Here is a 72,089-nt window from a genome sequence, read left to right as displayed (position 1 = left end):
CAAGGGTTGACAAAACCAAACCAAACCAAACCAAACCAAACCAATCCAACCAGGCTTTGTTGGTGCCATGATGCTGATCATCAACTTTCTCTGTTAACTCAGGCTTTATCCTGAGTTTAGGAGTTTATGTGTGACATCAGTATAGCGAACAGCCAATCACATGCTGAGAAAGAGTGAAACTGAGATTCATTTCTCGCGAGAGAAGCAGCTTGAGTCACTTATTAAAAATTAAGAATTTAAACAAATTTACACAGCAAGCAGTAAATAGCTGTCTATGAAAGAGGACGACTAAAAGAAAAGGTCTTGCTACTGTATGTCAGTGCAAGTATAAGTTGTGAAGTTCGTTTATACAGTTGATAACGGTATAGAGAGAATTGAACATGTAGTCATTTTATAGCTTCATCTATTGATTCTAAAGCGTATTTATATTACTTTTATATATTTATTCATTGAAACTCTGCGTAATAATAATTGATTAACTAAAATTGTACATGTGTGATCGATTAAGGGTATAATAATTACATAAATAATATCTAAATCATACAAATGTATTATTTTGTCTTTAAAAATCATTTGCTGTGTAGTGACTTTTAATTTGGAGTAGAAACAGGTGGAGTGACTTTATGCACATGCATCAGACATGTGACACTTTGCTCACAGCTGATTGGTCCAAGTTCAGTTTGCAACCTCTCACCTGGAAGATCACCTGACCCGGACCAGGTTAGCCGTGTGAGTTACTATGAACACGCTAAAAGCCAAACCATTTTCATGGTGCCTATAAAACCCAGGGTTGGCGCAAACTAAACTGAAACATATCTGGCTATCCTCCTAATCCGGCTTCATGGTATCGGCTCCAGGCTGTCAAATACATTCCTAGAAACTGAGTGAAAATAAAGCTGGTGTAATCACTAGGTCCTGTTGCTAATAATGACTCCATTAAAAGAGTTTGTCTCTTTAAGTAGGCTCTTTCTTTTCAATATTTCTCATTGTAAAGCACTTTGGATCTTGACTGACTGGACTCGCTGTTGCTTGTTGGACGACTACCCAACTTAATAGAAAAACTAAGATTTCTTCTGCAAGCAATGCTGAGAATGTAATTCCTGCTCTGTGAAAAACGAATGAACTCTCATTACTTCACTCCTAAAGCGGGGGTGTTTCAAGAACAGTGTTCCCAAAAGCACTCAGAACATAGCCTGGGAAAACCCAGACAACTTCTGGCAAATTTAGATTTGCTCTGCAAGTAGTCTGGCAAAGAGCCCATTCAAGCCCATTTCTAATCCGTCCAAATCGAGGCACCAATCAGAAACGTTGAGGCGGGCTTTACACGATGACGATCGCTCTGATTGGTTTTAGGTCTATCCAATTGCGCCCAGAGGCATTTGAGCGACGTCCGTTGGTGACGCCCCTTTGGAAATGAGTTATTAATGAAGCATTGCCAGACCATAACTCAGTTACTACTGAGAATGGTCTGGTTTTAACCAGGCTACTCAGAACATGTAATTTGCACAACCTTCAAACTTTTGACCTTAATTAATGTTTAAATTTCTTTTAATTTAAGTAATGCCTTCTTTCTTTCTTTTCTTTCTTTTTTTTCATTCTCAGTTTTCTTTAACTAGTCTTTATATTTCTGTTATTCTTAATACTTATTGTTGTGTTCTAATTTTGTTGTTTCACACTGTATAATCTGAATGTTCAAATAAAGCATAAAAAAAAGAAAAAGAAGAGCGTTCCCATTCGCTCCCGGTTTCATTGTTGGAATTCCTAAAAATACACAGGGCAATTTTTTCTTTTCTTCAAATGTCAGAGATGTTAATCCCAGACTAAAATGCATGTTTGAACTGTTTTAAAGTCCCCCTGTGGTATAAATCCAGCTTTTAATGTAGTTTATGTGTCTATGTGGTGTTTTTAATATGCTTTAAGACAAACCATGTGTAAGTTCATAAGTCGACAGCATTGCTGAGTATTTCCTCCTTAAAACTGCAGTGAACCAAAGACAGTCTCAAACACACGCTTTGAAATCGCTGGTGTTTCTGACGTCACAAACTCCCTTGTAACCAATCAGATCAACGTGTGATCGTCAACCAGTGGATCTCTGAGCTGAGTGAGTGAGTGGAGGCGGGGCTCATTTGCATATTCATAGAACCGCGCATACTAAATGAGGCAAGGGTGTCGAGTTACATTCAAGATATTTTAAGACATGAAGACATTTTTTTCAAGGAAAAAACTTTTAAATATTTCATTTTGGTGATCAAAGATGAGTTTTAAGGGATACAAATTTTGAATAGGGGGACTTTAAATGAAACAACTTGCACTGATATATCTTAAAATACATCAGTGCCATTGTTTTGTCTGTAGATTCACACCAGTAATGTTTTTTTCTAAGGCACGTTAATAAAAGCTAATTGAACTAACGCTTAATCCTGGCTTAATCTAAACCCTGTCTGTAAAACCAGGTTAACATGTTTCATTAAATAAATCAAATGTATCTATCTCGCAGTCACATGCTGTCCAATCCGTACTGAAATCTGCACCAAACACCCACTGAAAAAATCCATTTTAGTTAAATAAATAATATAAATCTAAATAAAAATGTCAAAATATTCGTACAATTTAACCAGAATTGTTAGTCAACGCAGCTACAAAAACAAAACCCTACACTGTCTCTTAGCACTCTTAGTCCCAGCATTGGCAAAATATACAGTGGGAGAAGCAAAAGATTTCATTCAAACATTTCAAACAAAAAATTAAATAACTAAAAATAGATATGTAAAACTTCTAACCCGCAAAACAAAAAGCTACGCCCAGTTCCGCGGGGAAACCGTGTACTCTGCAACCCTGGTGTCTGGTTATTCGGGCTATACATGAAAGAAATGAACACGTTGTTCTGAGGCTCATGAGAGCAGGGTTTCCCTCATGTTGCCTCTAATGACCTCTTTAACACACTTGTTTAGTAAGACGATGACATCATATGAACTGTTTTGAGAAGCCGCTGGATTCTGTCAAACCACTAATTATACGGTGGTTTGCTTAACTATGTGTTTGCCATTCTGTCACAGTCACACACAAACATAGAAAAGAAAGAAACACACTCTTAGGTGAATCGATGATTGTGCCTTCGTCTGTTTTAGAAGAGGTTCCCACACTTTTTCACCAACGGATTTCAATGACTTCTAGACGTCTGTCGAAATTGTAACGATTATACATAAACAATACAATAGAGATCAATTGTCAGTTGGGTCAATTCCTGGTCAAGTTTTCTATGACAGCGAGAACCCTGGATTACTAAAAGAATGCTCTAAAAAACGCTGGGTTAAAAACGACCCAATTTGGGTTGTTTTCAACCCAAGGACGGAAAACATGTTGGGTTAATTTTACCCAGAAAATTGGGTTTTTTATTTAACCCATCTTACTGGGTTGATTCAGTAGGCTACTAATACAAGCTTTTCCTTTCTTTTTTGTGTGCTTCATACATGAAGTAATGTCTACAGATTAACTTAAATCCTCTAAACTTAAAAAAAATACTCGATAGGCTACAACCACTGGCTTTCATGAATTACTTTATTTTCAATCATATTTTTACAGTAGCCTATAGTATATTTTATTTCATTTTTAATACATATTGCCAACATTTAAGCTCGTTAAAAAAATATTAGAAGTAAAAAATAAACAAACTTCTACCTGCGTTTCACCGTAGCCGAAATATGCTGTGACTGACTGTCCATAACCTGTCCATACAATCAGTGTACAGTTCTGAGAACACACATGAACACAAAAACTACCCAAACACTGGGTTGTTACATCTGTCCCAGGATCTGGGTAACACAAAAACTACCCAAACACTGGGTTGTTACGTCTGACCCAGGATCTGGGTAACACAAAAACTACCCAAACACTGGGTTGTTACGTCTGACCCAGGATCTGGGAAACACAAAAACTACACAAACACTGGGTTGTTAAGTCTGACCCAGGATCTGGGTAACAAAAAAACGTACTCGGTTACTAACGTAACCTCGGTTCTCTCTAGAAGAGGGACCGAGTACTGCGTAAGATATCTTACGCTAGGGGAAAATCCTTTTTCCGCGAGATATTGAAGCCAAAAATTATCCTTAATTTTGTTATAATGCAAAACGCGTTGCAGCAGCAATGCAGACATAGGCGAGACAGCTTGCGCGCCTATTGGCTGCTCTGCGGCAACTGCAGCAGCCTATCGAGCGAGGCCTGGCGTGACGTCAGACCCAATCAGGGCACTTCGCGCCCGCTACGTCACGTCCCGCCGAAATGGGCGTGGTCTAGGCCTATAAATATCGCTCGCAGGCAGCTATTATCTGGTTTTTCATCATCGAAGCAACCAGAGCGTGTGCATGCACGGCAAGATACGCAGTACTCGGTCCCTCTTCTAGAGAGAACCGAGGTTACGTTAGTAACCGAGTACGTTCTCTTACGAGAGGTCTCTCGTACTGCGTAAGATATCTTACGCTAGGGGACCCAGTGTAAAACGCCGTGCGTGCTGAGATCTGACACCAAAGACCCAAGGGCGAAAGCCCGGGGTACATATAGTGCACAATCACTCAGTGAACTCACAGAGAGTCCGGGAGAAGGAGGGGTGCAGCCTCACTTTCCACATAGAGTAGCGTCGAAGGGACGCAAATTTCATCATACAGACAGGGCGGGGTACGGCCTGAACTGATGGAAAAAATGTGGGTCTTACACAGTTTGCCCAGCTTTAAACTGTCGAAAATTGAGCTGTGCTCAGTAAACGCAGCATTCTGAGCTGAACGCATCAGGTCAGATAATACTGGTAGTCTAGACCGACAGCAGCCTGGCCTGCAGGGCGGGAACCTCTAGGTTATAGAACCTTATAAATGTAGACGGGGAGGCCCAGCCTGCCGCCATACAAATATCTTGCAAGGCAATCCCACTCGACCAAGCCCACGAAGAGGCCATGCCTCTTGTGGAATGCGCTCTGACACCCAAAGGGCACTGCATGCCCTTGGAGGCGTATGCCAGCGCTATAGCATCAACTATCCATCTGGATAGGCTCTGTTTCGACGCGGCTAGTCCCTTAGAACGTCCGCTAAACGAAACAAAGAGCTGTTCCGTCTGTCTGAAAACAGACGAGCGAGACACATAAGCTCGTAATGCCCTGACTGGGCAAAGGAGGCTCGCGTCTCTTTCCTCATCAGGGACCGGTAGGGCTGACAGAGAGATAATCTGCGCCCTAAACGGTGTGTTGAGGGATTTTGGAACATAACCGTGCTTAGGTTTGAGTATAACTTTTGAGTCATTGGGCCCAAACTCCATGCACGCCGCGCTCACAGAGAGCGCGTGCAGATCCCCTATGCGCTTCACCGAAGCGAGAGCCAGCAAAAACACCGTTTTGAAAGACAGGTGTTTCAAATCGATTGACTGTAAAGGCTCAAATGGCGCACCTTTCATGGCTTCCAGAACCGTAGAAAGGTCCCATACGGGGACTGAGGGAGGTCTGGGAGGATTCAGTCTCCTAGCTCCTTTAAGGAAGCGGATGACTAAATCGTTCCTTCCTATTGACTGACCAAGCGTTGTTTCTGAGAACGCTGCTATAGCCGCCACATAAACTTTGAGCGTGGAGGGGGCCCTGCCCCCATCCAACAGCTCTTGTAGGAAGGAAAGCACCTCCGTCACATCACAATTTGTGGGTGACACACCACAGGCTGTGCACCAGCCCGAAAACACTGACCATTTCGAAGAATAGAGTCGTCTTGTAGACGGAGCTCTAGCCTGCGTGATCGTGTTTAATACTCCTTTAGGGAGTCCAACATGTACCCGTTGATGGCCCAGACATGAAGGGACCATAGATCCGGGTGAGGATGCCAGATCGAGCCGCGGGCCTGTGAGAGGAGATCTCTCCTCACTGGTACTGGCCACGGGGCAGTACTTGCTAACTGCATCACGGCTGGGAACCAAGGTTGGTTTTTCCAGAGCGGTGCTACCAGCAGTACTGAGCATCCTTCTTCCCTGATCCGTTCTATCACCTGAGGCAGGAGAGAGACGGGGGGAAAAGCATAGAGCGGGCGGCGGGGCCACACATGGGCCAGCGCGCTCCTGCTCTTGGAGAAAAATTCTTGACAGTGAGCGTTTTCTTGAGACGCAAACAGGTCCACTTCCGCTCTGCCGAATTTCTTCCACAGCAGTTGGACTGTCTGTGGGTGTAGGGACCATTCGCCTGCCGGAACGTTGTTCCTGGACAGTCTGTCTGGTCCTATATTCATGATCCCTGGCACGTGCGCTGCTCTGAGCGAGCGCAGGTTGCACTGAGCCCATACCAGGAGGCGTTCTGCCAGCCTGTACAGTTTCTCGGATCTGATGCCGCCCTGGCGATTTATGTAGGATACCACAGACATGTTGTCCGAGCGGACCAAGACGTGGTGACCTTTTATTTGGGGACAAAAACGCGTCAGCGCGTTGTCTACTGCCAGCATTTCGAGGCAGTTTATGTGCAGGAGCTTCTCCCGTTCTGACCACTGGCCGAAGAACGGTCTGCCCTCGAGCAGCGCTCCCCATCCCGAGGTGGACGCGTCCGTGGACACCACTTTCACCCTCGAGGAAGTCCCCAGGCTTACACCTGATTGGTACCAGTCGTTCGCTTTCCAGGGTTTCAGCGCTGTAACGCATTTCTGATTGACCCTGAGGCGAAGCAAACCGGGTGCCCACGCTTTGCGTGGGACTCGCGCTTTCAGCCAAAACTGCAGCGGGCGCATGCGGAGCAGACCCAGCTGGAGTACTGACGATGCTGAGGCCATGAGACCTAGCATCTTCTGAAATCTTTTGAGCGGGACAGACGCGCCGCAGCGAAAAGAGTTCGCTGTGCGTCGAATGTCTACCGCGCGCCGTTGTGATAGTCGCGCTATCATGGATAGTGAGTCCAGTTCTGTGCCCAGGAAAGATATTTTCTGACTGGGTGACAGGGAGCTCTTCGCCCAATTGACACTCAGACCCAAATCCTCGAGGTGATCGAGTAAAATGGTCGTGTGTTCTATGAGCACTGCGCGAGATTGCGCTAGAATCAGCCAATCGTCCAAATAATTCAGCACTCGTATGCCTCTCATTCTGAGGGGTGCGAGCGCCGCGTCCATGCACTTCGTAAATGTACGGGGTGCTAGGGACAAGCCGAACGGCAGGACTGTGTACTGATATGCCTGGCCCTCGAAGGCGAATCTCAAAAATCGCCTGTGACGTGACGCTATCTGTATTTGAAAATACGCGTCTTTCAGATCTATTGACACAAACCAATCTCCTTGGCGAATCTGCACAAGGATTTGCCTGGTCGTGAGCATCCTGAACTGTCGCTTCACAAGCACTTTGTTCAGTTGCCTTAGATCTAGTATGGGTCTGAGACCCCCGTCTTTTTTCGGTACCAGGAAGTATCTGCTGTATAGCCCTCCTTCGCTCTGATCTTGAGAGAGGGGTTCTATGGCCCCTTTTCTCAATAGTTTCGTCACTTCGGCTCGAAGTAGATGTGCTACTTCTGTTTTTACCGTGGTCTCGACGCGCGCCACATAGCGGCGAGGGCGTCGGCGAAACTGCAGCGAATAGCCTCTTTTTATAATGTTCAGCACCCACTTCGAAACCCCGGGCAGCTTTGCCCATGCGTCTGCATGGATAGCTAGGGGTCGAATACGAAGCGCGCTCCACTCGCTCAGCGATGGAGAAGCTTCTGTGTGCTGTAACACAAGCGTGTCGCTCGTGACATTTGAGGCATGGGGCGCGCTGATGACAGCGGGCAGATTGCCCGCGCTCGACTCCTCTACGGTGGTTAACCGCGAGGGGGAGGGCTGGGCGGTTCCCGTGGGAACTGTCATGTCTATGTGTGGATGTGGGCGCGGGACAGCGGGCACATTTATCACACCGAAAACATCGTTCGCTTGCGTGAAGCGAGTGCACGTTGGTTTCGTTTTTACAGAAACCGTGAGACATGCGTAACGTGGTGTTAGTGGGCACTGGGTAGTGGGCACATTCACCATGTTTGAAGCGCAACCGACCTGAGTCGGTTTTATGTGCGCGAGCCCTGTGTGACAGGCTGTGCTTATGTGTAGGGATGGGCACTGGGCAGTGGGCATTCTTACTACACACGAAACACCATCGGCCGTGGCCGGGACACCAGAAAATACGCTCTTTTGGGGATTTATCTGGGTAGCCGTGAAAACGGCATTTGTGTGCAGGCAAGCGGGTGACAGAACCGACTTGTTGGCTGCAGAAAACACTGGAACAGTCACATTTTCTGGAACTGGACGAGCGAATAGCTTTGGTGTGAGTCCGGCCGCAGCGGGACTGGAACACCGTCGTTTTCCTAGCTGTGCTAGGACGACTTCGGGGCCTCGGGCTTCACCGTAACCTTAGGTCGCGGGCCGCGTCCTGCGGGGCGGCGACCGGATGAGCGGGAGCGCGGTCTCGCGCTTCTGGCCTGGCGGCGCTGTGAAGTGGAGGCAGTGGACGGTGGCTGTGGCTGTGAGCTCTGAGCAGACGGTTTCGCACGGCCTGCTGCAGAGCTGGAGCGCTTCGGGAGGAAGTGCTTCATAGCCTGAGACGCTTTCTGTACCTCTGCGAATCTCTCCGCGAAATCTTTGACGGAGGATCCGAAGAGGCCTGCGGCGGAAAGCGGGGCGTCGAGGAACGCGGTGCGCTCAGACTCGGCCATTTCCGAGAGCGTCAGCCATAGATGTCTCTCAGACACGGTGAGAGAAGCCATAGTCCGTCCAATGGCTTGCGCTGCGGACTTAGTAGCACGAAGGGCGAGGTCCGTGGCACTCCTTAAGTCCGGCACGCAGATCGCGTCAGGTCCTTCCTCATCCAGCTTACGGAGGAGATCGGCCTGGAAGATCTGGAGCGTTGCCATGGTATGCAACGCTGACGCAGCTTGCCCGGCGGCGGAGAAAGCGCGGTGGAGCAAGCTCGACGTCGTGCGGCAAGCTTTAGAGGGTAGGGCCGGCTTAGCGCGCCGTCCAGCGGAGGGCGGGCATAAGTGGGCCGCTATCGCCTCTTCAACCGGCGGCAGCGAGAGGTATCCTTTGTTCTTGGCATCGTCAACGGCGGAGAATGCCAAAGAAACAGCAGGACGCACTCTAGCAGAATAGGGGGCGCTCCAGGACTTGGCGACTTCTTCGTGTAACTCAGGAAGAAAGGGCGCCGGCCTGGACACAGGTGAAGCGCGCTCCCCAGGCAGGAAAAATCCATCCAGCCGGTTGTGAGCGGGCTGCTCAGGCGAAGACCACTCGAGGCCGAGGCTCGCCGCGGCCTGTGCGAGTACTCGCATGAGTTCCGTCTCTATGGAAGCTCTCTTGCCTGACGAAGTGCGGGCAGGGGGCGCGGGGTCCTCAGAGCCCGCCCAATCCTCACTGCCTGACGCCAGGATAGAGCAGGAATCATCCTCTCCCAGCAGGGCTTCCTCATCCGCGATATCAACGGAAGCGGCGGCAGACGGCGGCCGCTGTCCGTCAGGAAGCGAAATAGAAGAAGCCGGGGAAGCAAGCAGGCGAACCGCCGAGCTTTGGCGGCTGAGGGAGGGTTCCGGGGCCCGCTGGGCACGGCGCTTTTTACGGCGCGACGCCGCGGCGGGCGGGGGAGCAGTCTCGGTGAAGACGGCTAGGCGAGTCCTCAGAGTCGCCATTGCCATCAGCTCGCAGTGAGGGCATCCGCCGTCAGCGAGCGCGAGAGCTGCATGTTCCTCACCCAGGCAGGAAACGCAGATCACGTGGCGGTCCCCGTCGCTGAGTGTGGCTCTGCACGAGCCGCAGGAAGGCATCTTTAAAAAGACGCTAGCTCTTTTAGAAATGTGTGTCGCAGCGGCGACACACACACACAGAAATACAGTGTAATAAAAGAGAAGGATATAAGCGCCGGAAAGCGCAGCAGGAAGGCAGGAAGGCGGCGCGGCCAGCGACTTCAGTGACTCGTCCCGCTGAAGGTGCTCTCTCTCGACGGCGCGGCTCCTAATCCAGCTCCAGCGATGCGTGTGCTTCGCTTGAAGGATGAAAAAATCAGATAATAGCTGCCTGCGAGCGATATTTATAGGCCTAGACCACGCCCATTTCGGCGGGACGTGACGTAGCGGGCGCGAAGTGCCCTGATTGGGTCTGACGTCACGCCAGGCCTCGCTCGATAGGCTGCTGCAGTTGCCGCAGAGCAGCCAATAGGCGCGCGAGCTGTCTCGCCTATGTCTGCATTGCTGCTGCAACGCGTTTTGCATTATAACAAAATTAAGGATAATTTTTGGCTTCAATATCTCGCGGAAAAAGGATTTTCCCCTAGCGTAAGATATCTTACGCAGTACGAGAGACCTCTCGTAAGAGAACTACACAAACACTGGGTTGTTACGTCTGACCCAGGATCAGGGTAACACAAAAACTACCCAAACACTGGGTTGTTACATCTGTCCCAGGATCTGGGTAACACAAAAACTACCCAAACACTGGGTTGTTACGTCTGACCCAGGATCTGGGTAACACAAAAACTACCCAAACACTGGGTTGTTACGTCTGACCCAGGATCTGGGTAACACAAAAACTACACAAACACTGGGTTGTTACGTCTGACCCAGGATCTGGGAAACACAAAAACTACCCAAACACTGGGTTGTTACATCTGACCCAGGATCTGGGTAACACAAAAACTACCCAAACACTGGGTTGTTACGTCTGACTCAAGATCTGGGTAACACAAAAACTACCCAAACACTGGGTTGTTACATCTGACCCAGGATCTGGGTTACACAAAAACTACACAAACACTGGGTTGTTACGTCTGACTCAAGATCTGGGTAACACAAAAACTACCACAAACACTGGGTTGTTACGTCTGACCCAGGATCTGGGTAACACAAAAACTACACAAACACTGGGTTGTTACGTCTGACTCAAGATCTGGGTAACACAAAAAATACACAAACACTGGGTTGTTACATCTGACCCAGGATCTGAGTAACACAAAAACTACTCAAACACTGGGTTGTTACGTCTGACCCAGGATCTGGGTAACACAAAAACTACTCAAACACTGGGTTGTTACGTCTGACCCAGGATCTGGGTAACACAAAAACTACACAAACACTGGGTTGTTACGTCTGACTCAAGATCTGGGTAACACAAAAAATACACAAACACAGGGTTGTTACATCTGACCCCGGATCTGGGTAACACAAAAACTACTCAAACACTGTGTTGTTACGTCTGACCCAGGATCTGGGTAACACAAAAAATACACAAACACTGGGTTGTTACATCTGACCCAGGATCTGGGTAACACAAAAACTACTCAAACACTGGGTTGTTACGTCTGACCCAGGATCTGGGTAACACAAAAACTACACAAACACTGGGTTGTTACATCTGACTCAAGGTCTGGGTAACACAAAAACTACCCAAACACTCGGTTGTTACGTCTGACCCAGGATCTGGGTAACACAAAAACTAGCCAAACAATGGGTTGTTACGTCTGACTCAAGATCTGGGTAACACAAAAACTACCCAAACACTCGGTTGTTACGTCTGACCCAGGATCTGGGTAACACAAAAACTAGCCAAACAATGGGTTGTTACGTCTGACCCAGGATCTGGGTAACACAAAAACTACACAAACACTGGGTTGTTACGTCTGACTCAAGATCTGGGTAACACAAAAAATACACAAACACTGGGTTGTTACATCTGACCCAGGATCTGAGTAACACAAAAACTACCCAAACACAGGGTTGTTACATCTGACCCCGGATCTGGGTAACACAAAAACTACTCAAACACTGGGTTGTTACGTCTGACTCAGGATCTGGGTAACACAAAAAATACACAAACACTGGGTTGTTACATCTGACCCAGGATCTGGGTAACACAAAAACTACTCAAACACTGGGTTGTTACGTCTGACCCAGGATCTGGGTAACACAAAAACTACACAAACACTGGGTTGTTACATCTGACTCAAGATCTGGGTAACACAAAAACTACCCAAACACTCGGTTGTTACGTCTGACCCAGGATCTGGGTAACACAAAAACTAGCCAAACACTGGGTTGTTACGTCTGACCCAGGATCTGGGTAACACAAAAACTACACAAACACTGAAAAAATAACCAAAAAAAATGACCCAAAAAAAGGCTCAACCCAGGATTTGGGTAGAAAAAATAACCCAAGATTTTTTAGAGTGAAGGAAACACCCTTCATGCCAACATTCTGGCTTACATTCTTGTCCTGAATAAAATACGACTGCAGTTACTTTTATATTCAGTCCCCGTACACGCCAGAACACATTATAATAAAATGTTGCAGTATATTTGCTTGTAATTCACCGTGTTCTTGACTAGTCGTTGGCCCAGGAATGAAGAGCCTGCTCCAGCTGGCCTTTAGGGGTTTTGAAGACACCTTCTGGTGGACTAATGATCGCTGATGGTTTTTATAATACACAAAGCTGCTGGTTTATTTTTAGCCATGTTGCAGAGGAAGATTCACAGATATCTGCTTCTATTTTTCTGCTCTTAATCGAAGCCAGTGCTCTCCACATCTGCCTTCCAAACGCCTTGTCCAAACTTGGTCTTGTGAAGCGAGTGACTCAGCAGAGAGATCTGCTCCTGCATGCACGCCTCTGTATCTTCACAATCTCTCAAACTATGACCCTGCTTGCAAGATACTGATGACTCCAGTGGATCAACCTCAATTTATGAAGCGACTTGATCGATGCATGATAGATTATATCAGTTCAAAAGTTATTTGGCAATTATTCATTGCCAGAAACCTATCTGATATTTCCAATTTAATTATATTTTAAACCCATTAATCACTACGTGATGAGTATGAAACATCTCAGTATGACGTACCAACACAATACACGTTATTTTTTTTAGCATGATTCAACTTGTGTTTGTGCAAAACTGATATAGACTCAGAGATATATAGCCACAATATTAACCACTGTGTATTTCAGGCAATGGCAACATCCCTCGCTGTGGTCCGAGATTGTGCGGGATCGAGGAAAAGTCCGAGAAGGAAAGGAATGTGAGGAGCAGGACCAGCTCTGGTTGTCATTAGGAGAGCGTGAGCGTGAGCCGTGCATCAGAACTGCAGTTTGACCTCGACAGCTGAAATCACAAACCCCGTCTCATTTACATGCACACTTCTCAGCTGGGGTAAACTCCTACAGGAACACATGCTCATCTAAATCGTGGAAACTGAGGAGCTTTGAAGAAGCAAGACAGATGCAGTGAAGGATTTTAATGCTGGTCACTTTTGTAGAGCGTGTCTGATGAGCAAAAGCTCACGGGCTTGTTGTGACAGAAGGACAACAGCAAATGGTAATATGGCACCAGTATTATACATGTGAACTTGTGTAACAATCTCTCCAGCCCTGATCAAACTCCCCCGCCTGAGATCCTGAAGACCTCGACGAGCTTGTTCAGGTGTGTTTGATTAAGGCTGGAAGGAAAGTGGATCTGCACTTTCATGGGAACCTCTTCAGATCTGCCAACTCTTGGTTTGTGATTCCTAACTTCCATGACTTTTCTTACTTATGTGGACCTGCTTTAGTCCAGGGATGCCCGATCCTGCTTCTGGAGGAAGAGTTCAGCTCCATTCCAAATCAAACACACCTAAAGCTGACAATCAAAGGAAGAGAGCGAAGGAGCGTCGTCCATATTTTTTTACAGTCTATGGGTTCAACCAGACTGGGGAGAGAGGAGCTGTAATAACGTAAAATATGAGAAGAATATCGTGTTTTTTTGAACAACCAAGCATGAAAGCATATTTTGGTACACACCAAAAACAAACTCAAGACTTCGGTGTAATAGGACCCCTTGAAATTGTTGCGTTTTGGCAAATTGCATAGAAACCAATTGGGCTTGATTTGACCAATAAACAATAAAAATAATCAAAAACTGTACAGTCTTTAAGACATCAGTGTCAAGACTCTGCATGCACATCCCAAATTAGAAATTGTCTCAAACCTTCAAAAGTACTGATCCAAACATACTGGCTTTAGTTTTGGTCTGTTCCTTACACGTTATCATGTGGCTTCAGGAGATCTGCAGTCATATGGACTACCTTTATAATACTTTCATGCTGGTTTCTGGAAGCTCAAATGCCTCTGTCTAGCATGAGCATTATTTCTGTTTTCCACGGATGAAAGAAAGGGTTTGGAATGAGAATTAAGTTCTTGGTGGAAAAAAAATAAGAATTCCTTTTCTGTTTTTGCTGTTATGATGTTTAAAGATGATCTGTTAGCATTCAAATTATTTACAGAAGACTCTTAATACAACAAAACCCACACACACACATACATATCATTCATTACAAACTAGAAAAACAAACATTTCTAATTTTTTTTTTTTTTGTGTGTGTTTTTTACAGAATTTACAAAAGCGTCACCAGATAAAGAAAAGACAAAAAAATAAAAGCATATCTACTTTACTATTCTGGTTTTGTTTTACACGAAGAAGCCATCCACACAATCAAAAAACAAAAACAAAATCTAGTTTAAATCACATAATGTACGCAAATATGCAAATGCTTGGCCAACACATTTCAGCTCTACTTTTGTACATAACAAACATCAGTTCTCGAGTCACCTAGAAATGTCTGTGCCGTTACACCAAATGTTTTCCGGTGGCTAGCTTTAAACACAGAAAACATGATGACTTTACTAAACAGGCGAAAGAAGATATTACATAAGGTGGTGTGATGATTCAGCAAGATCTCTTCAATGGTTGCGTCACTATGATGGTAGATGATGTGAATGAGAAAACCATCATAGAGTTGTTTTCTGAGAACGCCATGCGCAGTTGCAATAGAAACTGTGTTTTGATACTTTTAGGAAAGCAATTACATGTCAAATCGTATTCACACACTTGCATGTAAGGTCCTTGCACACCGAGTCCAAAATTGGCGTTAAAAAATAAATACGACCTCACGTCGTGTCGATCACGTTCACACACCTCAGAAACTTTGGGCCGTCGTAAAAAAATTGGATCGGTTCAATTTTCTGCGTTTTTTGCATCCCTAGCGAGCATTTTGAAAGGTTTTTTGACAATTCAGAGCCACCGTACAAGCAAACGCCAAAATACAGAACTGTTCAGGATCAATTGGTTCACGGTAATTGGTGGTTCGTCTTTTTAATATGTATATAAGCATCAAACTGAGCCACTGACATCCTGAGGTCAACTTTGAATCATCGGGATGGACCCAATATTATTTTTCTCTTTTTCAATTTCAATTCAAATCACATTTATTTGTATAGCTCTTTTCACAATACACATCGTTTTAAAGCAGCTTAACAGAAAATACATGAGTCCACATTACAATTTAGAGCAATCTGTTATCAGAAGTAACTTTATGTATTTCAGATTTTGTATTTTTAAGAACAAAATCATCCTCACTGCTTGAAACTCCATTTTGTATTGTTTTGCGAATTTTTTCACAACGGATTAATGAATACGTATCAAACTCAGTGTGCAAAGTTTCTGTGCGTGACGAATTTTTAGGATGATGAATGCGCAAAAAATCGGACTCGGTGTGCAAGGGCCTTAAATCTGCTCAAAGGCCATCAAAAAGATATTTTTCCATTCCTACAGACTCATTTTCCTCAGATAAAGCTGGATGTGGTGGTGATGGAAGCTTGCTCATCGAGAAAAACACACACAGCTCGCCTTCTTAGCCAAAGAATAAACATACCGTCCCAAACTCTCTGAATAAATGAATACCATTTCCATTTTCCACATGGCTTGAGACATTCTTCGTGGCCTTTCTGAGCACCTCAAGTTCACCGCAGCGTTCAGAGAAATAAACCTCTGGTGTGCCACTGGAATCTAGGTGAACAGATGTTCGTCTGCGCCGTTCGGTTATCTTAACACTTCAAACTTTCTTCTTAAAGCAAACCCAGAATTGCTCTGTCAGAGTGTTAGAAAGGCTGCGGGGGAAAGTGGATTTCAGTACGAGGTTAGAAAACTACAGAACGTGAGTCCAGGATAAAGTCGAGCAGGGACTGAAAAAAGAGCTTCAGGAGTTTGTTATTCTCATTTCCACTTTGCCAAGCTGAATCCTCAACGAAACCTGTGTGTGTGTGTGTGTGTGTGTGTGTGTGCTTAGACCAGCTCCACTTTGGAGTTGGGATAGACGGCCACCACGTCATAGCCCTCGGGAGGCTGAACACGAGCCTTGGCGTGAGTCTCACAATACAGACTCTCGTCGATGAAGAAATATCCTCTCTGCTTGAGGTTCAGCCCGCAGTCATCACACATGAAGCAGTCGGGGTGATACAGCTTGTCTCTGGCCTTCACAATCGTTCCCCTGTGTTAAAACAGTCACAAGACACTTGTTAAATGACGTTTATTGTTACTTTTATTGCCACTTCATTTGGTAATTGGGTCAATGGTCCAGGAGAAAGAAAAGGACAAATCTTTATACAAAAAAAGAAAAGTACTATTTGTATTTATGTTGGTTACGAAAAATGTTTTCAACAAAAAGTAACATTTAAAGTCCCTCTGTAGTCAATTGTATCCCTTAAAACTCATCTTTGATCACCAAAATGACATATTTAAAACATATTTCTTCATGCCTTAAAATATCTTGAATGTAACTCGACACCCTCGCCTCATTTAGTATGTGCGGTTCTATGAATATGCAAATGAGCCCCGCCTCCACTCACTCACTCAGCTCAGAGATCCACTGGTTGACGATCACACGTTGATCTGATTGGTTACAAGGTAGTTTGTGACGTCAGAAACACCAGCGATTTCAAAGCGTGTTTTTGAGACTGTCTTTGGTTCTCTGCAGTTTTAAGGAGAAAATACTCAGCAATGCTGTCGACTTATGAACTTACACATGGTTTGTCTTAAAGCATATTAAAAACACCACATAGACACATAAACTACATTAAAAGCTGGATTTTCACCACAGGGGGACTTTAATAAATTTGAACTATAACAAATGATAAAGAATTACGAATGAAGTAATAATCACAACATTAACGTGTCTGAGATGTGCGAAACGGTATTTTTTTACTCTCAACATGCATTGCTAATTACTCAAGTGTTATCTACTCACTCCTTAGGAACTACTAGTGATCTGGACCATTATTTTAAAGTGAAAAACGATCCAACAAATTTTGTAAAAACGATACTAATACTGAACTTTTAAAAGAGAAAAGGCTTTTATGATAAAAATGGTGGTCAACAATTGCTAAAGTAGGATTAGCAGGTAATGTTTAGTCAGTAAACGAGCAAACAATAAATCCCTTTCATAAATGGGCTGAAAAAAACTTCTGAAATGTCATGACCCAACCATGATATAAAAGAGAAAGCACAAATGTCTCTTATGCAGACCTGACGGCTGATTGGACAATCTCTTATCACTAATTCTTCCTATTATAAAATCTCTATGAACTGGGACATATTTGAAGGCTATAATATCTATCAACAGCATTTACAATGGGCGCATTGTTTCCTTCTTCTGTGGAACTGTTCTTATCATATGACATCACTGTTTACTCATGTTCCTGTGGGAAAGTGCCAACAGCAGAAGAGTGACTTACAGTATTATCATGATCGGGAACACCTGTGCCACATGCTCCGGCAGGTCTGGCTTCATTTAACAATCACGTCCTCAATGAGCATGCCAGTGTTGAAATCATTCATTTACTGCGAGACACGACTTACAGGCTTACGTTTGAAGATGATAAAAGAAACATATACTGGCTTATAAAGTCTATTCAATGCTATCTAGTTCATTCATTCTTAAAGGGGTGGTTGATTATGATTTGACTTTTCTAGCTTTAGTGAGTGTGTAATGTTGCTGTTTGAGCATAAACAACATCTGCAAAGTTACGACGCTCAAAGGTCAAAGCAAAGGGAGATATTTGCTTTTACAGAAATCGCTTTTTAAGGACTACAACAAACGAACTACAACGAGCTTTTTCCTGGGTTGGTGACATCACTAACCCTATAGTTCAGTAGCCCCGCCCACTGATTCGAGCACGACAAGTAGTAGGTAAATAACAGTGACGCTAACACTGGATCGAGCAACTAAGCGACAAAGATGCCTTTGAAGAGTGCAACATGTTGTGCAGCGCCACTGGATTTGCAGAGAGACTGAAATAAAAAAACGATGCTGCGCCGTCTTCTATACTGGATCCGACAGGAATGGAACACACTTCTATATTGGATAAGCAACACACTTATGCGAGTAAAAACGTTTTTACTGTGTCACTATTGCTTTGTTACAGATCGTTTGTCTAACCAAAATCACCAGTGACCAGTGATAAGTCATGATTCATGTAGACTAGGGGTGGAACGGTACATGTATTCGTATTGAACCGAAACGGTACATGGTTCGGTGTATAAATTTACACAGAGAATACACGGTATAAAAATAAATAAAACTTGTGTGCAAATTAATTAATGTAATGCGGAACTACTGTTAGATATGCGGGTTCTTTAGGGACACCTGATCTGTAGCTCCGCCTTAGCTCTGAAGCAGGCTGCGTGTGTGTGTGTGTGTGAGAGAGAGAGAGAGATAGAGAGAGAGAGAGAGAGAGAGAGAGAGGGGCGCGGGCGCGATCGAAAAGTCGCAAAGTGTTTACTTATATTTGTGTGCGTGTGTGTGTGTGTGCGTGTGTGAGGCGTGGGCGCGATTGAACAGTGGAAACATAAAAACATACTTCATTTTGTTTATACAGGACATCATTCAAACTGCAAAGTGTTTAAGTTACTGTTAATTAAAATTAAGGAAAACAAATATATTAATCTGAAATGTAGCAAATTAATTTTCAATTCATTCAGGTACAGTTACCAAACATATCTCAAGGTCTTTTTTGTATTTTTATTAATAAACTAATTATATAAAACTATTGTCAGTGCACTACAAATAAACTTGTTCTATGCCTTTACTTTATTAATAAAACGTATTTAAAAAATACAAGGCTAAGGTCATTTATTTTCCTTTGGTGGTCCAGCCTGAGACATGCTCAAGCCTTCTGCATTTCTGTTTTGCTTTTCCCTCCATTGTACCGAACTCGTACCGAACCGTGATGTCTGAACCGAGGTATGAACCGAACCTTGACTTCTGTGTACCGTTCCACCACTAATTGATAAACTATATGTTTAAAGAGATTTAAAGAACGCTCCCTTTACAATCGCTGGAGCTGCAAATCAAACAGAGCAAGTTTATCCTCAGACAGCAACATAGTGTCGGCCCAGATCCGTGTGGATTCACTTGCACCGGATGTGGGCCGGATCTGGGCCGGACCCTATGCTGCTGTCTGGGTCAGTGACTGAATTCTGGGCTCTCGCCAAAACTCCCATTATAATCAACGAATCTCTTATTTCCATTGTGTTTGCCCAGTTAGTAATGATGAAAGCATTTGTTAGTGTGCAGAAATCGAGTTACGAGATCCCTTTCATGCCACGATCTAAATATGATGCTATAATCAACACTTTTCACGATTTGTAAACCTTGAGAACTCTAATTGTAAAAACGTGCTAAAAGTTCCACATGTACTATTTATTTAATATGCAAAACTGTCAGCCAATCACAGCAGTGGGCATTTACACTGAAGCCTCACAGAGACACGCCCCTTAAAACAGAGCGTTTAAACCAGAGGGCTAAAATCAGGCAGGGTAGGAAAAATGCATTTTATTTCTAAATTTTGACAATTTTTTATGTAAAAATTATCCTGACATTATAAATGCACCCCAGTAAACATTATAAAAGTTCATGCCCCCGTAAGCAGCAACACATGGCACTTACACAATGCCGTTCCCGCAGCGTGTGCACTGAGGCAGCTTCTGTAGGCCGGCCATGGGCGCCAGAGGAGCCGTGATGGGGCTGCCCAGCTTCGGCACAGGCGACTTCACCGGGGAACGCAAGCCTCGCACCCCGTGCCTGTCCACCGGTGAGACCCCTGGAGAGAAAACAAACTGCAGTCATGATACCGAGATCAACTATTGTACTAAGATAAGATCCTAGAATGGAAAGCAAGTGTTCTTCTTTTGAAAGAGACCTTTCAGAATGGAGCATTCGTGTTATTTACAAGAACCAAGCTTTGCAACAAAAGCAAAGTATGAAGTAACCAAAGTTTTTTGCTCGACCTTTCAACCTGATTGCGTAATGTGTGGCGCATCACAGCTAGTGCAGGACCATAATTTGTGGTTAAAAGTATATAAATGTTTATTTTGTTATAAAATGTCGGCTGGTTTGTCTAGATCAGACTCTTATTCCTCGGCTGGGATCGTGTCGAGACTTTGAAGCTGCACTGAAACTCACATCTGGACCTTCAACCCGTTGGACCCCATTGAAGACACTATATGGAGAAACATCCAGGAGTGTTTTCCTCAAAAACCTTCATTTCTTTTCCACTGAAGAAAGAAAGACATGAACATCTTGGATGACGTGGAGGAGAGTAAATTATCAGGAAATGTTCATTCTGAAGTGAGCTACTCCTTTAACGCGGATGAAAACGAGGCTGTGAGGGATAGACTTACAGTCTTTACAATGGCACACACTGTATAAAGGTCCTAGATCACACATTTTTTACAACATACAACTTTTCAAACCGTTTTATGGAGTTTTTGTCAAAAAACTGAACAATTGGTATGTTGTCAAACAACATTACAATCCATTGAATGCACTGAACTTCAATCCCTTACAGCAGGGCTGTCGAACTCAGGCTACGCTCAGACTGATTTTATCCAGATTCGTATTTTTGAAAGTCTAGAAACATTTTTTGATTGAAACCACATTAAGAGTTGGTCTCTGATCTGAAATGCAATTCCAATCAGATTCTGAGGATTTCAAATTGTCTTTTGCATCACTCCTAAAGCAACATACAATGATAACGTCAAAACCAGAGGCAGAAATGCCAGAAGTATTCGTACGGTATTCAAGCGGTGTGTCCCAAGATCCTCCGTCACTGAGGTTTTCTTGTGCGATGTAAGAGTTCTGCACCGTGAATTCAGAGAGTGAAGTGATGCACCTCCATTTATCCTGCATCCGCTTTGAAGGCCTCGTCACATACGTGGGTAGGCCTACGTCCATACCGAAGCAACCCATGCAGAAAGGTTGGTTATGTATGGACACACATTTTATTTGTTGACTTGCAATGAATAGTGCGGACAGTCTGCCAGAAAAGATCTGATTTGAGAAAACATCTGATCGGCCTGTAGTCTGAACACAGCCTCAGTTCCTGAGGGCCTTCCAACAACGTTTACCTCCAACCCTAATGAAACACACCTAAACCAACTAATCAAGGTCTCCAGGATCACTGGAAACATAGCTGCATTTCTGGACACGCTTATTGGCTCATTAGGTGTGTGTGTGTGTGTGGGCTACTTCGGATGTGCGTCTTGCGTCATCAACCCGGAGCTAAAGTGTAATTCAGTTTGATTCTGTGAACCGGCTCGACCGGTTACCGGTTAAAAATAACTATTTGGTAAACGACGAGCATTTGTGGTTAAAAAGTGTATATATATATATATTTTTTTTTTTTGTTGAAAATGATCGATCGTTTCGCTAGATAAGACCCTTATTTCTCGACTGGGATCGTGTCGAGACTTTGAAGCTGCATTGAGACGGACATTTGAACCTTCTTTGAACATTGGTATAGTTGGTTGCCATTGAAGTCCATTCTGTGTAGAAAAATCCTGGAATGTTTTCCTCAAAAACCTCAATTTCTTTTCGACTGAAGAAAGAAAGACATGGATATCTTGGATGACTTGGAGTAAATTATCAGCAACATTTTTTTTGAAAGTGAACTAATCCTTTAAACAGCATATAAATCAAAATGGCCTAATGTTACTGAATGAAATGTCGACCCAGGATGAGCTGTAGGACTGTGAAGCTTTGAGGTGTTGATGGACTCGATCGACTACATCTGTGTTTTGATGACGTTCTGAATCCCATCCAGACGTAATCTTTGACAAAAATGTGATTTTTTTCAGCTTTTTACTGAAGATTTTGCTTTTTTTTTTTATCAAACTTACATTCAAGTGTTCATAAAAAAGAATGCATGAAGCTAGTTGTTGTTTAAAAGCAGATGTTCTGTTATTTTGATGTATTGCATCCTCAGATATTCATACAACAAAATATTCTTGGGGCCATTAAACCTTTGTGAAAATGAAGAAAAAATTAATAAAAAATGCTGATGCTGGCTTGCAACATTTTTTCCCAAAAATGCTGGTGTGGAAAGAGTAAAAAATTCTCATTCTGTGTCAAATGGCAGCAGAGTACACGCTGTATTGACAGAATTGTAACTTTTAAACTGCTTTGAACAGATACTTCTGACTTTCCATGAGGCCTTGTTTAGCCCAAAACAAACCAATCTCTCAGAGTAAGCGCTTAGCAGCTGTCCCTGGAACAAGAGATGGCCAGAATTAATGTCCTTCACACTTCAATCCCAGGTCAGACACTATTCTCCATGCAGACGTAGCTGAAAATCCCGGGTGTGTGTGTGTGTGTGTTAGCTTCAGGGCATGGTTGGGACAGAGCCATATGGCCAAGTGTGGAGCACAGCTGCCAAGGCCTCCTCCTATCTTCTCTGTTTCAGGCTGAACGAGGAAACATCCGGATAAAAAAATATGCGTAACTGTCTAAATGGTGCCCGCCTCAGTCATCTGACTGTTGTTGTGCCAAAGTGAGATCATTAACTCTGCGTTATTCCCAAGAACTGCTGGGACAGGTTACTACTCCAAACCTGTCAACGAATACCACTAATTACACACTTAAACACTTGATCCCTGATCCCTGTGGCTCCATGGGATCTAATTCAGTGTGCGAGAGATGGCGAAGGCGTAAGTATAGCATGATCTAGAAGCTTCTCCGTGGGATCTGGCTTAGACAAAATACATTTCTGGGCTTATATGACACAAAGCACAACATTTTTGGGAGCTTTTAGCCTCCAAGAGACAAGAGAGCAATCTGGCCCAAAAAAATCCAGAATCCATGGCAGTGCTTTTACTAAATACATTTTTCAATAGCGAGACCATTTTCGAAATAGTGCAGCATTTCTAGTGACAAGTAAATAGCGATGTATTGTAATAAAGCTGAATCATTCTTATGTAATTGTTTCCACTGAACATACTGAGGCGATAATCATTGTATTATCGGTTTGATCACACACAAAATGACAATATATGACATTATCGATAATTAACAATTCCATCATACATTCTGAGCAGGGCTTGACATTCACTTTTCTGCTCATCAGACACTGTGGCGAGTGGTTTTCCAAAGTTACTATCCACTCAGCATTTTCACTGGACACAATTTTGACACCGATACCATGGGGGAAAACTGTCATATAGATGAATATCAGATGATGTCACCAACGTCTCCTCACTGACGTCACTCACTTCTTAAACTTGTTTGCCGCCATCTTGAGTACCTGATTCATGTAAGTTGCAAAGGAACTAGCTAGCTATGCCTTCAGTATGTTGTGCGGTGGGGTGAATGTCTCCACCACTTCTGAAACATCTCGCGGCACGAATGTACCAATACAAATAAACAAAACATCTCCAGTTAACTAGCAGAGCATTCATTTAGTTCGTTTGTTAAATTAGAGGCGATCTAGCGCTGAAATGTGTTATTTTTGAAATCAAGTGATCAAAGTGCTCGTTGCCGCTGCGATCAGTGGCGCGGATACGGTGTTCTCTTGTGGCTCGAGCACAGTCTTCACTCGGACGCGCGCTTCAATCCGTTGTGGAGACTCTCTATTCGTTCCGGTGAAATTACAAAACAAAATGCACACAAACGTGTCCCTGCCTGATATACAACCACTGATAAACATAATCGGTTTGATAAGAAAAAAAAGATATATATATATATATATATGAGTGCGGATTAGAACCCAGAACCTCTGACACGCTTGGCAAAAGTTCTGCCCCTGGACCATTTAAATACACACTTTAAATAGTCGTATCAACATATAATATCATTGAATGCCAGGATTGGTAGTTCGGTAGCAGCGGACAGAGGCTGGAAGTACGCATCAGGTATCGCGTAGGGATCACACCCTAACGATATTATTTTTTGAAAGTAGCGTTTCTTTTCATGGCAGTTGAGGTACGAAATGTTGTCTTTCGTAGCCATTTACAGTATCCGCACGAAGCTGTAAATAGTAGCAAGCTAGCTAGTTAATGCTTGTCAGTACCATAGACAGTACTCGGTAGGTACTCAAGATGGCGGCAGTCAACTGGAAAAAGAGCGGATGACGTAAGAGGTCACGTGACTGATATTCATGTATAGCTGTTTTTAATATTATCTCATAATTTGGCATCAGGAATATTAGGCTGCTGTCACTTTAAGACAGAATGCACAGATCCAATATACTGATACACATGTGTTTTCTTTCTCAACTGTTTACATTCACTTAAAACATGACTGACTGCGTTTACGTGAATACTTGCCAAGACCGGCATTTTGACATTATTTTGTGTGTATTTGACTGTTTAAGCGCAATAAGCAGTGGGACATTTTTTTAGTACTGAGAGGCGGCTTTATGAGCCGCACTTTGGGTTTGAGCTCAAAATCTGCGGGAATTATGCGCAATACGTTTTTTTGACAATTGCACTTATTATTTCAGATGCCTTTTTAAAAAACTACAATTAAAAAATGCATATATTATGTATAAAATTCAACTGCCAAACTGGCGAGTAGGAGTAACTGTGTTACACACCACTGCTGAAATACAGCCTGATTCTGAGAGAAGTGAATAAGTAAAACTGACCCCCATCCTCAGCTTCCAGGATTCCCTGCAGGTATTTAAAGGAGCCAGATTGTTTGGGAGCGGACACAGGTTCCTCGTGGTCCTGAAGCATCCTGTAGACGTCTGACTGCGGGTCGAAACCATTGCGGTTGCCTGATGAATTCACTGGTGGTTCAGGGCTGAAACTGAGAGGAAAACACATCCAGATCTTGAACATAAACATGTGTTTCCATACTGAACTACACACTTTCTCAAGTTATTTATAAAAGCTTCAGTACATCTCTAAAGGAAAGGAAGCCAAAGAAATTGGTTTAAAATTCAAATACAACACATTTGTTACAAATATTCAGATACACACATACATACCAGGCAAAAGTTTGGGATGTAAAAAAATTATCTTGCATCACAATAAGTGTATTGTGATTGTCAAAACATTTTAGTAACTAAACTGAATTTTATTAGGTTTAGTGACAACATGTTACAATGTTTATATGGTACAATTTCTGGTAAGCTACGCTTTTTATTATTGCTTGAAACAAATTTCAGGATTTCAATTCAGTTCAATTCTTGTGATTTGATTTAATATTGACTAATTTGGATAAATATTAGGTAGGCAAGATAGGCATGAATTTTTCTCAAGAAAAAAAAAAAAATCTCACCTAATGCTGTAAACATACAGAGCTGGCAGTATTATTTTAGGTTAAAAATAACTAAAATTAAATATAATGCATTTAAAATATAATAAATATGTAATATAGTAGCCTACACATAGCAAAATACTCTCTATAGCTCTTTTTTTCTAGCCAACTAACGTGCTATAGCCTATATTATGGTCATCAAATGGCTTTCCTGAGGTAAATGTTATGTGACATAATTGTTCTCCAGCTGTTTTATTGACCCTTTCCGCGGATGAAAAACACTGATTGATCGATATTATGTATGAGGAATATACATTTCTGTAAGTTGTACTGTTTCTTTTAACAGTGTTCATTCGTGTTTATTTACTATTAGCTAGTAGAGATGATCGGGTCACGTGCCGCTAGGGATCTGTCACGTCACAGTTACAAACGCCAAAACGGTACTGAATTTCGTAATAAAAGTGACAGAATCTGAGAGCTGAGATTTTTTTTCTATCATAAGTAACTGCTCTTCTAGTCTGTTGGTCTCCGTGTCCTCTTTGCTTCACGATTTTTCTGTGCGTGAGAAAATGGATGTGTGGCGTGAGAGCGTGTGAAAAGTGTCTCACGGTGAATGCGTGAGAGTTGGCAGCTCTGAAGTGTATCAGTATATTGGATATGTGCATTCAGCTCTTAAAGTGACAGCAGCCTAATATTCCTGATGCCGTCTGTGTTATAAATGTTAATCCAACAAGAAAAGACAAAGAGAAAATAACTCACTGCTCTTTAGTAGGTTTAATCTATATTTAATATATACAGTGAAGACTATGCAGTGTTGTTTTACATTTGATTACTTTCTGTTGATAAAGTATAATTTTTTATAATTTATTTCACAGGAATGCTATATTTGTTAAGCTTTAAGCTGTTCCTAATCACCTCTAAATGAGCGAATGGAATATGTTGCAATAAATAACAGACAATAAATGAAAAGTTGTCAATTCATGATACTTTCTCATCTCTTATTTTATTCATACTTAAATACATTGTTGTTAAGAATAGTGTGCCTATTATTTATTTCAGTATCAGTGATCGATATCGGCCAACACTGCTTACAGTGATCGTAATCGTGATCGGCCCCAAAATCCCCATTACTAATAATAAAGAATGAGTAGACGTTTCCAAACAAGTTTGACTGTCGTTATGAGTTCAGATCTTTGAAGGAACTGATTCCCCCCAAGTACACAGCAGATACTTTGATGGATTTCCTTGTTGGAAGTTTCCATGAGAGTGATCAGTGTTATGACAACTCCAGGAATCCAGGAATTCATAAACAGCGGATTTGTCATATTCAGAGTAAACAGCAAGTTTTACAAGCAACCAAACGGTTCTCGATCATCCTTATCTCACATCCAAATACACTAGTGCTTCAGAAAAATTCAAGGATGTTTTGCAAATATCAGTGCGGCAGATGTTCCCTGAAAACTGTTCAACTTTTTCCAGTCCTGTGCTTCGCTGAACTCATGAACTCAGTTTTACATAACAATATGCCTGAAGAGCTGTAGCATATTTCAGTCTGAAATGTTTATTGTTGTGTGCAAGTGCTCTGAGTGAAGACAGGACCTGCACTGTAGATGTCCAACATGGGAAAGATCCCCAAGATCACTTCCTTGATAAATCACTATGTTTCTCACAGCCTTGTGAGGATCATAAATATGTGTTTCTGGCACCACTGCAAGACCGGTGTGGTTTGTGTTGGCTAGAGTTTAGCTGTGTACAGTTAACATTAATTTAGAACTGACCCTATTTACCTTGCGTTGCTGGTCTCACTGTTATTCCAAAGAAAAATGCATTGGGCCTAATCATACACCCAGAGCAATGCAGCGCCAGGCGCGACGCAAGTGTGTTTTGCTAGTTTCAGCCCGACGCAGTTTTCATTTTCACGTCATTTTCATGTTGTTTAAATAGCAAATGCATTTGTGCCCATCTGTTCACCCATGGGCTGCTGGTCGGAGAACGAGGTGTGTGTTCAGGCGCATTGTTGGAGCGTTGCTATTTTGAGGAACTGAAATAGACTGAGCCATTGACCAACTGAAACCTGGTCTAAAGTCAATGGCACAGTATTTTTTGTTATTTAAAGAGCGCGTTAGTGATGTGCGCCTATAGGCGAGTCCAACACATGTACACTCTGCTTATTACACACACACACTGCTTATCAGGGATGTGAAGCAGCACACAAACATGCCAAATATTACAAATAAAAGATAATACGTAGATGGTCTTCTTGCACGCTTTAACCTCGCGCACGAGCAGATCCATTTCCACGCTAGAGACGCGTTCAGTTTTTCCACTTGTAAATTCCTCCATGTAAATAGCGAATCCACCATGGCGCGAGCACAACTGGCTTTTAAAGGCAATGGGAGATGAGGCTTTGGTTGTTGTTTTTTTGTTTTGTTTACGCCCAAAACACACCCATTACTCATTAAGAGAATAGGGACGACCCTTTTAGACCATGCGCCGGGAGCACCGACCATTTTCCTCATCGTTAACTAGCAAAAGGGGGTTCGGACACGACCTAAGTGCACTTGCGCCATGCGCTTTAGACCATGAGCTTAGATCCTTAAAATAGGGCCCATTATGCTATTCCTGTGCATGTGTGAAAAACTGTAAAATGTCCCACCTGTGAGGAGAGCCCAGGCTGAGGCCTGACATCTGCTTGGGAAGAGCTCCATTGCCGTTGTTGTGTGAATACAGTCCGGCTGGATTGTTGTACGTAGGTCTTGAGTTGCCGTTATTGTAGGACACACCGCCTGTGATTGGACTCATGGGCGAGGGACTCTTCGGAGTGGGACTATAGCCACTGCTGATTGGTCGAAAGGTCTGTAAAAAAAGAAGAAAAAAAGTATTTTTTGATTGTAAGCTAGAGGTGTAACGATGCCCTCATGTCACGATTCGATACATATCAGGATACGATATTATTGCGATACTCCAAGACATATGATATACGGTAAACAAAAAATGTGCTATTGATTAAAACGCTAAATTTGGTTTTACATTGTGAGTGTAAATGAATAGTCTTGGACTTGGTGCTGAAACCCAAAGCACAGGACAATAGAGACACCAGAATAACAATATTCATGATTCTAAAGATGAAAATACTGAATTATTGTAGACGAATATTCTCTGTCACTGACTAGATATATTTATAATAATGTCGGACACTTTTTACTGGTAACATCAGACATTTGGCATTATCAGGAGCCACAAATATTCCCCCATTGCATTATTATACATTATATTCAATATTATAGTAGTTTAATATCTGACACTAAAACTCTGAAAACTTGATTTTTTTCTCATACAGTAATTTTTGTTTTGGGTGAACTATCCACGATACATATTGTTGCATTTTTGTATTGCGATATATTGTTACACCCCTATTGTAATACCATCCAAATCTCTTCACAAAAAAAAAAAAATATTAAGAGCAAATTATTCACTGTTTCAACTAAGAGCTAATATAATCTGAACTGTGATGACTGTATGATTGGAACAATACTTGACAGGTTTACAGATCTGACATGCACTCAATAAACAGCTTACTCAGAAAATATGTAAATATTTACTGTTGCAGACAAATTCCCATCATACATATTTGCCTCTGGTCAGCGCAGCTTTTGATTATAAGTTAGCAGCCATTTTATGACATCCGGAGTCATTTAAGGCAACTTATTAGTGTTATGTTTTGCAGATGGAGTGGAGACATCTTTTTGTTGTTGTTGTTTTGTTAAACGGTTTGTCTGAAGTATCGTATTTGGGGACTAATTCTGAGAAAAGAAGAAACTTAATTGAATATTAATGGCTGCCAAATTTAAAACTCTGCATGTCAGAAATTACTGGCAATAAATCTACATTAAAATCAAACAAAATAATAAATGATGGGGAAAATCCTGAAGGAACGGTAGCAAATTAGTCAAAACTTTGCAAATGTGCTGTTAAATTTATTATACAAAACAACTGATCTCAAAAAAATCTGTGAAACTGAATGCACCAATGTTGTATAATAAGCAATGCCAGGCAAATGTCAACAACATTCCCATTTAAATATTAAGACACCATTTTGGGAGGGATGTAGTTTTGATATCATAGTCAAAATTTGCAATAATTAAGTCTCTTCTGCTCACCAAGCCTGCATTCATCCAATCAAAAATACAGTAAAAAACTGTAATATTGTGAAATATTATTACAATTTAAAATAACTTTTTTATTCGATTATATTTTAAAATGTAATTTATTCCTGTGATCAAAGCTGAATTTTCAGCATCATTACTCCAGTCTTCAGGGTCACATGATTCTTCAGAAATCATTCTGATATGATGATTTGATGTTTAAGAAACATTTATTCTTGGGAGTTGATACCAAAATGTGTGGCTTATCTTACGGTGTTCCAAGAAAAAATAACAACAGTATATTGGTTTGGACCGACCCGAGGGAGAATAAATAATGGCAGTATTTTCATAGATAGCGGAGGAATACAAGTTCACATCAGCGCTCTGTACTTCCACAGCAGGAGGCCGGAGGATTCGTCTGCAAATCATGAAGGCTCTGTTTTCTGTTGTTTTTAGCCTTATGACCATGAAAAATATCTCATATCAGTCTTTATTACAGTTCAAAATGGGCAGCAAGACAAGCGTTTTATTGCATTTCTCATCTTTGAGTGGACAGAAGCCAGCTGTTCTCCTAGCTTTCTCATTCTTAAAACAACGTGCGGGTTAATGGGTTTGAAAGGTTCATATCATTTATCTCTTTTTTTCTCTTGAGCTCTACACATAATGTTAAAAACAGAATTCTTTGCACCAGTATCTTTGTAAATGCCCTCATTGAAAATTAACTGTAGTTTCCTTAATATATAAAGGGAAAAACTGTAACTGTATATATACATGGGGAAAAATCTATCCTTATATTTCATGCAATTTTACAGTAAAACACAGTTAAATGTGCCATTTATAGAAATAAAACAGAATAAATCATCTTATAATTTGCAGTGAAAAGCAGACATTCCCAGAATAGCTTGTGTGACACTTCACAATTCATTTTAATAAATCTGTTTCTTCTTAGCTTTTTTATCAGTAATGCACATTATGCACATCGTATGTTGTTAAATTGTGTTTTTGCATTGAACCATGATGGGGTTTTGTGTTATTTTGTGGATCTTCTATATATTATTCACCTCCGCTTTGATTTAACCACTAGCTGATTACTGCAGAAACTAATATAAACATTAGTTATGGTTATCTAAAGCATATAATAATGATAATATTTAGAAATAACATCTGTTCTGACCTTTGCTGGAAAGGAAACGTAGATGCATGCTCCTTTAGTTCACATGTCTGCCACAAATGGGTGTAACTGCAATAAAAACGGCAGATTTACTAGTCTACACATCTGGTGTATAGCTTATAAAAGTGCCAGTTTTGTAGTCTAACATCGAAAAGCATTCATTTGTACCTCTCTACCTTTTTTAAACATAAATTTTCACTATATAAGCTTAGACTTTTGTTATTTAATAAATCTGGATAAGGCTAATGTCTCATTAAAGTGAATTATTTAACCTATTCTGCAGTACGGTGAATCTAGAGGATCACTGAAATTGCAGCCGTGGTTGAAACAGACGCTCCTTTTACACGATATACGTTTATCATACTTCTCATACTAGGGGAAATATTACACGACACCCTTATCAACACAGTTTAAAAACAGTTTGGTTCTCAAGAAGTTCTGAATGGGTGAGAATGCTCACGAAACCTATTAGCAGACATGAAAAGAATTACAAATGAGAGATATGAATATATATATAAGTCTATTTAGCTATTAAGCACATTTTAGCAGATTTTTTTATTCATGTAATTCACTTAATGCAAACTATTGTAATGCAAAAAAGATAAATTGTTAAAATTGTAATGTATTTATTAGGGATGCACGATATTTCTGCAACTATATCGGTATCGGCCAATATATGATAATTTTTAATGTTATCATTATCGGCCCGATAAGAAAATTTGGCCGATATATTAAAGCCGATAAATAATGTATTATTTCCTTCAGCTGAGACTCTTCAACATGATGGCTTTGAATTGCTTGAAATATGATTGGAATCACTTCAAATATTGAAAATATTGTGAAGTGCAACATGTGCAGCGCAAGTCCCTCATATCGGCTACATAACATTATAATGAGAACATCATAATTGTGTGTTTGGGACATTGATTTTAATGGTGAGACTTTTGTTTTTGTAATCAGGCTCAAAATTATATATCACAATTTGGATTTATCAGCCAATATATCGGTTATCGGCTTTCAAATATAAAGAATTATCGGTTATCGGTATCGGCCTAAGTTTTCATATTGGTGCATCCCTATTATTTATAAATATATCATGGTAGTGCTTGTTATTTCTACTGCATTTAATTAATGCTTATTTAATGCAACAGATGCCAGTGAAAAGCAAACGTGAAAATGGGACGTGGGTGACACAATTAACCCCTTCAGACCATATTACATGTTTTTTTTTGTGTGTGTGTGTGTAAACCAATACAATTTTAAGTTTTAATAATATGACAAATGCCTGGTCACCCATTGGCCCCTGATCATCCAAAGATTTGACCCCTAATTTTTTATTAATATGATTTTATGTCTTCATAAGTATCATGTAGATAAAAAATCAGGTCTGAAGGGGTTCAACACAAAACACAACCAATGAGAACAGTTATCTCATCGCATTCCAAAAGCAAACGTTGCTGGTTAAAGCTAGTTTCCCATAATCGCCAGTGAGGGCCCAAAAGAAACACAAAAAGACCAGGGGGATATTTATGAGGAGTGTTTGTGTCTGCTCATAAATCCTGACAATCATCAGATTTCACTGACCTGTTTTACAGTGATATCCCAGCATGCCCTTTGGTTCTGGGTGACTGCCCACAGAGCCAGAACATTCAGAACCAACCAAAAAAGGCGGTTTGCTACTGCTAGCAATGAACTGTATAAATCAAAACTGACCTCAAACCTACTTTTATTAATTAAGGCTTGCTTTGGGAAAAATGACCTGTGATTTATGAAGGTTGATATCGACCTGAACACTGCAAGGGAAGTTGAAGGGAGGACCTGATGGAAACCATATGGCCACTGTTGACAGACTTAAACAACCCACTCCCAGCATCAGCCCCGTAACACCATCGTTCCCTCTCCGAACACACGTAATATAGAGATATTCATTCAGAAATAACACAATTTAGGATTTATTCATGCAAGACTTAAAAATGCACCAAACAATGTGAGATTTTTTAGATATTTGGTAACATAAAACACAACAAAATACAGCTTCTTAGATTCAGGAAGACTTCAGTACTGATGAGATATACATACAGTTCTGGTAAAAAGTTTGGAATAAATACATTCTTGAAAGAAGTCTTGTATGTTCACCAAGCCTCAATTATTATAACAGCTTTTAAAAAGTTTCCATAACAATATTAAATATTACGTTTTCAACATTGATAATAATAAGAACCATTATTGATAATTGAGCACCAGTGAAAATTTTATAATAATTAGGGATGCACCGATATGAATATTTTGGGCCGATACCGATAATTCTTTATATTTGAAAGCCGATAACCGATATAACCGAATTTTTGAGAGGCTGATAACAAAAACAGAAGTATTTCCATTAAAAGCCATGTCTCACACACACTATATAATGTTCTCATGATAATTTTATGTAGCCGATATCATATTTTAAGCAATTCAAAACCATCATGTTGATCAGTGCACATTTGAAGTGTCACAGCTGGAGGAAATAATCCATTATTTATCGGCTTTAATATATTGGCCGATAACATTAAAAATTAACATATATCGGCCGATACCGATATGGTGGCCGATATATTGTGCATCCCTAATAATAATTGAGCATTTGAGCAAATTGGCATATTAGAATGATTTCTGAAGGATCATGTGACACTGAAGACTGGAGTAATGATGATGCTATAACTGGTAACCAAAATAAATAATTAAATAAATAAATAAATGACTATGGCTATAAAAGAGGGCCTAAAAAGCCTGGTGGATCATATGTGACCAACAATTTTGTTCCATTCATAAAAGAAATGCTGTCTCATATTACAACTGGTGACAAGACTTCCGAGCAATGAAACAATACCTCAGTTATGCTCCGACCTACACAGTCTGGGATAAAATACAGCCTCTGAAAAATTCTTTGGCTCGACCACATGCTTGGCTGTGTCTCCTTCCATTGGAAATGACGTGACTTGTTCTATCGCTATTCTTACAGATTTTCAACATTCATACTTTCCAGTGGCCATGGCAAAAGCCACAATGACTTACATCTCAGCATGAGGCACACATCTGCTCTGGAAATCCCTGAAACACTTTATAGACGTTATGACATACAGTCACCAAATGTGAATGTGACTTTACTGAAGATTTGTGCAATGCCCATCTGATTCCAGTGTCAGGGCCAAGAACGATTTGAAACCATCTGTCTCATTTGCCACAAAATGGCTGACATGGGCTATTTTTCATTACACGAGTGAATACAAAGAAAACATTAGCGTCATGTTGAAAATGTATTTTAGGATGGAAGAATTCAAAGGGAATATTGTGGACTATTACATTTAATTTCCATAGAGCACCAGCCAAAAAGTCATCTTTCTGATGGGAAAATATCATGCCTTCACTGTTTATGTAATACACTGCTATAATGTGACATTACCCTATTTAAAAATGAATGGTTATTATAATATTCTCCTCTTCTGATATAATATTTAGGGAGTGACATTATCCATTTTTAACACAGTTCAGCAGAGGTTGGTCTTTATTAGTTCCCTTTTGAGGGACCTCTATGCTGCAACGTGGTGTTAACGCTATGGAAACGCTTCTAGAGGAACCAGTGTCTGAAGCATGTGTGCAAACACACCAATTCTATTGGCTGAGGTAGTCATGTGACGTGCACCAGCATGACTATAAAAGAGCATCTATGTTAAACTTCATCATCTCTTTGACTTCAAGAAGTACTATATGTGTAAACTTGTGAGTCTTACTGATGATATTAACATATATAAAGGGTCAAATAAACATGTCCATCCCTTCATTTCAAAAGTAACACTATAATGTGAACTAAAATTAGTTAATGCATTAAAGTCCCTGTGGTGAAAATCATGTTTTTAAATGTTGTTTATATGTCTATGTGGTGTTTTTAATATGTTTTAAGACAAACCATGTGTAAATTCACAAGTCAACACCATTGCTGAGTATTTTGCTCCTTAAAGTCCCTGTAAAGGCAAAAAAAAAAAAAAATCTAAACACATTATAAATGTTAGAAATGTATTGCTAAAACACATTACAAAGACTGTGAACTGTGAAGCACTGAATTGTGGAGTTAGACCGTTAAACAGTTTTTCACCGTTGCTGTGTTCAGGATTTATTGGGCAGGGCTAAAACGGTGGCTCGATGATGCACTGGAGCCGCTGAGCTCCTGGCCCCGCCCCTACTGGTTATGATGCATTGGAGCCGCTGAGCTCCTGGCCCCGCCCCTACTGTCGATGACGCACTGGAGCCGCTGAGCTCCTGGCCCCGCCCCTACTGTCGATGACGCACTGGAGCCGCTGAGCTCCTGGCCCCGCCCCTACTGTAGATGACGCACTGGAGCCGCTGAGCTCCTGGCCCTGCCCCTACTGTCTGACACACTGAAGCCGCTGAGCTCCAGGCCCCGCTCGTACTGTCGGACACACTGGAGCCGCTGAGCTCCTGGCCCCGCCCCTACTGTAGATGACGCACTGGAGCCGCTGAGCTCCTGGCCCCGCCCCTACTGTAGATGACGCACTGGAGCCGCTGAGCTCCTGGCCCCGCCCCTACTGTCTGACACACTGGAGCCGCTGAGCTCCAGGCCCCGCCCCTACTGTCTGACGCACTGGAGCCGCTGAGCTCCTGGCCCCGCCCCTACTGTCGATGACGCACTGGAGCCACTGAGCTCCTGGCCCCGCCCCTACTGTCGATGACGCACTGGAGCCGCTGAGCTCCTGGCCCTGCCCCTACTGTCGATGACGCACTGGAGCCGCTGAGCTCCAGGCCCCGCCCCTACTGTCTGACGCACTGGAGCCGCTGAGCTCCTGGCCCCGCCCCTACTGTCGATGACGCACTGGAGCCGCTGAGCTCCTGGCCCCGCCCCTACTGTCGATGACGCACTGGAGCCGCTGAGCTCCTGGCCCTGCCCCTACTGTCGATGACGCACTGGAGCCGCTGAGCTCCTGGCCCCGCCCCTACTGTCGATGACGCACTGGAGCCGCTGAGCTCCTGGCCCTGCCCCTACTGTCGATGACGTACTGGAGCCGCTGAGCTCCTGGCCCTGCCCCTACTGTCGATGACGCACTGGAGCCGCTGAGCTCCTGGCCCTGCCCCTACTGTCGATGACGTACTGGAGCCGCTGAGCTCCTGGCCCTGTCCCTACTGTCGATGACGCACTGGAGCCGCTGAGCTCCTGGCCCTGCCCCTACTGTCGATGACGCACTGGAGCCGCTGAGCTCCTGGCCCTGCCCCTACTGTCGATGACGCACTGGAGCCGCTGAGCTCCTGGCCCCCTTCCCTATCATTTCGCCGCTCAATCGCGAGTTACTGTCAGTACTCTTTACTACAGCCTACAGTTTACTAGCTAGCTATGCCTTCGTCACGGAAATGCGTATTACCTGGATGCGATCACTTACAAAACAGATCGGTGTCCTTATTTAAATTTCCGAACAACGATCATATCAACAAGAGGTGGATTCATTTTGTGAAGAGCCACCTTGATGGAGAGCTGAGGATCAACACCCACCTCTGTAGTGATCATTTTACACAGGATAGTTTTATAAACTTTCGTCAGAGACAACTGGGATTCACTGATAATCCGCTGTTACTCGTGAATGGGGCCGAACCGACTATCTCCCGCCACGGCCTTCATCCTGCCGTCGCGCCGACAACTGGTGCCATGATCGGCAGTGCGTGCCCGCGAGTTAACTTTCCCGCGAGTGGGCGTGGTTTCAGCGCAGCCAGTGGACACGCCCCCAGCGTTTGAGAGCAGAGACCACTGCTCATTTTTTCAAGATTTTGATAGCTTATTTTATTTACTTGGCTGCTTTTTTTATCATTCAAATTTGGCTGGGTGGCTAATAACACATTTTTCTGTGGTGTGACAAACTCAGAACACATACTTAATTATGACTTTACAGGGACTTTAAAACTGCAGTGACACGCTTTGAAATCGCTGGTGTTTCTGACGTCACAAACTACCTTGTAACCAATCAGATCAACGAGTGATCGTCAACGAGTGGATCTCTGAGCTGAGTGAGTGAGTGGAGGCGGGGCTCATTTGCATATTCATAGAACCGCATATACTAAATGAGGCAAGGGTGTCGAGTTACATTCAAGATATTTTAAGGCATGATGATTTTTTTTTCGAAGATGAGTTTTATGGGATACAATTATTGACTAAAGGGGGACTTTAACTAAAATGAACAAACAAGAAATTCATTGTTTCAGTATTTATTCAGTTATAGTTCGTTCAATCAGAAGGCAAAAAATTCATATATTTGACTTCAACTAGTCCTCAAATTTTGCAAATGCTTTTGTAATAGAATTTTTTGTTTTACATTGAAAAACGATTAAGCATTGTGTAGTTGTTTATATTTCTATGAAGCAAACAGTTGTTGCTAGGCAATGAAATAGATCACAACATGCTCACAGCATTTTGTGAATTTCTCTGGATAAGTTTCTGCTTAATCCCTTCAATTAAAATGTAAATGAAGCTGTCTGGAACAGTATCCTATGGGAAAATCAAATATGAGGGTTATACCTGTGACTCAGACTCCAGTATTCCGGTGTATGGACTTGTCTTGGTTTCTTCTATTCCAGTTGGAGACCAAACCTTTCCAGATCTAAAGAACAAAACCAAAGGTCAGGTGAATGAAGGCAAATATCGACATACATCAGCAAAAACAGTCCGCTTCTCTTTATCTATAAATGATAACAATATTGATTGACATCAATGATCTATTCACACTCGTGGTTGGCATTTGGTGCTGCTATTAGAATGTGTTTTCATCCAAGTCCTGTCACTTTACAATATTCAAGTAGAAGTGCACCCAAGCATGCATTTCATCCCACTCTGATGATTTTCTTTAGTTGTTTTGATGTGGTATGAAATCTGTACTACTTCGCCAGTCAAAATGTCTTCAACAACTGGATAACAAAGTCCAGATGCTCTTTAATAAAGTTTAACCGAAAGCAAAATCCATTTTGCCCAAGTAATGGCCTGGTTTCACAGACAGGGCTTAGATTAAACCAGGATTAGGCCTTTAAGTAGCTTTTATAAATGTGCCTTAGAAAACAACATTATTGATGTTCATCTTCAGACAAAACAATGGCACTGATGTATTTTAAGATGTATCAGTGTATGTATGCTTTCAGTTAAAACAGCTCAAACATCTATTTTAGTCTGGGACTAGCTCAAGCCTTGTCTGTGAAACCGGGGGATGTGTTTTATAAAGCCTTTTAGAGAATAAATGTACAAGCAAATGACAAAAAATCTACATTTATAAGCTAACAGGAGAGATTTCCTGAGGTGGATCTCACAAAAACTTCCAGATATGTCCATGTCATGATATTTCACCTCAAAGTTAAAAAGAAAATTTGTAAAGTACAATTTTAACTGTGAGCCATGGTAGTATGGGTTGTATTGCTTTCATTTGTTCTGATTCTAATTAACAAAATATAAAATTACCATATATATTACCAATATGATCATTTTTATCAACCTTGATAAAAATTGAATGACAATTAATAGGTAATTTGCTTTTCCATTTAAGTGAAATTATTGAACTTAAATATACGAGGTTGATAAAAATGATCATTTTAGAAGAAAATGTCAGATGGCACTTAGAGGCTTTTGCATCTGAACTCTTCATATACACTATGTCCCAGATTGTCATTTGAACGAGAATGAGATTTTTTCCTCATAGTAACGAGAATATGAGGGTTACAGTAAATGTGCTTACTAATAAAATAATAAAATAATTGAATAAAATATTGTCACAATGCAAGAAATCAACAACAACTACAACATAATGGTCAAGTTAAATAGTAAAACTGGAGATATTGAGCATCTTTTGACCAAAAGGCAGAACAAAGACATTGGTTTTCCTTTGCGCCCACTCCACTTCCACCTACATGCACACATACACAGATCTAAGCAACAAAGAGAGCTCTGTGGGCCCTCCTATAGTGGAAACCTCATCACTGGAGCATGAATGCACCCCCTTCTGAGTTGGCTTGGATGTGGCAAAGTGAGGCAATGACTTAGAAATGAATGTCAGAGTGACTTAGGACCATCTGGATGTGACTGATTAAAGAATGTTTTCCATATACCCACTCGAATGAAGAGACCCTTTCAGCGGACAGGAGGCTTGTAAATGGCTGTAGTGGGAACATATAGTTATCGTTGCATGTAGAGCTGCGTCGTATAATAGACGTGTGGGAACAGGAGAGCTTTTTGTCACATTTGGGAGGGAGTAGTTTAAATTAGTGTCACCTGAGCTACCCTTTGCAGTGCACACCAATCTTCTGCACTCTTTCATTTAATTTCAATATGGATGGCATCCAAAAAAAAAAAAAAAAAACATTATAAAATGAATTCATTCATTAACCATTTTAATATTAGTGTCAGATAAGAGTAAGATAATTCGATTTCTTTGCTAATTTATGCACGTTTATTATAAACTTGGATAGTTTACTTAAGGTTTTTATAATAAATTACAATTATATCAAAAAATAATAAATTCAAAGACATATATGTGATGCACGCAATCGATACATGAAGTCACAGATGTCGAGCAATAAGAATTGTAACTCAAACATCGTTTAGAAAACTAGTCCCCATACAAATAGGGCTTAAGATTAGTTTTGAGTCTATTTTTAACAACTTGCACTGGCGCAGATCATTTACTTGTGATGAATACCTTTAGTTTTGTGTCCATCAATTTCCAAATAAAAAGATGAAATAATAAAATGAGATGTAAAATATTTTTCATTGTAAAAGTATTTATTTCACTGGGGAGGGAAATATGGAAGCTTGTTTCCGCCACTGAATAATAAATAAATAATAATAATTGCGACTTTTTATATATATAAAGTATAAAGTAAGAATTGTGAGAAATAAAGTCAGAATTGCGAGATATAAAGTCAGAATTGCGTGTTATAAAGTCAGAATTGCGAGATATAAAGTCAGAATTGCGAGATATAAAGTCAGAATTGCGAGATATAAAGTCAGAATTGCGAGATATAAAGTCAGAATTTTGAGAAATAAAGTCGCAATTCTGAGAAATAAAGTTGCAATTGCGAGATATAAAGTCAGAATTGCGTGTTATAAAGTCAGAATTGCGTGATATAAAGTCAGAATTGCATGATATAAAGTCGCAATTGCGTGTTATAAAGTCAGAATTGCGTGATATAAAGTCAGAATTGCATGATATAAAGTCACAATTGCGTGTTATAAAGTCAGAATTGTGAGATATAAACTATTCTGAGGTAAAAAATAAAATAAAATAAAAAGTACGTCTTTTATTCCCTTAGAATTGGACTTTATATCTCGCAATTCTGACTTTATATCTCGCAATACTGACTTTATACCTCGCAATTATGACTTATTATCTCGCAATTCTGACTTTATAACACGCAATTCTGACTTTATAACACGCAATTCTGACTTTATATCTCGCAATTCTGACTTTATATCTCGCAATTCTGACTTTATATCTCGCAATTCTGACTTTATAACACGCAATTGCGACTTTATAACACGCAATTCTGACTTTATATCTCGCAATTCTGACTTTATATCAATCAATTCTGACTTTATATCACGCAATTCTGACTTTATAACACGCAATTCTGACTTTATAACACGCAATTCTGACTTTATAACACGCAATTCTGACTTTATATCTCGCAATTCTGACTTTATATCACGCAATTCTGACTTTATATCTCGCAATTCTGACTTTATATCAATCAATTCTGACTTTATATCACGCAATTCTGACTTTATAACACGCAATTCTGACTTTATAACACGCAATTCTGACTTTATAACACGCAATTCTGACTTTATATCTCGCAATTCTGACTTTATATCAATCAATTCTGACTTTATATCACGCAATTCTGACTTTATAACACGCAATTCTGACTTTATAACATGCAATTCTGACTTTATATCTCGCAATTCTGACTTTATATCTCGCAATTCTGACTTTATATCAATCAATTCTGACTTTATATCTCGCAATTCTGACTTTATATCTCGCAATTCTGACTTTATATCAATCAATTCTGACTTTATATCTCGCAATTCTGACTTTATAACACGCAATTGCGACTTTATTTCACGCAATTGCGACTTTATTTCACGCAATTCTGACTTTATATCTCGCAATTCTGACTTTATATCTCGCAATTCTGACTTTATAAGACGCAATTGCGACTTTATTTCACGCAATTCTAAATTTATATCTCGCAATTCTGACTTTATTTCAATAAAGCAATTGTGAGATAAAAAGTCGCAATTATCTTTTAAAATGTTTTATTCTGTGGCGGAAACAAGCTTCCATAGGGAAAAGCTAATTAATTCCAGCAAAAATAGCAATATTATTATATATACCATACCTGTGCTATGGAATTACTTTCCGTGATTTGGTCATACCAGCAGCAGAGTTTAAACTCAGCGAAGACTAATGTGTCACATTAAGTAAAAGGCCTTCTACATTTGGAAACATTACAAACGTCACATAAGAAGACACAGACAAATAAACAGTCATACTCGTACTCCATCAACAACGTGAAGTATTGTGTGTTAGGAATGAGAGGAAAATGAGCGAGGCAGATGTAGTGGGCAGTGATGACGCACAATGTACCGTTTTGTTTCCAGTCTTTCTCCATTATAATCCGTCAAGCAATTTTGAAGTCAGAATGTGGCACATAATTATGCATTGTGAGCCTGTTCAAAATCTGTCTTTTATCAGTACGACTCTGAGACACAAACACTTAAATGACCTCCTCATGGGGACACGTGGGCTTTTTCTCAGCGTGATCTCAAGAGTATTTGTGTGTGAGACTTTTTATGTATGAATTAAGTGTGGTTATACCACACGTACTTTTACTTGTGCTTTCATTGCAAAATAAAACGTAAATGTAAATGATATACGAACAACATTATAGATATAGACAGACATGTATATGAATCCTCATTTATAAATATTGAATTTATGGAATTAATCGGTTGATTCTATTGTATTTATGATCACTGAGATGTTTTCAATCGCACTGTTGTAATGCAGAAGACTAATTCACTTAAAACGATAACATGTCAGTCTGTTCTTTCAACCTGTTTCAAAATATAATCGTTGAACTATTACTTATGTAAAATTTATTTAGCTTGCCGTGGGATACAAAACAAGTGCTGTCTAAATAAATGAGAGGTAAGAATGGGTTTAGTGGCTCAAAAATATGATCTATTATATTGAAACTAAAAATGTTATTGTTAAATGTTATTGATACTAAGTGTGTGTCTTACATAAAATGTTTCCCCCTCTGGTTGGGATTTCTTCAATGAGTAACTGAGTTGCAATATAGTGACAGATTTACTTTGGCTTTGCTACATTTGTTGCATTTCCAATTTTATTTTAGAAAGGTGACTAATACCCAGATGTTTCCAGAAAACACAGCAAAGAAGTGCTCAAGTAGAGTTTCAAAATGTGTCATGTCAAATTTCATAATACTCTTACGGTCAGATCAGTGAGTATTTGGTACTTACGCTCGTTTGTATTGTGTATGTACTTGTGTCTGAAGTTGTTGGGCCTCAATCCTCGTAGAATTTCTGTAAAATTATTGCATGATAAATTGTTTACAAAGATGCTCATTCTGCCCTGATGCATGTAATAATTGTGTTTATTTATTTATTGGATAGTAAAATGTTTCCTTTTATCTCCGTTTAATGCATCACGGTCAACTATAAGTAAGCCATTTATAGGTTGACCTCCTGTCTGCGTGAAGCACTGGAGACAAACTCTGGGACACAGGATTAGAGGTTCATGTTGACAAAACCAATCCAATCCAATCAGGCTTTGTTGGTAACATGACACTGATCATCAACTTTCTCAGGCTTTGATCCTGTCTCATGAATAACTATGGAGCGAGTGCACATGAAAGTGAGAACAGCCAATCGTAGGCGTGAAACACACTCCAGTCCAGAAGGGGGCGCGTGGTAATGCAACACTGTTTGCTAACCGTCACAACAGGAACAAGAGCAGAAGAAGAAGAGGAGACGATCTTTGCAGCAACCCAAAACTAGGCTGTGTTCCAGTCCACTTTTAGACACGCACTTGAGAACTTCCTTAAGCCTATCCCTCGGGGGAATCCCTGCCACCATTTTGAAGTGCGTTCCACTTCGTGAAGTTTATATGGACAGACCCTCGTTCCCTCGATTCTGACCGAGGGAGCGAGTCTACTTCATATGTACACTTCATGCACCTATATGTCCCACAATGCAGTACGATTGTGACGTCACCACTGATTTAGTCTAATCACCACTACAACAAACAACTCTATAGCCCTATTCGGACGGGACTAGTTTCACAGGGGGACGTTAGAGAAATTTCTGTTTCACAGACGTACTTTGAGATTTTAATCCTGTCCGAATCTGCCATGTCTGTCTTTTTCTCACACGACCTCTGTAAAAATTCCAGAGCAAATGACCTACTGTTTTTCGTCAAACTCGGTGGTCCTCGGAGAAATCTAATCCCGTCCGAATGCGAATGTCTGTGATTGCCGAAATGCCGTTTTTTTCCAAAACGCTTTTTCTTGTGTGTTTTGGTCAACGTGAACTACCGTACAATCTCTCGCTATCGCGCCGGTATTCAAGTTTCTGCTTTTTGCGCACCGATAATGGATGTAGATGTGTTCGGTACACTGCGAAGAAATAAAAAAATGAAATCAACAAGAAGAGCCAAATCATGTAAACTGTACAGACTGGCTACTGTAATATCAGCTTCAGGTAAGATCACTTTCATTTCTGCACTTAATTACATAACGTGTAAATGATATAAGTTAAAACTTTTTATTCCAGTGGGTTTATTATAAGAACCCAGTTCTATAAAATCATGATGATAAATGTATGTTTAGTTTTTTTATACTACAATTTTTATTAAATGTTTACAAAACACTAAATACGTTAGGACGTTTTACTTTATATTTCAAAGTGCTTAATACGCATACGCAATCCATACGCATTCTGAACACGTGATCTTCTGCAATACCCACATGTAAAACACAGACACTCCTACCTCGGTAATAAACACGGAGATGTTAGTCCCGTCCGAATCCGTACATGAAATCACAGACGTAGGTTGATAAGAATTGTAACTCAAACGTCGTTTGGAAAACTAGTCCCGTCCGAATAGGGCTTTAGATATATTAATTATAATTTTTTTTTTTTAAACAACCCAAACACACATATACATCTGGATGCTGCATTAAACAAATTAAAAGGAAAAGAAATGAAATAATAAATCAACTCCACAGCTGATTCCAAGTGATCAAGGCCTCAGGACGTTCCAGTTCAGCCCGCCGCAGTTTCCGCCAGTAGTGGGCGCTCGTGCAACGTAAGCAATGACGTACATCCGAGTGAACGAGACGGAGGGAAGTTAGCGAGCGAAGGGCATGACAATTTTGGACTGGAACGCAGCCCGAGAGTTCAGATTCAGCACACAAGAGCTTGCTAGTAGCTTGTTGTGACGTGTAAGCAGGGATGAAGAGAGGCGTCAATCCAGTTTGCAGCTGTATTTATTGAAAATGAAAACAAAGATAATCCAACTAGAGGGTCAAAACCAGGAGCAGGAACACGAAACATAATAAAAGAGCAGGAATGCAACAGCTTCACACAACGTGCAAAGACAACAACCGACAAACTAAGACTGAAACACTTAAAAAGCGCTATATAAATAAAGGTGACTTGACTTGACTTTACAGAAGGGAAACCAGGACAGGTTTGTTTTCTTTATTTTACAAAAGCACAATGTTTTGTTCTTGTTGTGTCATTAATAAAAGTAGACTTGAGATGTAGATGGCACTTTTTCTCCTTCTTGCTCAAATTTCAGTTTGAGATTTCTTCCCCAGAATAAAGCGTGCGACAGAGCAGGTTAGCCGTGGAGAGAGAGTTATACCGCATTTATGGTTGGCACAAATTAGCCAGCTAAACCGGCTTCATGGTACAGACCCCAGCCATGTTTAATCAGGAATGGAAAAGTATGATATATGTATGCTTTAGTATGATATATAACACACCAAAACACCAAGACAATAACCAACAAGCTCAAGAAGCGAACAAAGGGCTATATATGTATACACACAAGACACCAAACACAGAAGCCCTATTGGCACTGGATTAGTATTATCTGGGGACCTCGTGTGATTTAGAAATGACCCCCCCACATCTGAATTTCGTGTGGCACATTCGCATGGGATCAGCGAAGCCTGTGATTTAACTCGAATTTACTGACTTATCTCCCGGATATGATGTCAATAGGCTATTGCTTGGAAATGTCTTAGGTCTAGCTGTATGATATATCATAAACAGAAGAATGTTCCTTACCACATGCTGCTATACATGTCATTCATCTCCATCTAATCATTCTTTTTGTTTTTGCTCTTCTGATGGTTTTCAGCTTTCTCTTTCTGCAAATTGTATAGTTGTGTGGTGTATAGCAATATGACCCAGCACCCAAAATACTATCAAAAAACACTCCATTATTCGCGGAAGATGGATAAAAAAGCGCACAGAAAACAAAAACCTTGAAAAAATGATATACGACCCTGCCAAGTCACAGAGATGCCGATTCGCACAGGACTAATATCATCACAGGACCTCGGTGTTCGGCGAAATATGGTAGGTCATTTGCGGGGGAATTTTTACTTTACAAATCACAGACATTGCCGATTCGCACGGGATTAAGATCACAGACAACCTCCACAATTATTACAAATGACTAGAGGTCACCAGGTAATACTTATCCCGTGCGAATAGGGCTAAAGTAACCATAATCAGTAGTCATGGTAACAAACAAGGATTAATCAAAAACCAAGGAAACCAATGAGACAGGAACTAAATCCCTATTCGGACGGGACTAGTTTAACATGGAGAGGAAGAAAATGACCTCAGGTGATACTGATCCCGTGGGAATAGACCCACTGTAAATACGTACGTAAATATTTTGTCATTTCCAGTTTAATAGTAGTTTTCCGCTGTTTTTTAAGTATGGAGACGCTTGGAAAAAGCATCAGTTGCGTTCGAGACGCTGGAACGAGTCTGTGGCAAAACTCAAGTGTTTCACACACACCATTCAGACCAGAGAGAAGATCGAACGCACTTGTTAGAGGCACGAAACATCTTTTAGCGTTAGGTAAGAGCCTTTAACCAACATAATCCAATCTGAAGTTAATTAATACATCGTTCGACTGGACATAACTGTTTTATATATATAAATATAGGTTGTTTGCGAACATGATATCAGGAAGCAGCGTAATACACACATGACGACAGGAGTGACGGCGGTGTGTAAATCGAGTTCCTCTCCCACTTCTGCTAGTTTACTGAGATATCTCATCCCGTGCGAATCGGCCATTAACTATTACAGACGTCCTGTGGTAAAATCACATTACTCCATCTACTCTTGTAAAGTTAATCCCGTCCGAATAGGCCTTAAAACCCAGAAACAACCTGAAAAACAGAACATAAACCTTTAAGCTGCTTTAAGTTCCCCTTCGCAGAACATCCCCACATATCAACTCAACCAACAGCGTGACTTTGCTCAGGTTGCCTTGTTTATTGAACCAATAGCAGACAACATGCTTGAAAACGGACACTTTTTAACTACTAAATTTTTATCCCACGCAAAAAAAACAAAATCCACAGGTATTTGACGAGGTAACTTCAATGACATCATCACCAATCCCTTCAAAATTCCCTTTTCAACCGTCAAGAAATGTCAAACGTAGTTTTCCCCTCCCTTTGTTTCTTCCTCTAAGCTTTCAAAATCCACACACAATTCTTCATTCATGCGTCATTGTCCACTAAGCACTGAGCCCTGCCCCGTTTTCTCTCTCCTTTAATTCCTCTTTTTTATTCTCTCTGCTCCCCTGCACTTTCCTGACCCAGGTCTTATGACTCAACTTGCTTGGCCCAGCACGCTCTTTCCGACAGCTTCATGACTTGTGGAAACAAATCTTTGTCATACGCACTCTCCACCTTTTCCAGACTGCAACTTTCCTTCAAAGAGAAAGGAGGAGGCTAGGGAGATACGGAGAGATTCCCAGCAGCTGTTCTCTGCCTTCACAGTGGCTTGAGGATATGCCTGGGTGGATTTGTATGACATGTTTCATTAGACCTCTTTGTCCAGTGCTGACTCAGAAGTCAACCGGGGACACATCCGGTATGTTCAGGAACCAGACATGGCATCACTGAATGTAGCAGCCAGAAATACAAGGATATTCCAATGCTTCATTTTACTAAATGTCAGGTTAACTATAGCCCCAATATAGTCCGGCTATGAGTAACCCATTAATTTGCGAGATGTTTGATATTCCATCATGTAAGCAAAGTAAACAGTGTTTGGTTTCATTTCTTCACTCATTTCATTTCTTTGTTATCTAATTGATGACTAGTCTATTCTTGGGCGATGGTTTAGACGTCGATTACATTTTCACTGACAACCCAAATGTTGTCTTGTTTTAGCCTAGACGTCTAGGCTGTGTTTGGACGGCCATTATACGCCTTTTAAACGCAAAATTGCTTGCTGGGATACCAATGCTACATTTTTGTAAATGTCATAATCATTTGTTAACAAACGAGTATTCATTACTTCAATAAGCTCATAGTTTCTGTCTTAAATTATTATATTGTTTTAAATTAGGGTAAGTGTACCCATCAAGCCCACTTTCAACTCTGAAGTCAAATAAAAAAAGAGAAAATATTTTTTTATGCTTCTCATTATTTTAACCAATCAGGTGATTTGTTACTTCCCTGGCATTTTTTATTGCATACCAATCACATTTGGCGGTGTTGAGTTAGCCCCACCCATGTGCTGTCTCAGGGGACCTCACACAAACACACCCCAAAACTCTGGTGTTTCGAAACCCTTCAGAAATCAACACATTTCTGCAATTTTCAGCCATTTCTTTGGTAACTACATTGATATTATGTCAAATAAGAGATAAATGTATTGTTTTTTGTGTATGAACAAATAGTACTTTATCATTTTTTATAATTTTCCTTTAAATGGAAAGATGAGTTTTATTAGCTTGTGTTCAAAGCCAATCTCTAGGTCAAACCATTAGCCTTACAGAAAGGCTAGACTGCCAAAGAAATTTCAATCATTTTACATTAATTTACAAATAAATACATCATAAATTGTTGTGTAGAGAATATTATTTTTGTATATATATATTATAAAAAATATATATATACAAAATATATTAAAAACTTTTTTTAAAGATGGACTTAAATGGCACAGTGCCACAAAACACATGCAAACTATAGCCAACACAAGATAACCTTGAACGAAAAAACGTAATATTTCTCAATGTGAGTACAATGAAAATTACTATGATACTAGTCCACAGTATATTTAAGCTTCATGCATGTATTTGTAACATATCTTGAAATTGAAAACATTGTCATTTTTCACCATTACTCACTGTGGAACCATTTAAGCCCACCTTATGTTTCAATGAGGAATCCCTCTAATTGTAACTTTGATACATTTTCTGAAAGTGTTTAATAACATTTCTTTGTGTGATTTGACCTTAATAACCTTTTAACTTTACCATACTTACTACCTTAATTTACAACTATATTTAGATAGGCCTACAAATTACACACATTCATTCAAATGAGATAGAGCCCGTTTTGTCCTAAAGTCCTTTATGTATAACCGGGCATAATTTACATTTACATTTACATTTATTCATTTAGCTGACGCTTTTATACAAAGCGACTTACAATTGCTATATATGTCAGAGGTCGCACGCCTCTGGAGCAACTAGGGGTTAAGTGTCTTGCTCAGGGACACATTGGTGTCTCACAGTGGATTCGAACCCGGGTCTCTCACACCAAAGGCATGTGTCTTATCCATTGCGCTACCACCACCCCTGGGAGCCAAGCCGAGTTAAGGCTTGAGATTCCAGACATGGAGAGGTCCCAAAGGGACCCTACATTACCCACAGTCCTGAACCCCTGGGACCATCCAGCTCCGAGATACCGCCACTTCCTGTCCAGCTTTGACCGGGCAAAACTTGGGACCCAAGCCGAGTTGGGGCTCCGGACTCTGGGCATGAAGGGGTCACCCAGTGGGCTTTCACCTTTGACCAGGCATAAATTAGGGAGCCAAGCCGACTTAAGGCTTGAGATTCCAGACATGGAGAGGTCCCAGAGGGACCCTACATTACCCACAGTCCTGAACCCCTGGGACCATCCAGCTCCGAGATACCGCCACTTCCTGTCCAGCTTTGACCGGGCAAAACTTGGGACCCAAGCAGAGTTGGGGCTCCGGACTCCAAGCATGGAGGGGTCACCCAGTGGGCTTTCACCTTTGACCAGGCATAAATTAGGGAGCCAAGCCGACTTAAGGCTTGAGATTCCAGGCATGGAGAGGTCCCAGAGGGACCCTACATTACCCACAGTCCTGAACCCCTGGGACCATCCAGCTCCGAGATACCGCCACTTCCTGTCCAGCTTTGACCGGGCAAAACTTGGGACCCAAGCCGAGTTGGGGCTCCGGACTCTGGGCATGAAGGGGTCACCCAGTGGGCTTTCACCTTTGACCAGGCATAAATTAGGGAGCCAAGGTGTAACGGTACATGTATCACGGTATGGATATCACGGTTCAGTTCATACAGTCAGACGACGAATACAGTCAGTCACAGGCGATACACACTCCAGTCCAGAAGGGGGCGTGTGGTAATGCAATGCTGTTTGCTAACCACAACAACAGGAAAAAGAGCAGAAGAAGAAGAAGAAAAAGAAGAGACGATCTACGCATCAGCCCAAAACAAGAGTTCAGATGCACACAAGAGCTTGCTAGCAGCATATAATAAGTTTAGGTGAGCTCCACAAACTTCCCGGAAGGGAAACTGGGACGGCAGAAAGCGGCATCCTGTTTGTTTTCTTCATTTTACAAAAGCACAACGATGTTTTTATTGTGAGTGTACACAAATAAAAATAGACCTGTTTCAGTTTTGAATGATGTCTTACTGTCGTCTGAATGAACCATATTTTAAGTTTTTTCGGCTGTTATAAAAAGAAAGAATCCTTTGGTATTGTGCCGACTTTGTGTCGTGGAAGTCTCACTACAGTCTTTTACAGTCCTAATTCCGGCTTTCCCTTTTATAATGTCGAATACAGACTACTGCCACCTGCTGGTATAGAGTTATTTTCTCAGAACGTTTGTGCTAGTTGGCCGTTGGCCGTTGGCTGTAGTCTTTGTGGTGTGTTCAAGCACAACTTTTTGGCCCAGACGAAGGCGAAACGGCTTGGTGTGTCACAGCCTTCATGAAGGTAGGACAAATGGCATGTCCCTTTTTATGAAATAGTCATTACATCTACATTACAGCCATGAACTTCGATCTGCTTGCTATTGCTATGGATGCATTCGTAATCTAAAGCAGTGGTTCCCAACCCTGGTCCTGGAGGACTCCCAGAACTAGTTTTAGATGTCTTCCTAATCAAAAACACCCGATTCAACTCATCAGCTCATACAGACTCCAAGACCTCAGATAGGTGTGGGTGAACGTGATCTCACCAAGTACAACATGTTCCTGGATCAACATCAACATTCCATTCAACCAATCAGATTTGAGGGACAAGTCAAATTTAGGCTTATGGCCACGGTTAGGTGCTTCTAAATCAGTGCTATTCACATATCATTCCCCTCTGATTTTAGGGATAACGTATGGGTAGGGTTAGGTTTAGGGGTGGGGCTAGGTTTAGGACAAAATATTTGGACATGAATGTTGTTCCAGGATCAACAAAATATGTCTTCCTTGGTGACAAAATCACGGTGACCAGATGAGAGAGACATAAAAAATGTGCCGTGTTGGGGGTTCTCTAGGACCAGGGTTGAGAACCATTGCTCCAAAGAAAGCAAGTTTTTGCAATTAATATTTTGGTCCATTTTCCTGAAGAGAAAGACTGAAATTCAGAAAGAAATGACATAATAATAACCCATGACCAATGGGGTTATGGGGCAAATCAACCTGTGGTGGTCTCTCTTTGGGCCTGATGTGAGAAAATATAATGTTTAAAATGTTTAAACACCCCTTGTGGTGAAAATCCAGCCTTTAATGTTGTTTATATGTCTATGTGGTGTTTTTAATATGCTTTAATACAAATCATGTGCAAATTCATAAGTCGACACCATTGCTGAGTATTTTCTCCTTAAAACTGCAGTGAACCAAAGACAGTCTCAAAAACACGCTTTGAAATCGCTGGTGTAGATAACAAATAATTGAACAAAAAAATGCACGCTGAAATAACAGCTCGAAAAATGTGTTTATAAACAGTGCAGCGTTTCGATCAGTCAGGTCTTCATCAGGCACAATTTTTGCTGTAATTTCTGTGTGCAGAGCAGACTTTTTTTTTTTATTTCCTTAAGTAATGTTTTCTTTCACATGTTGTTGAATCTAAACTAGATTTTGTAGTTATTAAAGTTATTATTATTAGATCTTTTTTATAAAGAAGCAGCACTTTTTTTGGTTAAACCAATTCAGAAATATTCATAATTTGTCATGCATTTTTGTCAGTTCATCATCTCTAATCTGAAACAGGAGCTAATAACAAATACATTGCTTACTTTTTTTTAAGTGCTAAATAAACAAGATAAACAGTGTGAACAAGAAACACAGTGGTTGGGTTTTTAGTAATTTGTTTTCACATCTCTACGCTCTCAAGGAGAATATGATTCAGTGTGATTCTGGGTGCCGTGTCCCATGTAATTGCATTTCCATCCGAGCACACGGAAAACAGAAGCTGCAGCCTGTGATCCGCTCGAGCACATCATGCACACTGGAACGAAGCGGTACTTATCGGGCCAGCAAGAGCGCAGACAAATACAAATGAGTCATTGGCATATGCTAAAGGTCACATACCAATAGATACAGGGGGCCATGCTTTTGCATTTACAACGGTGTCACATGACCTTCACAGAGCTATCTATGCAGGCCATGAAAAAAAGACTAATGTTGACAAAACGTGGAATTCTGTTTTCTCTCTAAGACTGTTTAGAGTTCAATTTCCAAATGGCACAGACTACCTAGATCAATAATAATTAGTGGTGTTTGGCAAGGCAAGGATTACTATTACAGCTGCTCATACTAGTGGTTAAGGAACTGAATAAATACCCAACTAGAGCGATGAAATGTAACGTTTTTTGCGATGCTGATGTGAATGATTCTGCATCGATGCATAAAAATGAGCAAAATTAGCCTAAAAACTAGCAAAAAATTAAAAAATGATGTCATAAAAAGACATTAGCAAACACCTAGCAATCCTAGTGTAGTGCTGGAAAGTTTTGTTTAGTTGTCTAGTAAAGCTAGTTAAAGTTACTCTAATAATGAAAATTTGCTGGTGTAAAAAAACAAGTTTTGAAATGTAATCGGAGGAAAACGTTCCCAGTCGAATGCTCAGTATAAACAACCCAGAGTATCCTTAAATAAATGTACTACTCCTATGTGAATGTACCACTTAATGTCGAAAGATGATAAATGAGCAGGTCTTCCAAGAGGTCAGGGCTTTTCCAAATAACACGCGCTGCTCGCTCAGAGAACACACACCAAATATGGCAAGATGTAGCATATGATGCCTCTCGGTGAATCTCACACTCTCACACTAAAATTTTGTGTGTGTGAAAAAGGATAGTCTTCTATCATATTGTCATTTGAATGGTATAGCCTGGCATGGTGACAGATTAACGTTTGGGGGGAAATTATGCTCAAAGTTTTCTAAGGTTGAGCACAGTTTGTTTCTGTTCTGTCAACACAGAATTGACTAAAAACAAAGTCCCTTTCAAGAAAAGTCTGTTCCATCCAAGACCAAGTCCAATCTACTTAAATAGGGGAATCCTGAAATTTCAAAAACTTGCTGAACTCACAATTAAATTAGAAACAAAATCTGACATGAACTGTATTATCAAATAGTGTTAAAATAGATTAATTATCAGGCTAGATCCTCCAATGCGCATGTGCAGTCCTAAGCGCATGTCTCAAAACACTGACTGTTTCTATAGACCGTATGCAGCACCTTTTTAGCGCTGCGCTTGTGTTGAGTCTTCTGATATATATATTTTATTGATTTATGAATGAACTAGGGATGCACAATATATCGGCCACCATATCGGTATCGGTTGATATGTTTGTTTTTACTGTTATCGTTATCGGCCCAAAAAGAAAATTTGTCTGATATATTAAAGCCGATAAATAATGTATTATCTCCTTCAGCTGAGACACTTCAGATGCGCACTGTTCAACATGATGACTTTGAATTTGCTGAAATATGATTGGAATCTACAATAGGAAAATACAGTTTAGCGCAACGCAAGTGCAGTTATGTGCAGCGCAAGTCTGTCATATCGGCTACATAAAAATATAATATATATATAATACAGTGTTTGGGACATGGCATTTAATGGTGAGATGTTTGTTTTTGTAATCAGGCTCTCAAAATTATATAAATATATGGATTTAGATTTATCAGCCAATATATCGGTTATCGGCTTTCAAATATAAAGAGTTATCGGTTATCGGTATCGGCCAAAGTTTGCATATCGGTGCATCCCTAGAATGAATCGCTCGTTTTTTAAAGGAACCGTATGTAAGAAATGTATTTCAATTAATCATAAAATGGCCCTGATATGTCACTAGACATTAAGAAATCATGTTCATTTAAAATACTTATATCACTGACGACAGTAGTCCGGCCAGGATATTGTCATTTAAAAGTGAAGTTGCAGCCCTCAACTGATGTTGATGTTGTCATGTTGTGTTTTGGCCTGATGCTCCACCCTCCACCTATCTACCAATCACGAAGTCAGTAGTGTTTCGGCATCCGGGTTGCCAGCTCTGCTCTAGTTACCACAGCTGCATCTACAAACGTGTCGGAGAAAACATGCCAGCCTATCTGGCAACCTGGAGTCAGGGGGGAGGGGGAGGGGATACACCGCTCTACAGTAATTTGAAAGTGATTGCAGTACCAGTTTTGGCCACAATCTTACATACGGTTCCTTTAAATCTTCCCGGTCTACTGACATTTGTTCTGACATCCGCTTAAAACATTACAATGCTCATGATAACTTTCGTTAACTCTACATCAAGTAAATCCTCTTCATTCTTGAAAGCTGATGACCGATATATTCGCCGATAAATCTAAATCCAAATTTGTATATTAATTTTGAGAGCCTGATTGTAGAAATCTACAGCGTTGCATAGAAATATACAGAGGTACAGCAAAAAAATGGGAAGTTCAAAGACAAAAGTCAAACAGATGTGCATGTCATCTTATAGACCTTCTGTAGCCCCGCCCCTTTTCAGCGCTGCGCTCGTTGTCTTTTGACTTCCGGTCTGAATTTTCACAGCGATTTTGCGTGTTTATGAATGAACGGCTCGTTTTAAAATCTTCCCGGTCGACTTACATTTGTTAAATCATCTGCTTTTAAACATTACAGTCCTCATGATAACTTTCGTTAACTTTACATTAAGTAAATCCACTTCAAAAACTAATTACTCCTGGACAGCGATGCCATAGAGATATACAGAGCGACCGCAAAAACGGAAGTTAAAAGACAATATCCTAAAGATGGCGGCGCCCTCGTTTCTCTGGCGCATAAGGTCTATATCTTCGTGAAAACAAGCAGCACCTGGATGAGGATAGTAAGGCAGATATACAGGCTTATAAGGCAGTACCTGCTGATGGCCAACACAAGCTGATCTGTGCAGGCTTTAATGCGGTTCTGAGCCTCCATGTGTGTCATGGTCTCTGTGCTTTCTCCATTGATGGTTAGGATGGTGTCTCCAGGGCACAAGTCGCTCAGCGCTGCTTTACTCGCAGGTGTTATCTAACAAAAGACAAACAGAAGAAAGGTTAAGGAAGTACCACACCCAGGACAAACACCGCAATGCCTGCAGCCAAGAGTACCATTACTGACTCACTGGAAACCATCAATACAACAAAGCCTACAACTACACCAATGACAGATGATCAATTACTCAGTTGACTAGTGTGAGATGTGCTGACTATTCAATGTGAGGCATCCATGCTTATAAGGCAATAGTTACTGTAAGACCTTGTCTGTCAACATTCAGTGGCATTATGCTTAGCGTACATCTCACAAAGAAATGTCTGATTCATTTCACCCCTAAATTTTAAAGGAAAAAATAAATAATATTTTGCTTAAAGAAACATTTCCCCCTAAATTCTCATTGAACACGAACATTTAACAAAATCACAATCTTATGTCTGTCTTTGTTGCGAAGATGAAGAAGAGTTCAAAAAGGTTTCAATGAACAAAAGGGTCTTTTAATGACAACAAACTCAGGTAATCCATGAAGATGAAGGCAAAGTCTACACACAAACACACACTACAGCCGACAACTGAAGGGTGAAACAGAGCAACTCAGGGGCCGTTTACACAACACCGTTTTCAACTAAAAACATAGCCTACAACTTTTTAACGCGTTTTGGCAGTTCATGTACACGACAACGGTGTTCTGAGTGCCTGAAAACGCAAACGTTTGAAAACGGGTTTCAAAATGCATCTGTGAAAACTCAACGGGAAAAAAGACTCAGTTTTAAGCATATCGTTGTTGTGTAAACCTACCCTGAAATACACAGATGAGATGATAACAAACAGGTGTGATGATTAGATGCGTGTCCATGACAACTGATGACTGGCGGGAAACTGAGAGTACGTTTATACGACAGCGATATGCTTAAAACGAAGACGTTTTTCCTTTAAGTTTTCCACGTACAGACCTATTTTTTACAGTCTATGGTACAGACGTGCCGTCATCGCGAAAACGACTAAAAACGCTGCATTCTGCTGCCAGGCCAGTAGATGGCGATGAAACACTATAGACTGAACACATAATACAAATGTGCATGACGTCATCGTCTTCACAGATTCACGCTTTTGTTGTTTAAACTGTTTTCAAAAACTTTCACTTTGCACCTTGTCGTGTAAATAAACGGCCAAAACGCAAAGTATTACAGTTTTAGCTGAAAGCGGTGTCGTGTAAACAGCCCCTGATACAAACAAACACATTTGAGACTGAACATAAACCAAAAGTCCATGAAAACAGAAACTAACTGAACACAAATGTAACAGTCTTATTACTGTAATGCAAGACAAAAACTGATTCTCATCACTACAACTTGACAACTTTTTTTTTTTTTATTAAATCAGCATTAATCAAATTTAATCAAACCATGATCTTGGTGAATATTAGGTGAATAGCGCTTAAAGATTAAAGCTCTATCGAGTTTAAAAATAACTTACCACTATAGGATAGCACAATATATCGGAATTATCGAAATATAGCAAATGTACATAATTGTGATGTCTATATTGTAATGGCTTGTGAGAACTGAATGATTTTAATACAATAACACAGTGCGTACACCAGACAAGAGCGGTGCAACGCGATGTGACAAAAGACAACAGAACCAAAGATGTTATTCACACTGGAAATATAAAATCACTCACTGATCTCGACTGAATAATTTTTGTAGCTTTAATAAGAGTTGATGTAATTTTAATTCATAGAGTGTAGACTAAGCAGTGTTTGATTTTTACATTTGATTACTTAAGTGCTACTTATAAATAAACCTAATGTAGGCCTGCCTAAAAAACGTAAAGCCCTGTATATTTCATTGTATCTTTGTTTTATTGTATTTGTCCTATTGTTTGCAATTTAAAAATTCGTATTTTTAATAACAAACAGAAAGTACAATAGCAAAAAGATTCGTCCACCCTTAGTTTGAGGTGTTTTCCTGGATGTTCCTGATGTTAAGTTTTCAGGTTGATATAACTACAAATTACTTGAGGGGTTTACATTGACGTTGAAATGACACTTACTTTGTATGTAATGCTACAGTAAAACACTGCTGTTCACTTTCAGAAGTGGCAAGGATGCTTTCTACTCACAGAAAGAACATGAAACATGTATGTTAGTTATATCATTTCCAGTGTTTATATATTTACACACTGAAGCATTATCATATCATATCACATTCTTTAACGAGTTGTTGCGTATAGCATGTTTACCACCTACACTAAACCCTACCCTAAACACAACCGATAGTGTTAACAAAAGCAAACATGAGATAAAAAGATATTTGCTAAAGCAACCATGTCATTTGAACTCGACTCTGGAAGTCTGTGAGCTCTTTAATTGTGTTTCCCACAAGTGCAGTGCTGGACCAGATGAGCTATCGAGCATGCTTACTACATCAGAAAAGCCATAAATAAGAAAAAAGCTGGTTATGTGATGAAAATGTCCAAATGTATTAGTTTGCAAATCATGGGGAAAGTGTTTTGAGGTTTTAACATAGCATTGTGCAGAAATAAGTCTTTCTTAATCAAAAAATATGTCCCTGTAATAATAATTTATAGGGATGCACTGATTTGAACATTTTTGCCGATACCGATAACCGATAATTCTTTATTATGAAATCTGATATATTTGCCGATAAATGCAAATCCAAATTTTTATATATCGTTTGAGAGCCTGATTACAAAAACAAAAGTCTCACCATTAAAATCCATGTCCCAAACACACAATTATAATGTTCTCATTATAATGTTATGTAGCCGATATGACAGACTTGTTGCACTTTAATACATAAACAATACATGTTGCACTTTACTGTATTTTCCTTGTTTGAAGCGACTCCAATCATATTTCAAGCAATTCAAAACCATCATGTTGAACAGTGTGTGATCTGAAGTGTTTCAGCTGAAGGAAATAATCTATTATTTATCGGCTTTATTATATCAGCCGCATTTTCTTATCGGGCCGATAACGTTAACATTAAAAATGAACAAATATCGGCCGATACCGATATGGTGGCCGATATATCGTGCATCCCTAATAATTAGTGTGAAAAGCAATAGCCTATATGCTGTTGGTGTTTTACTACCCCTAGTGTTGAGGTATAGGTACATTTTTGTAGTTTTTTGTGTAGTTTTTTCTTTTTGTGCTTGAACGGACACATCGACTCGGCCATCTCGGCAAGTGTCCTCGTAACACAGTTGCTTAAGTTTTAAGTGAACGTAAAAAGTTGAGAAAGAAAATGGATGCGTATCATTATATTGGATCCGTGCATTAGGTCTTAAAGTGACAACAGCCTAATATACCCACGACAACAGCCTAATATAATATATACACAGAAAATCACTTTAGTATCTTTAACAAAGATTAATTATATTTCATTTATACAGTGAAGACTATGCAGTGCTATTTTACATTTGATTATTCAATTTCTGTATCAAAACATAAAGCACTGTTTATTTAATTTGCGTCTTGGTTCTGTTGTATTTATCTATGCTTGTCATTTGTTTTTTTATTTTCTATGCAGATTCACTCCCCTACAAAATCACCTCAATCAATCTAGAGCTTAAATTAATTACAAATAGGCCAATTAGTTTGAGTTTAAAAAGAGCTAGGCTATTCAATTAATCTGGTGAAATTGTTTTCAAATCACAATATTGCAGAAAAAAAAATATTGCAATGTCAGTTTTTTCCAATATCGTGCAGCCCTAGTAGAGTCACGCGTTTCCAATGAGTCTAGCCTTTACAGTAACAAAAGAGATTCTTCTTCTAACAATGAGGAACAAAATACTAGACTCATTAAAAGAATGTCATCTTTTTTTTTCTTTTTTTTTGGATTTTATGGTGAAATATTGATCTGGTCGTGGATTTAATGACAAGCAGTTTTCATGAGAAGCAAGATTGTTTTAATGTACTGAACAGTAATTTGTTCAATTACAGTAAACAATGGCTGAATTCCTTCAAAAAAGCATTTAGGCTATATGTTGGCCCTCATGTTCTCTACACATGACATCAATAACATATATCATATTCATATCTCATTCTCTGACACAGCCAGTACCCTCTGGCTTTGAGATCTAAGAAACTGAAATGCAAATAGCCATTTTATGTTAGGGTCAATATTGTAAATCTACTAACACTGTTCATCTCTTACTTTTTTTTTTTTTTTTTAAGTGTTTCACAATAAAACTTCATGAGAGATCTTAGAAATCAAGTGCATTGAAAAATGGATGGATGTAGAAATCAGGCATCAAAACATTTTAATACAGTAGTAAACTCTTTTGTAACAGAGAGATTTGAATGCGTCTGCATAGTAAAAGTAATTAAACTTAAGCACTATATCCACCACTACATACTATAGTTAACTATACAATTAACTTGAAGTAATCATAGACGTCTAAAAACACCAGTTTAGATGTTAAGCCAGGAAATTGCCTGAAATTGTCGGAAAGTACAGAACACTTGTCTTAAGAACAGGGAGCAAGGGCTGTTGTTATTACAGTGGGATGTAGCCCACATCCAAGTCATTACCTAAAGGACTCATTCACTTGCCTATAATAAGCCAAGCACATATGTACAACCCTAAATATTCAGCAAACAGAAGCTCTTGACCTACTAATAAGGCTAATTCGTCCCATTTAACAGGCCTCATTGCACGTGTATGAAGTTATTCTAGTAGTAATACTAAGACACGTGGTGCTTTATCTTGAAACATCTCGGTTTACCCTGCTGAGCCACAAAGGACAAGTTATGTAATGTGACCTCACTGTTATGGCCAAAAGAAAAAAGAAAAGAAAAAGCTAAAAACATTATACATAGCCTACATTATCAAAACTTGTACATGTAGAGAGAATAATGAGGAGAAAGGATCACTGTAGTCTAAATATGAGCTTTATATCCATTAAAACTGTTGATGATTACAATGGGAATTCAATCAAACCCCACACACACTAGGAAGCTGCTGATTCATAATGGTTTACTGAATGAAAACATTGGACATAAAGAGTAAAAAAAATGTTGCTTTCAATGTAACCAATATTCTGAATGTTGAACCAGCCTTCAATTTACAACTGCTTAACTTTTGGTACTTCTGTTTACTTTACCTTTGGAATAAAAATTTAAAAAGTAGAGGAAAATCAATGATTACTCTCAAAGTATAGAGAAGTCTAAACCGGTTTAGGGTGCTTTCACACCTGCTTCATTTAGTTCGGTTGAATCGCACTAGAGTTTGTTTTCCCCGTTGGTGCGGTTCGTTTGGGCAGGTGTGAATGCGGCAGTCGCACTCGGGTGCGCACCAGAAGCGGACCAAACAGGCGTACCGAGACCTCCTGGAAGAGGTGGTCTCGGTATGCTTTGAAACGAACTCTGGAGCGGTTCGTTTGTGGTGAGAACGTGATCCGACCTCGAACAGAACCAACTGCCAAAGAACTGCGCATTTTTGGACTAAGCCAGTTGCCGTAGTCAGCAGCGCTGTGCATTATGGGATGAGGAGAAATGTTTGTTGACAGTTTGCAGCTCGCGGACAGACTTGGGAGTTGTGAGGAGGTGCGGAGCCTGATAGACATTATTATTAACGTTATTTTCGAGCCGCATCCTCGCTTCATTCTCAAATATTATTGTTTGTCTAAAGTGGTGTAGACAAACTATATGATAAAATATGACCAAGGATACAATCAGCACACGCAGTCGTCTCTCCATAGTGAACAGCGGAGTGTTGTCTGCCGGATTTTCCACCTCTTTGTTTACTTCCGGGAGTTCTGTTGGAATTTTCCCGCACGTTAATTCTGACCAAACCAAGTGCAGTTATGGAAATGCGTTCAAGACACATCTGGCCAACGAGTGATGTGGATGTTGTCACGTGACTGCATTTTGGTTCGTTTTATCAACTCATAAACTGATTCGGACCAGAGCGATCAGTGTGGTGTGAAAAGGAACAAAAACGCCTTAAAAATGCTACAAAGTATAATTTTTCGCCCTTGGTCCGGACCAAATGAACCGAACTACAGATGTGAAAGCACCCTTAGTTTCAGGATCACTTCAGATTACAGTGGACATCAAGTACCAACAAACTAAGTAGCAAAATTGCTTCCCACGCAACATTGAATCAATGGGTTCATGCTCTCATTGTGGCCGGCACCAATCCTGTTTATCCTTGCTGCAACTCAACCCGTGTTTATTGTAAACTGGGACATATTTTGGTTTAGCTTGTGTAGTTTTGGTAATTGTTTTTCAAGAATGGGGTGTTGTGTCCATGGTGATCTCTACCAATTTGCATTGAAATACCATAGAGTTTGATTGATTTTTCGCATTGTTTTTCCCCCCTCCTACTCTCCGTGACCCTGTCAGAACAGAGCAACCCATTTTTTCCAATTACAGCCAAGAACCCACCATTCGAGACCACCCATTGAAAGTAGACACTCAACTTTAAGCAGTGTAGCTTGGCACCATGCCCATGACGCTGTGAACTTTGATGAATCCTGTGCCTCAGAATCTCCTAGTGGCTACTTAATCTCTTTTTGAATAATGTCACATGGCTTCCTGGAATGTGTGTGTGTGTGTGTGTGTGTGTGTTATAAATGTGGAGCTGAGCAAAAGTGGACAATGAGTTTCAGCCTGCCAGCATTACTGCATGCCCTTACAGAGCGAAAACAAGAGGAAGGCCCTGGATGCCATAAATTAGCCCTGTGAAATCCCAGAGGGAGCCAGTCAGACATTGAAGATTAGCAGAGTAAATGTGTTTATAAGACGGCGGTACGTACGTCTATCTGGTTCAGACTTCTGTAAAGTTTACCGTAGGAGTGAAAAAGAGATTCTGATATTCTCAGTAATTTTGTAGTGAATACTTGAAGAGTGAAGACACTGCACCGTTCTGAGTTCCTGTAAATGGATAGCCACATTTGTCAGTTAGGGACAAGTGCTAACAATTTGTTGTGTATTGCACTTGGCAATGATTCAATGAACTTTTACCTCAGCACTTTCACATTCACCAGGAAAACCCCAAATGCACAAGAAGCAAAAGCATTTTACAACAAACCAATGGTCCAAGGTTGTGGATATCCCAAGTAACTGCATTTAAGTTAATCTCCATATTACTAATTTATCTCCCATATTGTCTGAATGTCCACATTCATTTGACTAAAACTGCCTCAAGATTGTGTTTAAACTAGGGGTGTAAAAATATATCGTGTCATAATATATCGCAATACAAAAATGCAACAATATGCATCGTGGATAGTGACAATATTGTGGATAGTTTGAGAAAAAATTCAAGTTTTCAAAGATTTAGTGTCTTTTATAACTACTATATAATGTTGTTGAGTATAATAATGCAATGGGGCTTCTGATGATGCCAAATGTCTGATGTTACCAGTAAAAAGTGTCCTACATTATTTTAAATACATCTTGTCAGAGACAGAGAATATTCGTCTACAATAATTCAGTATTTTCAGCTTCAGAATCATGAATATTGTTATTCTGGCGTCTCTATTGTCCTGTGCTTTGGGTTTCAGCACCAAGTCCAAGACTATTCATTTACACTCACAATGTAATACCAACTATTTCTTTCCATTTGGAGGTTTTCCATTGGCAACAGGCAACTTAACATCTGCAACCCTAACAGACACTTTCCCTAACAAAACCTGAGGTTTAATCTCAGCATTTACTGGGAACTGGATCCACAGTGCCAGATGGAAGCCTTCATCGGACGTAAACGCAAGATATCCGAAGCCAAGCCTTCCAGCGGTAGCTTGAGTTCACCAGATCCATCCTCAGTCCTGTGGTGCTGATGAGCCTCTCAACAGCTTTCAGCATCAAGCTGCTCTCTGTACATGGTGCAGATGTTTCTTCAGCACCAAAACTTGGGGGAGTTGTGTTACCCAGCGGTCCAGAGACTATTGCATCCTCTTCAGGAGAGAACGGTTCTCAGGTGTTGCTGAAAATGTGCATTTCTTCTTTGTTTTACGTTTTATGTCATGTGTAAAATAGTTACTGTGCAAAAGTCACATGTCGCATCGGCCTTTTTCCCCGTGATGGAAACACCTGACTCCTTTGTCAAATCGAAATACTATAAGGATGTTAAAAAATGTTCTCAGAACTGTGAAGTGTTTGTTTATGGGCAGGTTATGGAGTCAGTCATTAGCAAATATTTGTTCTTGTTTTTAAGCATGAGCTCGATTCATTTTGATTCAGTTTTGCATAAAACAAGTCATTTTGTATTTCCAGTAATTGCATTTCGATTTAAGAATCTTTAGACATTGCACTGGAAAACGAGTCAGAAATACTGAGGAAGAACATGATTTTTTTTTGCAGATACAGTAAAACGTATACTCTAGTGGATGAGAGCAGTTCAAGCTACTTATTTTTGTTATTGTAAAATGAATTAAAAAGTAATGGATATCGATATCTTTTTAAAGTTGTATTTTCAATCTCAGAAGTGTTGATAATGCAGCTCGTGTTTCTCCCTAGAGATATCGATGTATTGTTTTCTCCTTTTAATTTATTCAGTAAATTGTCTTTATTTGGTCTTAAAAAGGTCTTGAAAAAGTCTTAAATTTCCCTTAATAAAACCTGCAGAGTATTTTTCAAAAGGAGGATTTAAGTTCATCTGTTAGTAGGCCTATATTCAATTCATGTGGCTCCCATGAGTGCAAAACAAATTCCCCTCGGGGCAATAAAGGTTTCATTCATTCATTCATTCAATTATGAAGTAAAATAAGATAGTATTGTAAAAATGATTTAATAAAATCAACTCATTATGCTTGGTTAAATAAACAACCCAATTGTATGGGTCTAAGAGTAGACATGTGTTCTGTCCTATATTGACCCAGCTGTTGGGCTAAAAACAACCCCAATTTTATTTTATTTTTAACCCAGTGTTTTTTTTTTTTGTTTTTTTTTTGTATAGGCTATTATAGGGTATAGATAGTAACGTTATTTTCAAACTGAGTTTTTAGCCGTTCCAATCAACAACCAGAAAACTGTACCAGCATCACCTTCATTCATCCATTGGACAGTGGAAGGTTGGTTGGACTAGACTAAACATCCATGACCACAGATAAAGCCCTGACTGGCTGTAAATATTAATCGGTGACAACCAGCTGCCATTTTTCTAAATGTAAGTGTAAGGCAGTTGAATAAGATTTCTTCTGACATAGGCATTTACTGACCACAAATGTGCAGTAAATGACAGGGTTTGTCGAGCATGATTCAGCTTTTCATTCATTTGAGAAGCATCGAAGTTAATGCCCAGAGGAAAGTGATATTAACACAGAAGATTACTTTAATATCTCAGATGTTTCTCTTAGACATCAGTTAGATTAAATGGAGACTTCGATCTCCTCAAGTCTCCAGCATATTAAAAATAATAATAATTTTAATAAAAAAAAGAAAAAAGCCAAGGCACCAAAGTCTACAAAGTGAGAGGTCTCAATATGAGCTCAAACATTTATCCTTTAATATTGTTCAAAAGGCCAAATTAATTTTTACAGCTATGCTCAAATATTAAGTGTCACTCATTATTTTCTGCTATTTCTCCAAAGAAATTTTAGGAGATAACGTTGATATTTTAACGGGACAGAAGCAAGAACTCTATTAAGTTTACTGAGCATAATAGCTTAAGTGACATTGAAATATCTTCGTTACAGAGTGTGAGATAAACTACTGTACAAGCGAGGCGAACCGACGCGACAAACAAGAAAAACAAAGTTCATCGAGTTCATTTAGAGAAGTAAAGCCACATTTAGAGAAGTAACAGTTAACGTTAAACCCAAATGTCCACGTAACAACAATGAAATAGCACGCCGGCTGTAAAGGGGCCGCGCATCGAAACAGTCCATCATTGAAAGAGAAGAATGAAGAAAAGACGTACTCTGGAGATGGTGAGCGGTGTGCTGAAGTCCCGTCCACCCACCAGGCGAAAACCCCACGGCGAGGGACCGGCGAGAGTCACAGTGTGAGACATGTTTGATTCAGACAGTATCCAGTATCCACAGCAGGAAAACTGCAGTCCTCATTCACTCTTTATTAAACCAGTGCTTGACTGAGGAGTGAGGAGGAGCGACTGAACTCACACTCTCACACACACAGGGGCTCCGGGGGAGGAAGGGCCAGCGCCGCCATGACAACCATACACAAACTCAACGCTCCCACAACTCTATTGATCGCAGAGTTAAATATGAATATGTTTTTCAACGGCTCTGACTGATTGTAGCCAAGTTTTGTACACAAATGTAGATTTATTAAAGTTTCTCTATGTTTTGCGGCAAATTTGCGGCAAAACTGTCTAAATTACGGGCAATATAGATTAACAACCAGTGTAATGTATTTTGTTATAGTTTGCTTTTCATATTTTTGTACTTTTTATTTATATATATTTTATTTATTTATGTTACGATATGCTGCTTGGTCTTAGTGTTAATGTGTTTAACAATGATAATATGTTAATGCCTGTTTGTTATTTGAAATGATTTAATAATACTAAAATACTAAAATAAAAATAAACTTTCCCACAACTTTCCCTAATGTTCTTTAAAAGTTATTCACTGAACTCAAGAAAATACTTGGATAGGCCTATCAGACAAGTGGAAATGCCAGCAGTGTTCATATGAATGAATCACGGCATATTGATGACTAAATTGGGAAGAAAAAAAGGAAAGAAATGTCCCAATGGTCACAGTAAAGTTACAATAAAGCAACCAATGCCTTTGGGTAATCCTCACCTTCATATGATGGTTTGAACATTTAAAACACCAGTAAAAAGGTAAAGTTAAAGTCCCCGATGATAATCAAGTTTTTAATTGTTGTAAAAGTAATATGTCTATGTGGTGTTTTTAATATGCTTTAAGACAAACCATGTGCAAATTCATAATTCAACGCTTTCTCCTTAAAACTGCAGTGAACTAAAAACACGCTTTGAAATCGCTGATGTTTCTGACGTCACAAACTACCTTGTAACCAATCAGATCAACGTGTGATCGTCAACCAGTGGATCTCTGAGCTGAGTGAGTGAGTGAGTGAGTGGAGGCGGGGCTCATTTGCATATTCATAGAACCGCGAATACTAAATGAGGCAAGGGTGTCGAGTTACATTCAAGATATTTTAAGGCATGACGAAATTTATTTTCAAGGAAAAAACGTTTAAAAATGTCATTTTGGTGATCAAAGATGAGTTTTAAGGGATAAAATGATCGACTACAGGGGGACTTTAAATTCACCACTGTTTGTTTCTCAGTGATAAATGTTCTTTGACATCAGCTCTTTAGAACATTGTTTTTCCAAACAACAGTCCAAGAACTCTAAATTAATCATTTGCTTCACAGTATGAGAATCAGCGGGATGGTAATATAGATTCCCTAACCAATTCCTGAAGTCAGTGAACATACTGGAAACAGTTAGACTGTTTCATTCATGTTGTTAGCATAACCCTATGTAATATTAGTAGCAGATGTATTTACTGGTGACGCAATGTCCAACTTCAGAGTACAGTATGTGCGTTAACACGTTTAGGGAGCCGTATGGAATAAGAAAACATTAAATGAGGGGCAATTCAAAGGCCTTTCAATGAATAACACAAATTTGTGTTTGACAGATGTTCCTGTTTAATACTTAATAGTGTTGTGTGTCAAAAAAGGAGTTGAGGTAATGAGGTTGATGTCACATATGCATAGCAAATGAATAATGCGCTCCGACATACAGCCTTAGGCATTTCATTTGTTGATTCTATGCTTCCTCATTTCCACATCATGTTTACTGCATTTTAAACTTCCATTGACATCAGTGGACTGAATCCGGGCTCCGTTTTGACAGCTTTGCATTATTGTCACCCTGTATTCATTGTATACTAGCCTTCAGCATGAAAGATGCAGAGGTATAAGTACAAAGTGCCTTCTGTCATGGCAAACTATGTGAAAAGAAGTACACTTAATTGCATGTTATTTACAAATGTTATTAAAGTTTGAATTTATATTAATGCAATTAGTTGAACCACTTAAAGGACTTAAGTACATCATAAATTGTTCCGTTATTCCAAATATTATGATGATCCACAAATAAATATAATGAGATCCACAAATATATGTTAGGAGTTCCACAAAAATGACTTAAATTCACAAATAAATAAAGTTAAATTTGCAAATAGGAAAATATATATTCACGAATATCTTTTTATGTCACAAGCACAACTCTGCCTGGCATTCACTTGTGAATCGCTTCCTGTATTTGTGGACGGCTGCATGCATTTGTGGATCGTTTCTTGTGCATTTGTGGATTTTTTCGAGCCTCGAGACGTGCACACGAATCCACAGATAAGTGGACTTCATCCACCATCTACTCTAGCCAATCAGATAACGGCCACATCGCGCTGACCAATCGTGGGACGTTCTTGCTACACCCAATCACGTTTGAAGACAATATCCTTACAATATCATTGCAAGATTTTTATTTGCATCAGTGTGTGTGTGTGTGTGTGTGTGTGTGTGTGTGTGTGTGTGTGTGTGTGTGTGTGTGTGTGTGTGTGTGTGTGTGTGTGTGTGTGTCTCAGTCACTACTCACTGCTCCAAATGTGTGTGCACTTGGATGGGTTAAATGCAGACTTCACTTCAGTGATGTTGAGGCTCATATTGTCACATCACTGATGGTCTTTTGTCATTTTGGACATCACATGTCCTATATTTGTCACCACAATTGTTCTTTAAAAGGCAGAATCAGCAGTTGTGCCATGTCTCGTCTGCAACAGTTTGATGCTGGTCTACACTGGACGCGTCAAAGCAAATGTGCAAATCATTTGTCCTTTGTAACCTTTGTTTTGTTTTGACCACATAAAAAACAACTTCAGCTCAATTTGAACAAAGCACCCATAGAATACTATGGAAGCTTGTTTCCGCCACAGAATAAAAAAAAAAAAAAGGTAATTGAGACTTTTCATCCCACAGTTCTGACTTTTTTTTCTCACAATTGCGAGTTTATATCTCACAATTCTGAGGAAAAGATGAAAAAAATCAGAATTGCGAGATATAAACTCACAATTGTGCGTTATAAAGTCAGAATTGCAAGATATAAACTCAGAGTTGCGAGGAAAAAAGTCAGAATTGCGAGATAAAAAGTCACAATCATCTTTTAAAATGTTTTATTCCGTGCCGGAAAACAAGCTTCTATAGAATACAGTTCCTTTGAGAATTCCTTTGATGAATATGTTCCTGCCCTGATTGTCAAGCTAAATGTGATTGGTTGAAGAGAGAACTTGATACGATTGGTCAGCGCAAATGTGGCCGTTATCTGATTGGCTTGAGTAGAGCGGGAGAAGTTTGCCAGATGGTAAATGGCGAGAGGTCTTAGACATGGTGAACTCCTGACAACCTCAGATGAACCTCCTGATGTCTTGTGCCATCAGTGGCCACCAGAATCCATTAAAGGAGAACTCCGGTGAATTTTTAAGTTAATCTTGATCGTTTTACCTTTGTGAGTGCTTTCTATAGAAAAAAAAAACGAACCGGATCGGTGCTTGCAACGCGGAGCTGTTACAGTTAATGCCCAGAGCTCCCATTCAGCTAAAACGGCAGTTATGGGGGCATCGAGCTAAAGAGTGTCTTTGTGCCTCTTAACAGACACAAAATGCAATTAAAATGTCTGTCCAACATGAACAGGGCCCTTACATGACAACAAGATGCGTTTAGCAACTTAGCCATTGTTTAAACTCACCTAAATAGTGTTTTAGACAGCTAGCTGTAGTCTCGCGCTGAAGTCCCGTGGGAACTCAGTTGTAGCCGGAAAAAGTGTGCATGATTTTTTTTTTTTTTAAACCACTTCAGCGGAAATCCCGCCCTGCAGCTGATTCTAAGGTTTTCATTGGTCATGTCAATCGTCACTGTAACCTAAACCAATTAAATCAGCTGCAGGGTGGGATTTGCGCTGAAGTGGTTTGGGGGGAGAAAAATCGCGCACATAGTGCAGGTGGGAGGAGCGTCGTGTTCCGGCTACAACTGAGTTCCCACGGGACTTCAGCGCGAGACTACAGCTAGCTGTCTAAAACACTATTTAGGTGAGTTTAAACAATGGCTAAGTTGCTAAACGCATCTTGTTGTCATGTAAGGGCCCTGTTCATGTTGGACAGACATTTTAATTGCATTTTGTGTCTGTTAAGAGGCACAAAGACACTCTTTAGCTCGATGCCCCCAAAACTGCCGTTTTAGCTGAATGGGAGCTCTGGGCATTAACTGTAACAGCTCCGCGTTGCAAGCACCGATCCGGTTCGTTTTTTTTTTCTATAGAAAGCACTCACAAAGGTAAAACGATCAAGATTAACTTAAAAATTCACCGGAGTTCTCCTTTAAGTGTGTCTGCCGAAAAACACCCATTGGGTTTATACAATAGCTTTATAAACGGGAGTAAAAACAAAGTGGATTGGATCGATCCACCTATCCACGTCTCTGCTCGATACGTGAGTAACATTGCAACAAGCTGTTGTATGCTATTGTTGTTGAATCACAGCTGATTCATCCATACTTGCACAAGCTGTCTGATGCGCCAGCCTGTGTTGCATAGCGGATGTGTTGTTTTGGGGGCGGAGCAATGAAGGAAGGGGTGTGGTCATTTGAGTGTCATCATATTTCAAGTGTTTCCCAGAAATCGCTTACTACACCATTAAATAAAACCTAGTCATGAAATTGTACTCTTAAGTGTACACTTATTTCAGTAATATTATATTATTTGCAAGTAAAAAATTTGAACGAGTCAATATTTTGTACAATTAAGTGCACTTCTTTTTCACAAGGGAATGCCAAGGTAGCTTGTTAAAACATGTTACTCTATCTCGTAAACTTGTATTAAACTAGTTACTTACACACAAAACATTACTATGTTTTATAAAAACTCCACGTAAAGCCTTTCTAAATAAATACAGCACAACAATGCATGTTTGACTGTGTGTTGGTAATCTGCTTCAACCCTTATTTAAAGTACCTGCACTTCTTGAGTTCTGCTGTGTTTTGCCTGTTCGTGACAGAAGACTAGACCACTGATATGGTTTGATTATATCAAAAAATTGACATGCCAAAGTCCAAGTAGGGTTCACACATGTGAGCTGATGGTCTGTGAGATGATGACATGTACGTTTCTTTTGAATCATGGACAAATGCATACAAACATATGGGAAACAGAGAATCTGGCATAGGAAAAGAGGGTATCGGATCAAAGGTTTGAGATTAAGAACAATCGTAAAAAGCTTACAAAGCATTACTCTTTAGTCAGGTCACCTGACAGAACGAGGTCTCTATTTATTAACACAGAATCTGCTCTGAACACTTCAGAAGACTCTACACAGAAAAAAAAAAATGCTGGGTTGTTTTAACCCAAATTTGGGTCAAATATGGACGAGGCCAACCATTGGGTTAAAAAATTTAATAAAAAAATGTAACCCAACGGCTGGGTTTGTCCATATTTGACCCAAATTTGGTTTGAAACAACCCAGCATTTTTTAGAGATTTCCACAGAATTCCTGATTGAGTTTCTTCAGCAACCAATAAGAGCATTCCCTCACCTTTGAGATTCTCTTTTGTCCATTTATGACAGCAATTAAAAACAAAATCATAAATACAGAGAAATTGTGAAGCTTCTTACCTAAATATAGCTGAAATCATACACCCTAAAAAAAATGATGGGTTAAAAACAACCCAATTTGGGTTATTTGGCAACCCAGTGCTGGGTCCAAATTGGACAAACCCAGCGTTGGGTTACTTTTATCCAGCTGGTTGGGTTAAATGTTGACTCAACATGCTGGGTTGTTTTTATTAAACTCAACTATTGATTCAAAATTACTATATTGCTGGCTTAAAATAAACCCAGAATACGTTGAAAATTCAAATCACACACACAATTACTATGGTAAACACAGGGCAACAGTAATAAACAAAAGCTGAACATTTATTAATAAGCAACAACACCCAGGAATGCACAAAAATGTAGGCAACCTGTACATGTGTATGAATGAAAAAGTTCAGAAAAAAATGACAACTCAACAATTATACAGCTTGTACAGTTAAATGAATTAGCTTTTTTTAAAGTTAAATATTTCATAACTTACGTTTGAAAACAAATTTGTATACAACCCTTTATTTTTCTGAAGTAATGCCCTAATTTGGCGGCATTGAGATCTGCTCTCTCCTGACGAGGATGCAAAGTAACCCAACAGATGGGTTGATGTAGTAAAGCCGCCGCTGGGTTATTGCGTCTGAGGGAGGGAGGGAGGCCGGGTCGGGGTGGGGTGTGTCGTTTCAGCTGTCAGTGAGATTTACCCAGCCACTAACTCAACGGCTGGGTAACAAAAAATACCCAACTATGGAAAAAATAACCCAACAAAATGACCCAACACAGGCCTCAACTCAGCATTTGGGTAGAAGAAACAACCCAGCGTTTTTTTTATTTATTTTTTTTTGAGTGTAGGCTTGAGAAAATCTGTATTAGTTATTACTACAAAAATCATGTCATGATCATTATTATTCCACTCCCAAACCTGGACAAACCTGGAGTCATTCAGCCATTATGGGCTTATAACTGTTCTAAGGGCAAAGTCCAGTCAACACAAGGCCAAGCTTGTTAATCGCTTAGTGAATTTCTAACATCAGCCTGTTTTCCATCTAGTGTGTGAAGACTAGCAACAAATGAACACAAAACACTCTTTTATATAGCCTTTTCACACACACCACCAAATAAATAAACAATGTTGTGCTTAGTGTAGTTCATGCTTATGTGAGTCAATATGATGAAAGACACAGAAAAGCATTCAGGGAATAAACAAAGCAAAAACTTGCCAAATTGAACAGAAGTTATAAATGTTTGAATTTTACTATGGAAATTATGGACATATATAATTTCTGACATATCTCTCGGATCACATTAATGCTACTAACTGTTCCACACTGATGACTTGCTGAGTAAGTGTGTAATAAGCAGGATTCATAAACTCCACCCTGATCGCCCTCTCGGCTCGGGATCTGATTTGTGGTGGTATTGCATCACTGCATCAACAGATAAGAGTCATAAAATATACAAGAAAAGAATCTAAGATTTGTGTGCTGTTGTACACACACTATAAAGTGATCCATCGTCCTCACCGAGGCCATTGTGTGGCCCGTGTCAAGAGTTGTGTTTGTTTTCTGGCATTTGTGTTGTGTTCACTGGCCCGTTCTTCGGTTTGTTTGGCCAGGATTAGCTTGAGGCATCTTGTTAGAGCAATCCCCAATGCTAACTGAAGAGTTAAGGGAAAAACAAACATCACGTCTCATTTTAAGTTAAGCTTTACTAACATAGTTGGCTCACTGACCCGTCAGTGCACATTGCACAGGGAATCATGTCTAAAGCCACTCTTATATTGCATAAAACAAACTGATTGGTTTTCACTTGGATTTTTCTACTTCAAACCGGACCCAGCTTAATGCCGGAAGCTTGTTTCCGCCACAGAGTGAAAAATAAAAAAGGTAATTGCGACTTTTTAATCTCACAATTCTGACTTTTTTTCTCAGAATTATGT

At 40.1% G+C, this 72,089-nt stretch overlaps 1 protein-coding gene across 2 annotated transcripts; it reads right to left on the bottom strand.

Annotated features, from left to right (window-relative positions):
* Positions 1-14,197: 14,197 nt before the first annotated feature.
* On the bottom strand, positions 14,198-64,636 carry pdlim4 (PDZ and LIM domain 4). 2 transcript variants are annotated; one of them, XR_014198715.1, is made up of 8 exons: positions 64,438-64,636; positions 54,426-54,577; positions 37,222-37,303; positions 28,003-28,202; positions 24,730-24,893; positions 19,758-19,911; positions 15,451-16,301; positions 14,198-15,393 (listed from the first exon to the last, which is right to left on the bottom strand). XR_014198715.1 is itself a non-coding variant. In XM_082141406.1 (7 exons), the coding sequence occupies exons 1-7, from the start codon at positions 64,528-64,530 to the stop codon at positions 16,097-16,099; spliced, it is 1,050 nt and encodes a 349-aa protein (XP_081997532.1). In that variant the 5' UTR covers positions 64,531-64,636; the 3' UTR covers positions 14,198-16,096. The 2 variants fall into 2 exon arrangements, 1 of the variants encoding a protein (XP_081997532.1); XM_082141406.1 differs by having other exon boundaries at positions 14,198-16,301.
* Between the last annotated feature and the right edge of the window lie 7,453 nt (positions 64,637-72,089).

The sequence above is a fragment of the Leuciscus leuciscus genome (genome assembly GCF_965113295.1).
Source record: "Leuciscus leuciscus genome assembly, chromosome: 16".
Classification (NCBI taxonomy): domain Eukaryota; kingdom Metazoa; phylum Chordata; class Actinopteri; order Cypriniformes; family Leuciscidae; genus Leuciscus; species Leuciscus leuciscus.
The sequence above is the reverse complement of the archived record's forward strand: the minus strand, read 5'-3'. Positions and strand labels throughout refer to the sequence as shown.

Bases quoted from the DNA above. Each gene is read 5' to 3' on its own strand.
- pdlim4 (XM_082141406.1), bottom strand. From the start codon at position 64,530: ATGTCTCACACTGTGACTCTCGCCGGTCCCTCGCCGTGGGGTTTTCGC. The intron at 54,578-64,437 runs GTACGTCTTTTC...GTCTTTTGTTAG, and splicing joins CACCGCTCACCATCTCCAGA to ATAACACCTGCGAGTAAAGC. The intron at 28,203-37,221 runs GTATAACCCTCA...CTTTTTTTACAG, and splicing joins TACTGGAGTCTGAGTCACAG to ACCTTTCGACCAATCAGCAG.